The sequence below is a fragment of the Bufo bufo genome, chromosome 8 (assembly GCF_905171765.1).
Source record: "Bufo bufo chromosome 8, aBufBuf1.1, whole genome shotgun sequence".
Lineage (NCBI taxonomy): Eukaryota > Metazoa > Chordata > Amphibia > Anura > Bufonidae > Bufo > Bufo bufo.
In genome coordinates this window covers 205,190,125-205,262,213 of record NC_053396.1, presented here as the reverse complement: position 1 = coordinate 205,262,213, position 72,089 = coordinate 205,190,125, and the positions used below count along the sequence as shown (strand labels likewise).

Below are 72,089 nucleotides of genomic sequence, written 5' to 3'. Positions count from 1 at the left end.
CTTGTGCCCTCCTGCCGCTAGTCTCTATGCGACCTGAGCAGGTGTTTAAGATGTAGGGTTCTGATGGTCCCTTTATTCCAAAGGCTTCAAAGAATTTAGGTCCTGCTAGGGAGCGGTTGCTTTGGTCATCAATGATGGCATACATTTTTACTGCCTTTTCTGGTAGCCCCTCCGGGTAGACCTTAATTAGGCATATGCGGGCACAACATTTCTCACTCTGGCCCTCCCCACATACGTCCAAGCATGAGCAGGAAACAGCAGTGGCTGCGTTAGCGTAGTTCTGGGGCTCCCCGCCATGACTCGGAGCAGGACTGGTGGTGACAGCAGCCGGTGAATCCCTTGTGAGTGGAGTTGGGTGCATAGCTGAGGCATGTCTTTCACTATGACACTCCTCACACTTGATAATGGATTTACAGTCCTTAGCCATGTGCTCCAATGAAGCGCAGCACCTGAAGCATACCCCAAGCTCGGTGAGGACTTTCTTGCGCTCCTGTATGGTTTTGGATCTAAACCCTCTGCATTTGTTCAGCGAGTGTGGTTTTTTATGAATGGGACATTCACGATTGAAGGCCTTGTCTCCTGATGAGGTAGTGTACTGTCTACCAGTGGGTACTGCAGATGATGGTAGGTTAGTCTTTCTAACACTCAGGCTGCTCTTAAAGTCTCTGTGTTTATGTACAATACTTTCATACCTTGATGATGGTGTCACTGAGGCTGTAGTATTGAACTCCAGGAAGTCGAGGCTGGGGTCATTCCTCATCTGGGACTGTTCATCGATGAATCTACAGAAATGAATAAATGGGGGAAAGGTGACGTCATGCACTCTTTTGTACCTTGAGACTGATGCCGCCCACTTCTCTTGCAGGCTGTATGGTAACTTCACGACAATTGGGTTCACCCCATGGGCTGTATCCAGGTAGCACAGCCCGGACAGACGAGGGTCTCTTTTGGCAAGCTCCAGTTCCATGAGCAAATCACTTAAATCCTGAAGCTTATGGACATCCTTGAGACTGATCTTGGGGACGTTCTGCAGTCTCCTGAATAGTGCCTTCTCTATTGCTTCTGCACTGCCAAAGGTGCGTTCGAGTCTCTGCCAGGCTGCAGCGAGACCTGCTTCTGCTTGTCCCACATAGACAGTTCTAAGGCTCTTGATGCGATTTGTGGAGCCTGGGCCCAGCCATTTGATCAAGAGGTCGAGCTCCTGCTCTGCGGTTAGGTTGAGGTTGGCGATGGCGGCTTTGAAGGTTGCCTTCCAGGCTCTGTAGCTCTCCGCACGGTCATCAAATTTTGAGAGACTGGTGTTAATTAGCTCTCTGCTCACCATAAACCTGGCAAACTCAGACATATCTGATTTCTCACTGCTTGTTGCCATGACAACTTGTGATGCCCCTGGGGAGTATAGGTTGCGTGGCGTGAAAGGGTGAGATGCTTCCGGGTAGAATGATGTTGCTGCAGGGTTGAGCTGTGGTCTAGCCTCTGTAGATTCTGATGACTGCTGCTTGAGCTGTGGAGGTAGGCCAGGAAACACCTGGTAGCCATCTTGCTGTAATAACTGTCCTTGAGAGGGTGCGTCTGGGCGACTGTTATTGGATTGCTCAGGTGCTGTGGGTATCGCTGCCACTGCAGGTAGAGCTGACTTGGAGGTTTCAGTGTTGTTGGCTTGGACAGTACTGCACACTGGGGGTGGTGCAGATAACTGTTTCAGTACGTAGTCGCTGGTGCGATCAGCTGGATCGTCTATCTCCTCTGGTGGTAAGCAGACTGAATCAAGGCCTTGGCTCAATGCTTGCTCAAGTAGTCTTACTCTTGCTAATGCGATTTCCTCTTCCCTCTCTGATTCAAGGATCTTTATTCGAGCCTCTGCTTCTGCTTCTGCCCTCTTGGCTTTTGCCTCCGCTTCTGCCCTCTTGGCTTCTGCCTCCGCTTCTGCCCTCTTGGCTTCTGCCTCCGCTTCTGCCCTCTTGGCTTCTGCCTCCGCTTCTGCCCGCTTGGCTTCTGCCTCCGCTTCTGCCCGCTTGGCTTCTGCCTCCGCTTCTGCCCTCTTGGCTTCTGCCTCCGCTTCTGCCCTCTTGGCTTCTGCCTCCGCTTCTGCCCTCTTGGCTTCTGCCTCCGCTTCTGCCCTCTTGGCTTCTGCCTCCGCTTCTGCCCTCTTGGCTTCTGCTTCAGCCCTCGCAAGGACTTCTTTTTCGGTGAAGGAACGCCTCACTTTGGATTGCTCTGCATTTATGCGGGCCTCTAGTAATCTGTCGCTCAGGGTGGAGCTTCTAGAGCATGATGATCTGTAGGACCGCGAGGAATGTTTGGATGAATGCGATCTGTGTGATCTAGTTTCTTGCAAATGAGAGATACGGAGTTCCACTTTATCTTTAGCATCCAGCACCATGGCGTCTCTTTGTCTGTCTATTGATTCTGCCTTGCACAATTCTGATGGGGCTTCTTCAATATTAGAGTCTTTTAGAAAGGTTATATACCTTGTGGACAGTCTCTTGTATCTTTCATGGGCTGCGTTCAGCCGCCCGACGGCAACTTGTAAACTGGTGGTATCGCCTGAGGAGGACTTAAGTCCTGATATGAGGGAGGAAACTCGTTCCCATAGCTCTTCCAGGTTGTCACATAGCTCATCTTTCCTGGTGTGATAATTTTCTGTGATCTTTATTGTTGGTTTGAGAGAGCGCCTTGGTCGCGTGACTTGGTCTGCTGGAAGTGTGGGTTCTACCTCCAGCTCTTCATAATGATCAGTATCAGGTTGCATTTGCTTTGTTTCATCACTGGGGAACTGTACAAGCTCCTTTTCGGACATTTTGATTTAAGGTGCGCTGTCTCTTTAAGAAATTGAACTTTTGAATTGGGGGCTGAAAATTGCAGTGCGGCTCAGATGAGGCACCCCGATGAGTTTCCCAAGGTGTTTTAAGTGAATTGCGGGGTTTTGGTTTGAGGGAGGCCCCGCGTGCGTGAACAGTTCTTATATCATGCGAGCAAGGGTTAATATAGGATGTAGAAAGTGGCTTGGCGAGTAGTGGAGGACTTCCAGGCGAGAGTATATCTACTGCGGACACGCCGTGCTTCCCCTTAGGCTTATGGGACGTGCACTGTTGCTGGGCAGATTTGCTGGGAGTGGGCCTGTTGCAGGGGAGGTTCCTGAGTGTGGCCCTGGGCTCTGAGGGAACCTGTAGCCGGGCATTGGACATTCAGACGGATATTGACTGGGGTATAAGGCTTTAACCACCTCAGCCCCCAGTGCTTAAACACCCTGAAAGACCAGGCCACTTTTTACACTTCTGACCTACACTACTTTCACCATTTATTGCTCGGTCATGCAACTTACCACCCAAATGAATTTTACCTCCTTTTCTTCTCACTAATAGAGCTTTCATTTGGTGGTATTTCATTGCTGCTGACATTTTTACTTTTTTTGTTATTAATCGAAATTTAACGATTTTTTTGCAAAAAAATGACATTTTTCACTTTCAGTTGTAAAATTTTGCAAAAAAAATGACATCCATATATAAATTTTGCTCTAAATTTATTGTTCTACATGTCTTTGATAAAAAAAAAATGTTTGGGTAAAAAAAAAATGGTTTGGGTAAAAGTTATAGCGTTTACAAACTATGGTACAAAAATGTGAATTTCCGCTTTTTGAAGCAGCTCTGACTTTCTGAGCACCTGTCATGTTTCCTGAGGTTCTACAATGCCCAGACAGTACAAACACCCCACAAATGACCCCATTTCGGAAAGTACACACCCTAAGGTATTCGCTGATGGGCATAGTGAGTTCATAGAACTTTTTATTTTTTGTCACAAGTTAGCGGAAAATGATGATTTTTTATTTTTATTTTTTTTTTCTTACAAAGTCTCATATTCCACTAACTTGTGACAAAAAATAAAAACTTCCATGAACTCACTATGCCCATCACGAAATACCTTGGGGTCTCTTCTTTCCAAAATGGGGTCACTTGTGGGGTAGTTATACTGCCCTGGCATTCTAGGGGCCCAAATGTGTGGTAAGGAGTTTGAAATCAAATTCTGTAAAAACTGACCAGTGAAATCCGAAAGGTGCTCTTTGGAATGTGGGCCCCTTTGCCCACCTAGGCTGCAAAAAAGTGTCACACATCTGGTATCTCCGTATTCAGTAGAAGTTGGGGAATGTGTTTTGGGGTGTCATTTTACATATACCCATGCTGGGTGAGATAAATATCTTGGTCAAATGCCAACTTTGTATAAAAAAATGGGAAAAGTTGTCTTTTGCCAAGATATTTCTCTCACCCAGCATGGGTATATGTAAAAAGACACCCCAAAACACATTCCCCAACTTCTCCTGAATACGGAGATACCAGATGTGTGACACTTTTTTGCAGCCTAGGTGGGCAAAGGGGCCCATATTCCAAAGAGCACCTTTCGGATTTCACTCGTCATTTTTTACAGAATTTGATTTCAAACTCCTTACCACACATTTGGGCCCCTAGAATGCCAGGGCAGTATAACTACCCCACAAGTGACCCCATTTTGGAAAGAAGAGACCCCAAGGTATTCGCTGATGGGCATAGTGAGTTCATGGAAGTTTTTATTTTTTGTCACAAGTTAGTGGAATATGAGACTTTGTATGAAAAAAAAAAAAAAAAAAAAAATCATCATTTTCCACTAACTTGTGACAAAAAATAAAAAATTCTAGGAACTCGCCATGCCCCTCACGGAATACCTTGGGGTGTCTTCTTTCCAAAATGGGGTCACTTGTGGGGTAGTTATACTGCCCTGGCATTTTCCAGGGGCCCTAATGTGTGGTAAGTAGGTAAATGACCAGTGAAATCCGAAAGGTGCTCTTTGGAATATGGGCCCCTTTGCCCACCTAGGCTGCAAAAAAGTGTCACACATCTGGTATCTCCGTACTCGGGAGAAGTTGGGGAATGTGTTTTGGGGTGTCTTTTTACATATACCCATGCTGGGTGAGAGAAATATCTTGGCAAAAGACAACTTTTCCCATTTTTTTATACAAAGTTGGCATTTGACCAAGATATTTATCTCACCCAGCATGGGTATATGTAAAATGACACCCCAAAACACATTCCCCAACTTCTCCTGAGTACGGCGATACCAGATGTGTGACACTTTTTTGCAGCCTAGATGCGCAAAGGGGCCCAAATTCCTTTTTAGGAGGGCATTTTTAGACATTTGGATACCAGACTTCTTCTCACGCTTTGGGGCCCCTAGAATGCCAGGGCAGTATAAATACCCCACATGTGACCCCATTTTGGAAAGAAGACACCCCAAGGTATTCAATGAGGGGCATGGCGAGTTCATAGAAATTTTTTTTTTTTGGCACAAGTTAGCGGAAATTGATATTTTTTATTTTTTTCTCACAAAGTCTCCCGTTCCGCTAACTTGGGACAAAAATTTCAATCTTTCATGGACTCAATATGCCCCTCACTGAATACCTGGGGGTGTCTTCTTTCCGAAATGGGGTCACATGTGGGGTATTTATACTGCCCTGGCATTCTAGGGGCCCTAAAGCGTGAGAAGAAGTCTGGAATATAAATGTCTAAAAAATTTTACGCATTTGGATTCCGTGAGGGGTATGGTGAGTTCATGTGAGATTTAATTTTTTGTCACAAGTTAGTGGAATATGAGACTTTGTAAGAAAAAAAAATAATAATTCCGCTAACTTGGGCCAAAAAAATGTCTGAATGGAGCCTTACAGGGGGGTGATCAATGACAGGGGGGTTGATCAATGACAGGGGGGTGATCAATGACAGGGGGGGTGATCAATGACAGGGGGGGTGATCAATGACAGGGGGGGTGATCAATGACAGGGGGGGTGATCAATGACAGGGGGGGTGATCAATGACAGGGGGGGTGATCAATGACAGGGGTGGTGATCAATGACAGGGGGGTGATCAGGGAGTCTATATGGGGTGATAACCACAGTCATTGATCACGCCCGTGTAAGGCTTCATTCAGACGTCCGGATGCGTTTTGCGGATCCGATCCATCTATCAGTGGATCCGTAAAAATCATGCGGACGTCTGAATGGAGCTTTACAGGGGGGTGATCAATGACAGGGGGGTAATCAATGACAGGGGGGTGATCAGGGAGTCTATATGGGGTGATCACCACAGTCATTGATCATGCCCCTGTAAGGCTTCATTCAGACGTCCGGATGCGTTTTGCGGATCCGATCCATCTATCAGTGGATCCGTAAAAATCATGCGGACGTCTGAATGGAGCTTTACAGGGGGGTGATCAATGACAGGGGGGTAATCAATGACAGGGGGGTGATCAGGGAGTCTATATGGGGTGATCACCACAGTCATTGATCATGCCCCTGTAAGGCTTCATTCAGACGTCCGGATGCGTTTTGCGGATCCGATCCATCTATCAGTGGATCCGTAAAAATCATGCGGACGTCTGAATGGAGCTTTACAGGGGGGTAATCAATGAGAGGGGGGTGATCAATGACAGGGGGGTGATCAGGGAGTCTATATGGGGTGATAACCACAGTCATTGATCATGCCCCTGTAAGGCTTCATTCAGACGTCCGGATGCGTTTTGCGGATCCGATCCATCTATCAGTGGATCCGTAAAAATCATGCGGACATCTGAATGGAGCTTTACAGGGGGGTGATCAGGGAGTCTATATGGGGTGATCACCACAGTCATTGATCATGCCCCTGTAAGGCTTCATTCAGACGTCCGGATGCGTTTTGCGGATCCGATCCATCTATCAGTGGATCCGTAAAAATCATGCGGACGTCTGAATGGAGCTTTACAGGGGGGTAATCAATGACAGGGGGGTGATCAATGACAGGGGGGTGATCAGGGAGTCTATATGGGGTGATAACCACAGTCATTGATCATGCCCCTGTAAGGCTTCATTCAGACGTCCGGATGCGTTTTGCGGATCCGATCCATCTATCAGTGGATCCGTAAAAATCATGCGGACATCTGAATGGAGCTTTACAGGGGGTTGATCAATGACAGGGGGGTAATCAATGACAGGGGGGTGATCAGGGAGTCTATATGGGGTGATCAGGGGCTAATAAGGGGTTAATAAGTGACGGGGGGGGGGTGTAGTGTAGTGTAGTGTAGTGGTGCTTGGTGGGACTTTACTGAGCTACCTGTGTCCTCTGGTGGTCGATCCAAACAAATGGGACCACCAGAGGACCAGGTAGCAGGTATATTAGACGCTGTTATCAAAACAGCGTCTAATATACCTGTTAGGGGTTAAAAAAAACACATCTCCAGCCTGCCAGCGAACGATCGCCGCTGGCAGGCTGGAGATCAACTCTCTTACCTTCCGTTCCTGTGAGCGCGCGCGCCTGTGTGCGCGCGTTCACAGGAAATCTCGCGTCTCGCGAGAGGACGCGTATATGCGTCCAGGAGGAATGAATCAACCACCTCCAGGACGCGTCTGTGCGTACAGCGGTCCGGAGGTGGTTAAGGCAGTTTTTGACTGTTCTGTCCCCACATGAAGGCGATTGAAGGTGTAAATGATAATGACTTTGTGACGGTCCTACCTTCGTATCCAAGCAGTGGAGCAGACCGGACCGGCAGATGCTCAGGTTAGATGGATCCAGACGTAGACATGAGGATGCAATCAAACGTGGGTTTATTTGATCCAGAGCAGTGACATACAGTGATGGAATGCAGTAGATGCTGTCATGTGGATGTCTTTCCAGAGGCAACTGCTGATGCAACTGCTGGTCAAAAACTGATGCCTTCACAAGCCGAGGTGTGTGTCTCCAGTCACAAAGAATGCAGCACTGAAAAAGGCTACAGGAAGTGACCAGGCCCAAGGCTGCTAAAACCCCGCCCAGAGATAAAACTTTATTTAACAAGAACGAAGGCGTGCAGCATATGAATTCCGGCCAGCAGATGGCAGCAGAGAACAATAGACTTAAACAACATAGGTAAAACAAGAAATAATACAGTGCAGAAATTCAATATGAAAGGAACAGCACAATAACATAAAAGACACCTTTACTTAAATACGATGTACTACAACATATACAAATGCTTTCAATATCATGGCCATATACATACACCATGTAACTGGCCTATAGTCTAATAATATAGATAAAAGATACTTAGCTTAGAATGTAAGGTGGTCCCACTTCCTCCATCTAAGACCTCACAGGAAGCTGGTCTGCCTAGGAATGCCCCAGTGGCTAGGTGTATTGCTACTATATTAACACCTGCCTACCCCAAATGCCTTGTACCTGTGATGTAAGCACAGGAAGAGGCAGGGTCAAGACTATGGAACCACATGGCAGTGTGATGTTACTCACTCAACCATGTGTCCAATTTAAATATCAAAACAGGACTGAATTTCAGCCCTGTAACAACATATATAAACTGTATAGGCCCAATAGGTATGTATATTCCTGTAATATGCCCCCAATCGCGGGTGCCCTCCCAGCTACTGAACCCTCCTGCAGGCACATGCCAGCGCGCCTGCAGGGAGGAGATGCCGCCCGGACAACTGGACAAATGTGTCCAGTTGTGGGCATATCAAAAGACAGATGATCAAAGAGATCCTCTGCCTTTTGCTAAATAGTGATGGACGAACATCTGCCGGGACGGTTCGCGAACGCGATCACGCGAACATGATCAAATGTTCGCGAACTGCAAGTTCGCGGCGGGTCCCATTCATTTTAATGGCAGGCGAACCTGAAAAACCTTCAGCTCCTATTTTCAGCCAAGAAATAATTACTAGAAGTGCACAAATAGTCCCACAACATGGACAGTGACATACCAGATGTATCATTCGAATTTGCGATCTCCATTCATAATTTTTTTTCAATGCGAAATATCGGCAATATAATTTTCACGTACGCGCATGCGCAAATGCTCTATACAGTACCCAAATGCACTCTAAAGAAAGTATATTGGTATATAACACCCCGCTTCAATCAGTTTTTTGGGGGGGGCGACTGGTATATCACACCAGTAGAAATTATTTGTTCCAATAACGCTTGTCCCTCTATATACCTGCAGTATCGCAGCAGAACCGCACACAACTGCCGCACAATACAAATGCACTATAATATACTTTCTAACATAGAAAGTACAGGGAGTGCAGAATTATTAGGCAAGTTGTATTTTTGAGGATTAATTTTATTATTGAACAACAACCATGTTCTCAATGAACCCAAAAAAACTCATTAATATCAAAGCTGAATATTTTTGGAAGTAGTTTTTAGTTTGTTTTTAGTTTTAGCTATTTTAGGGGGATATCTGTGTGTGCAGGTGACTATTACTGTGCATAATTATTAGGCAACTTAACAAAAAACAAATATATACCCATTTCAATTATTTATTTTTACCAGTGAAACCAATATAACATCTCAACATTCACAAATATACATTTCTGACATTCAAAAACAAAACAAAAACAAATCAGTGACCAATATAGCCACCTTTCTTTGCAAGGACACTCAAAAGCCTGCCATCCATGGATTCTGTCAGTGTTTTGATCTGTTCACCATCAACATTGCGTGCAGCAGCAACCACAGCCTCCCAGACACTGTTCAGAGAGGTGTACTGTTTTCCCTCCTTGTAAATCTCACATTTGATGATGGACCACAGGTTCTCAATGGGGTTCAGATCAGGTGAACAAGGAGGCCATGTCATTAGATTTTCTTCTTTTATACCCTTTCATGCCAGCCACGCTGTGGAGTACTTGGACGCGTGTGATGGAGCATTGTCCTGCATGAAAATCATGTTTTTCTTGAAGGATGCAGACTTCTTCCTGTACCACTGCTTGAAGAAGGTGTCTTCCAGAAACTGGCAGTAGGACTGGGAGTTGAGCTTGACTCCATCCTCAACCCGAAAAGGCCCCACAAGCTCATCTTTGATGATACCAGCCCAAACCAGTACTCCACCTCCACCTTGCTGGCGTCTGAGTCGGACTGGAGCTCTCTGCCCTTTACCAATCCAGCCACGGGCCCATCCATCTGGCCCATCAAGACTCACTCTCATTTCATCAGTCCATAAAACCTTAGAAAAATCAGTCTTGAGATATTTCTTGGCCCAGTCTTGACGTTTCAGCTTGTGTGTCTTGTTCAGTGGTGGTCGTCTTTCAGCCTTTCTTCCCTTGGCCATGTCTCTGAGTATTGCACACCTTGTGCTTTTGGGCACTCCAGTGATGTTGCAGCTCTGAAATATGGCCAAACTGGTGGCAAGTGGCATCTTGGCAGCTGCACGCTTGACTTTTCTCAGTTCATGGGCAGTTATTTTGCGCCTTGGTTTTTCCACACGCTTCTTGCGACCCTGTTGACTATTTTGAATGAAACCCTTGATTGTTCGATGATCCTGTCAAGTCCTTCTTTTGACCCATTTTGCCAAAGGAAAGGAAGTTGCCTAATAATTATGCACACCTGATATAGGGTGTTGATGTCATTAGACCACACCCCTTCTCATTACAGAGATGCACATCACCTAATATGCTTAATTGGTAGTAGGCTTTCGAGCCTATACAGCTTGGAGTAAGACAACATGCATAAAGAGGATGATGTGGTCAAAATACTCATTTGCCTAATAATTCTGCACGCAGTGTATATTATAACGTTGTACAAGGAAGGCAATCCATTAGAATATACATAAAGATAAAACGTAACCTTTAATAATGTTACTATGAGGGTCCATTCACACGTCCGTAAGTGTTTTGCGGATCCGCAAAACACGGACACTGGCAATGTGCATTCAGCAATTTGCAGACCGCACATCACTGGCACTATTATAGAAAATGCCTAATCTTGTCTGCAATTGCGGACAAGAATAGGACATGTTCTATTTTTTTGCGGAAATGGAAGCACAGATGCGGAAGTGCGGATCCGCAAATGCGGATGCGAACAGCACATTCCGGCCCTATTGAAAATGAATGGGTCTGCACCCGTTCCGCAAAATTGGCAATAACAAGTGCTCGGCGGCACTAAATCAGAAACCATATGTCCTACCACAATCCGGGGGGTTCCAGTGCACATCCATGAATCCTGGAGGGAAAGCAAAAACCATCTATCCCTGGGCAAAATGATGATGTGGTATTGAAGGACAGGGTGGGCAAAGAACTGTCCCTGATATTGCCCTACAGGGGGGTGTTATTCTGGCCCTGATAGCCTAACCACAGACCACCCGCCCTGATAAGAGCGACCCCGTCCGGAACCTTACCCTATATAAAAATGGCCCTAGTAAGCCCCTAGCCCCAAGGCCCCTGACTTGCAGGTGATCACTATATAGATCTATGTGTTTTTGACTCATTATAAAAGTATATTATAAGTATATTACTCCCCTCTGCGTATCACACCTATTGATAGCACACCTATACCAGTCCTAAAAAGGACTTTTGTGGCCCTATTAGCTAGGGTTTGGTGTCCCTAACAGCCTGTCCCTGCTCCACACAGCAACCTCTCCCTACACTGGCAAAACACTGAATGTAAAATGGCGGCCAGATCAGGTTTATTTATAAGGTAGGGGGTATGTCCATGTCCATGTGCTGAAACATCTCAATTGGCTGTCCTGTACCACCTGATGGATGTGTGCAGTAAGCCGGATTGGGACAGATGCACACTGGCGCAATATTAATAGTTTTTAGTTCGTGACGCCAATTGCAGCTTACGCAGGTACTGTAGCAGGGCCCTTTAAGATGGTATGAGCACACGTACTAGGTGAGGAATGCCAGAGGGGGATATTATCTCTGTATGGTACATATTGTAGTGTCAACGGTGTCTCCTACCTGTAGTACGGCTAGACTCCTGTATCCTGGCTCACATACAATAAATTGAGTGTTGCAAATAAAAGTAATGGAGGAATGATGGAATTCCACACAGAAAATAGGGTCCAACTTGTCTTTACTTGATGTTATAAGTGGCAGCTTTAGATCCATACGATTATACAGCAATAGTCTTGGGGTCCCAGCAGGTATTGGCAATATGTGGCAGGAATAATATATATCTATTCTGCATCTGAACATACGCCTGGCAGGTATCTGTCTTCTGCTCTGTCTTGGGTTCTGCTTGTAATGGGCCTGACTAGCTATGGAGGTACTTATCTTCTCCTTGTATCTGGAATCTGTACTTACAGGACTGCTCGCAGGGAATGGGGGTTTCGTCCTGGAGATCTAGAAGTTCTGCAATTTCTGCTTTCTTTGTCCTCCAGCTGAGGTAAGGAACTCAGGCTGGGAAGGTTGCTTTTTGGGCCTCAGGTTAGGCCTGAATCCTTTGTTGGGTTCCCTGTTTCTCTGGGAGCTCCTATTCACACAGCCAATCCCCAACAGGGGGTGGCTGGAACACTCACTAGAACTTTCTGTCCTCCCTCTGAAGTAAGAGTGGGCACACTCCTCTTCAGATGGGGGAAGCTAGCCTGGAATGGTCTATTCCAGTCTAGGTAAACTAACTGGCTTGATTTTACTACAGACTATCTGCTACATACTGCTGTCACCTGCTGGTGTACATGGAAATTACAGCAAATATATAAAATACAGATAAATACATGGCAATGCGGCAGTGAGATTACACAGGATATTAACACATTCACATCTTAACATAATGAAGCTGGGTGACAGAGTTTCGTGACATACTCTGGGATGTTACATACCCGCTTACTTTAAGTGAAGCCGTCCTCGGCGCAAGATAGGCGGTAAAGGAATAAGCTCTGGTTACCCAATTAATACAACGTGCTGCATGAATTTACACATAATGACATACAAAGACAAAACACGTAACGGTTTCCTCGAGGTTCCTGCCCGCTAGCATAGGGTGTCCAACACACAGTTTCCTTATCTTGGTATAACCAGTGAACCTATAATACTGCACTAAGCAAACATTACTGACTGACTTTGTATGTTCTGGATCCTTTAAACATCAAAGAAAGTATGGGGGTGTCTTTACTCCGTAATCCCACCATTGTGTAATGCAAAGCCCGCAAATAGAAGGGTGGCGTTATCCTGTTGTCCCTTCCCTGCATCATAGCCTGAAGAAACTTGGCTTATAGCACGATCACTATGATGTCTATGAGGAAGCTAAGTTGTGGCTCTAAGGCTTGAGGTACCATACCTTAGGCAAAAAGGCTCACAAGGGGAGGTATGCGTCGTCTCCGTGTCTTCTGGCAATGTCACAGGAGGAGGGTCTTTAATCCCGTGCGCTCCTGGAATGAGACACCTCCGGATGGGAACAATCCGGAACATTTAACAAGCGGGAAGGAGCAGCCTAGGGCTTCTAACGATTCACGAAGCAGCAGGGGTACCTGTGAAATAACTAGATCTGTCAGGACTTACCATTTGGTCCTACCCTGGGTACCTATGGGTATACTGCACCGGTGACAGTCCGTATAAGGGGGAGAGAACGAGAGCTGTGAAAAGGCACACTTTAGGTAAGTTGCTACATTTTTTGTTAAGTGCAATGGTAAGTGCAATCATTTGAAACAGTGCAAAAAATTCACATTGTGGCACCTGGAGAGATAATACACACAATGGGCAGGATATCTTGAACATTACATAACATTTGTAATCTGGTTACAATGACATAAGTTATAAAGTGCAAGCTTTTATGTTGCAAACATTTGATATAAAATTAGTGCAATTTTATAAGTGCAAGGGATAGGCTCAACAATAACTTGAGTCCGTATTCCTGGAAGTGCTTAAAGTAGAATCCTCTGGAAACTGAATAAAAGTTCCTTTGCAATCCACAGGGCAAAAGAGTCAATTGTAATCCAAAGGGTTAAAATGTTAATAGCAGCAGGCTATCTGGTAACCTGAGAAAGGGGATAAAACATTCAACTTGGAGTTGAGGGGGTTAAGGTGCTGATGGGGGGAGTCCTTACTGACATGACCATCTGGATGAGGACAAACAATGGCAACCTGGAACAAAAGGGTTAAAAGCACACAAACAATGCCAACAGGTCCTCTCCCGTCAGGTATCAGTCCACGGAGTGGCTCCCAGAACAATGTCATTTGTATATTTTCTTCTGATGGGGACACCCTACAGGTAGGTGTCTATCTCCTCGTCACTGCTGGAGCTGCTGAACCTCATGAGAGGAACATCTTGCCTCTGCTGGTGGCTAAGAGTGGTGTTTACTGTAGTGCGCCAGCGACCTCTACCGGTGACTGTAGGTATAGGCTGAACTGCCAATCTGGAAAAGGTTGCTGTTGCCTGTTGCAAACCGGAATCCCTAGCCGGTGCAGGAAGGGGAAGAATTTCTGGCTTCAGTGGCTCAGGGAGTGCTGGAGCAGTTGACTGGGGCTACTTCCATGGGAGCACATAGGGGGGTATAAAACATGGTTGCACCTTAGGGTTAAAGGTTAACACCGAGTTATTAATTTGTCCTACCCTCAGGGTTGGTGGTGGTGACAGGTCAGGAATCAGAGGTGCAGGCGCTGGTTCTGCCTTTTCTTTGAAGACCAGCCGGCCATCTGGGGTCTCCTGTAGACATCTTGTTCTAGCTGCAGAGCCTGGATCTTCCTGTCAGGTCTCTGGGGTGATGGCAGGGGAGAGAGGTTTCTGGAGCAGGGTTACTCCTGCAGCAAATAGTCCTTGTATGGACCGCATGGGGGTATATTCCACCTGGTCCCCAATGTATAAATTGTGCCTCTCCTGGGGCAAATAGTGGCGCTTTACAGATCTGCGGCCCACAAATACTTCAGTTCCTGAGTGGTTATCCTGGAGAAAACCCACACCTCTTTCAACAGAGAACCATAGGACGGTTCCTGTGCGTCTGGTCAGGACGGGATCTCCGGACTGGGGGTGGTCAAGGACTTCTTTCACCCATTCCTCTACGGCCGACTTGTACTCCCAAGCCGTCTGGGCGAATGCGGTGATCTCATGCGGCACCTCGGGGTTGAGGCTGCTGAGCTGGCTGTAGCTGGGCAGTGGAGTGGAATCCCTGGCCGCCTCCACCGCACCAGTAGGTGGCTGTGGCTTGGTAGGCCTCAAGCTGATTGGCGGTGACGGGGTCTCTGGACGTGGCGGTGGAGTGGACATGGACCGGGCCTGGGCCTCAGGGAGCGGGGTAGCTCCTACCTGACGTCGCGGCCGGGTGGCCGATTCCAGTGTCCTCCGCTGGTCCTCTCCGGTTTCAGGCACCAACTGGATCACAGGCTTCTCTTCTGCTGGAGGAGTGACGTCAGCGACGTCCTCTGCGGGAGCGGGTATCACATCGACATCCATCCGGACAGGTTCTTCCACTTTTGCCGGTGCGCTATATACAGCGGAGGGATCCACAGCCTCTTAGTACTCAATTACCACGTCGGGGACGCCGCTGTCAGGAACCGGGACTTCTTCACTTTCCTCAGACATCTCCGGTAGCTCTGGTAAGTTGGATGCAGCAGGGATCTGCAGCGCAGGGGTATCCACGGCCTCCTGGCGGGCAGCAAGAGCTGAGGGTCCGCGTCTCTGTACTAGTTGAGAGATCCGGAACTCCATAGGTTGTTCTGGGTACACTTATTCCTCAGCGATGGACATGGCATTCCACCTTGGTCTTGGATAGGCCATCTTGTTCTCCTCCTTCTCCAGGCAAATAGTAAGTTCTGAGGGTGCAGCCCAAGGGGTGGAGACTTTATCACCTTGGTGCACAATAGAAAGTTCAAGGTGGGCAGGCTTAATTTTTCCCGCTCCTGAGGGGGTGTATTCGCTATCTTTGCGCCTTCCCTGAGGGGGTGTAGTCACATTTTCACGCTTCTGGGGGGCGTATTTCTCATTTTCGCACTCCTGGGAGGGCGTTTCTGACTTTCTTTGTCTTACAGCATGATTATGCAGCGCCATCTTGGAACGAATATGGCGAATCTTCACAATGCCGAATAAACACTTGACGTGCTGCAGCGCACGTGCAGCGCTTTCCTTGGCACAGCAATGCAAGTAAGCAGTTCACTTTATAAGCGATTTTGGTGCAATCTTCAGCCCTTTTTGTTATACTGTGCAGCATGCGATTTTTTAAGTCCGTTTTTGCGCACAATTAGCTGCGGTTCTGTTGCTCGGAATGGACACACGATTTCAATCCGATCCTGTTCGTGACGCCAAAATATGCAGTAAGCCGGATTGGGACAGATGCACACTGGCGCAATATTAATAGTTTTTAGTTTGTGACGCCAATTGCAGCTTGCGCAGGTACTGTAGCAGGGCCCTTTAAGATGGTATGAGCACATGTACTAGGTGAGGAATGCCAGAGGGGGATATTATCTCTGTATGGTACATATTGTAGTGTCAACGGTGTCTCCTACCTGTAGTACGGCTAGACTCCTGTATCCTGGCTCACATGCAATAAATTGAGTGTTGCAAATAGGAGTAATGGAGGAATGATGGAATTCCACACAGAAAATAGGGTCCAACTTGTCTTTACTTGATATTATAAGTGGCAGCTTTAGATCCATACGATTATACAGCAATAGTCTTGGGGTCCCAGCAGGTATTGGCAAAATGGGGCAGGAATAATATATATCTATTCTGCATCTGAACATACGCCTATAGATCTGGCAGGTATCTGTCTTCTGCTCTGTCTTGGGTTCTGCTTGTAATGAGCCTGACTAGCTATGGAGGTACTTATCTTCTCCTTGTATCTGGATTCTGTACTTACAGGACTGCTCGCAGGGAATGGTGGTTTCGTCCTGGAGATCTAGAAGTTCTGCAATTGCTGCTTTCTTTGTCCTCCAACTGAGGTAAGGAACTCAGGCTGGGAAGGTTGCTTTTTGGGCCTCAGGTTAGGCCTGAATCCTTTGTTGGGTTCCCTGTTTCTCTGGGAGCTCCTATTCACACAGCCAGCCCCAACAGGGGGTGGCTGGAACACTCACTAGAACTTTCTGTCCTCCCTCTGAAGTAAGAGTGGGCACATTCCACTCCTCCTCAGATGGGGGAAGCTAGCCTGGAATGGTCTATTCCAGTCTAGGTAAACTAACTGGCTTGATTTTACTACAGACTATCTGCTACATACTGCTGCCACCTGCTGGTGTACATGGAAATTACAGCAAATATATAAAATACAGATAAATACATGGCAATGCGGCAGTGAGATTACACAGGATATTAACACATTCACATCTTAACATAATGAAGCTGGGTGACAGAGTTTCGTGACATACTCTGGGATGTTACATGTGTCATGGGTCAAAGTTTTTCACAATGTTAAAGAATATGGCGGGCGCGAATATCTCCATATGTTTGCATGTTCAGCGAATCGCGAACACGCAAAGTTCGCCGCGAAACAACCGACGGGCGAACCGCAAGGCCATCTCTATTTCTAAACACCTCCAGCAGGGCTGGAGATGTTATGCGCAAGACGGACATTGGAACAAAGGGCTCCCCTACTCCTGTATGCCACGTACCTCCGGCGCTGTACCTCTGCCTGGAAGCGCCAGGATGCGCGGGCTGGTGTGGTGATGTCATATCACCGCTCCAGCCCACGCGTACTTACTTGCCCAGGCTGCTTGGGGGCGAGCGCCACCGGATTTAAATAGTCCGGCAGCGGAGCGCTCATGAGTGGCCAGAATGAGAAGCCAGAATCTTCCCCAGGAGGACGAGCAAGCAAGCATTAACCCCTGTAAAATGAGCACACAAGCAAGGATCTTCCCCTAGGAACAAGCATTAACCCCTGGAAAATCCTTGGATGGCTAAGTAACCCTTTCCCTACCCCTCTAGACCAACGAGCATTATTATTAACCCTATCATTCCCTAAATCCCACTGCTACCAATATTATTAACCCTTTCCCTATATACCATTGCATTACCCTATACCACCAACCCCATATCCTTTTAACCCCTGCATTACCCTATACCACCAACCCCATATTCTTTTAACCCCTGCATTTGCCCCAGATTGTATTTAACCCTTTCCACCCTGTAGGGACAGCGTGTAGTTAGGTTTGGGAGGGTGCTGCTATTACGTGTGTGTGAGTGTATATTTAGATAGATTTTGGGGTGGAATTGTAGACTGTATTGTGTTAGTGTAGGTAGATATAGCATAGTGCTGTTAGTGTATTACTGTGTGCGTCTATATGTATATATATTTATATAACCATTGATATAAATATATATAGACATAGCAGAAATAATTGACTGTAGACTTGTAATTGTTTAATAAATACTTTATTGTTCAAGCACAGTTTATAGTCTTTTGTCGCCGCCGTCATTCAGCGAACGCAGTTCAGGAAAAGGTAGAGCAACAGGGAGAATAAAGATAAAAATAGGTGGAGTCAACAATAGCATGATTTTAATATTAATAACGAATATTAACCCAAAATATTAATAATTAATATTTCCTTTTACAGGAGGAGTTTCCCCATTTTCTGGTGAACTGAGTGATTTGTCCGGCTCTCCTCTCTGCAAATACCTGTTGTGACATTGAACTATTTCTACAGGAATTCACTTGACCTCAGCCCCAGCTATATAAACAGTACTCATCCCTCAGCGAGGCTCAGATCACAGGAGAGGCGAGCAGACAGACGACGGGGCGTGTATGGGAGACAACCGCTACAAGATGTCACCTCTGATTCTCCTCAGCCAAATAGCATGTAAGTAACAGGAGATCCCAGGAGATAGATGGGGGTTTACAGGTGGAGATGGTTTTATGGCAGCAAGAAATACATTATAGCAAGGGCAGCTTCCATACAAGGAAGCATTAGATGCTCCGATGCTAGCATCAGGGGGGCTGCCTGGGTGAAAATATGGGCATGAACGGGTTCAGCTCTGAACCTGGACAACCCCTTTAAAGGGCTTCTGTCACCCCACTAAACTCATTTTTTTTTTTTTTTTGGGGTTCTTATAATCCCTATCCTGCGATATATCTCTACATTATTTTATTAATCATTTTCGTTCTGTAGATATGCCCAAAAAATGTACTTTTATAATATGCTAATTACCTGTTTACCAGCAAGTAGGGCGTCTACTTGCTGGTAGCAGCCACAAAAAACCGCCCCCTCCTCTTGTTGATTGACAGGGCCAGCTGCGATCTCTTCCTCCGGCCGGCCCTGTCAGCATTCCAAAAATCGCGCGCCTGTCTTGTTACGGTGCAGGCGCTCTGAGATAAGGAGGCTCGCCTCCTCAGCACTCCCTCAGTGCGCCTGCGCCGATGACGTCTTTTCTTTCGGTGACGTCATCGGCGCAGGTGCACTGAGGGAGTGCTGAGGAGGCGAGCCTCCTTATCTCAGACAGCCTGCGCCGAACGAACGCAGGCGCGCGATTTTTGAAATGCTGACAGGGCCGGCCGGAGGAGGAGATCGCGGCTGGCCCTGTCAATCAACAAGAGGAGGGGGGCGTTTTTCCTACTTGCTGGTAGACAGGTAATTAGCATATCATAAAAGTAAATTTTTGGGCATATCTACAGAACGAAAATGATTAATAAAATAATGTATAGCTATATCGCAGGATAGGGATTATAAGCACCCAAAAAAAAAAAAAAATGAGTTTAGTGGGGTGACAGAAGCCCTTTAAAAGTTATTCAAATTCTGCATGTATATGAAGTTATTTAGTTCATGGTGGAGCTGTATACATCCTATACAGGGAGCTCTGCACCCAAAACGGCTGATAACAGTATTTTACCATGTGACCACCATATATCGCTATATAAACGGGAACAGGGCATTTGGAGCCATGCGTCACCACACCGAGCTCTGACTCGTAGAAACCATTTCAGTATTTATTTATATTAAGTAGAAATAAATTATGGCGATATTTTCCTGTCCTAACCCACCTCCACTCACCCCTGCACTAACCCAAACCATTTTTTTGGAGAGCTCCCAACAACAGCAGAGCCACTAGCTGGGGAGGACTTGAAAGGGCATCTGTCAGCAGTTATACCTAGGACACCAGCTGACCTGTTACAGGTGCGCTTGGCAGCTGAAGGCATCTGTGTTGGTCCCATGTTCATAGGTGCCCACATTGCAGAGAAAAATTAAGCATTAATATATGCAAATGAGCCTCTAGGAGCAACGAGGGCATTGCCATTACACCTAGAGGCTCTGCTCTCTCTACAGCTGCCACACCCTCTGCACTTTGATTGACAGGATTTACCCCATCTGGTCCTGTCGATCAAAGTGCAGAGGGTGCGGCAGTTGCAGAGAGAGCAGAGCCTCTAGGTGTAATGGCAATGCCCTCGTTGCTCCTAGAGGCTCATTTGCATATATTAATGCTTAATATTTCTCTGCAATGTGGGCACCTATGAACATGGGACCAACACAGATGCCTTCAGCTGCCAAGCGCACATGTAACAGGTCAGCCAGTGTCATAGGTACAGAACTGCTGACAGATGCCCTTTAAAATTTATATAAAAAATTGAATGACTTTGACATACATTGTATTACTTATCTTGAGTTACAGCCTCCACAGCTGCATTCACAATTCTGCTTGTGGCTAAAGGAATCCATTAATAAGTTTGTTGCCAGACACCACCTTAACGACTACGATGAAGTTAGGGTACTTTCCCACTAGCATTGATCAGATCCGACAGGCAGTTCCGGCAATGGCAAACCGTATGCAAACGGAAAGCTGTTTTTTTCCGGATCCGTTAGACTGATCCGGTGGTATACCGGATCCGTATCGTCTGGAATAACGGATCCAGCATAAAAAAAAATTCAATGATCAAATGCAAAAATAGCTCCTCCTATATTCCGGCGCAGGCCCAGACCGGAAAACCTGATCTGGCAAGGCGGCAATTTCCAGAACACTTGGTACTGCAGCATACTGCAGTGTTTTGTCCGGTCAAATACCGTACAAGGGACGGAACGGAAGACATCCTGATGCATACTTAACGGTTGTCTTTCCATTCAGAATTCATTAGGAAAAAACTGTTTTTTTTTCCGGTATTGAGACCCTTTACCGGATTTCAATACCAGACAAGAATAATGCTAGTGTGAAAGTACCCTTAATTTACTGCTGTGCATTGCCTGCTGTAAAGACAATGCAAGCACAATAAAGACAAGCTGTACGTAAAAAATTAGCTAGGTGATCCCTGCTGTGAAGAGTGCAGAACTGTAAATGCAGCTCTGGATTACAATACGGGGTGTAATTTAAGGTTGAGATGTGTTAGTGTGCGTATTGAGCAAAGATGGCACCAAAATATCTGTCCATATGAACCGAGTTCTTCTGCTGCTCTTGCAATGTGTGTTCTTCATCACCGCCATGTCTCTTTGTTTTTAGTGTCCATCGCCGCCCCCGCCATTCAGTGTGATCTTAGTAAAATAGCCATTGCTGGGGGTGCATATAATCTGACCAATGGTGCTAATGTTGGCAGTAAGGTGGTGTACACCTGCCCTGAAGGACACTACCCGCACCCATTTCCCTCACAAGAGTGCCTCTTCAACGGTCAATGGTCGAATGCGAAAGAATACCAGTGTAGACGTAAGTGACCAAGCATCTGCTGACTGACGCCATTATCAGGGGTATAGCTATAGGGGGTGCACAGGTAGGAGTAGCACCTGGGCCCTGGTGCCTGAAGGCTCTTCTGCCACATCAGATAACACCAGTATTATAAATGGCACATCGTAGGCGGAATACACAAATTTTCTATTTGGGCCTAGCCCAAGAGGTTTCTGGCATTAAAGATCATAATCTGTTTTGGACTTAATCCCCGGTGGCTAGAAGTCTAGCTTTAGGTTGGACAGTCCAGTTTCCTGACACCCTGTCCTCTGTCTGTGCAGGGCTTGGATGGACACTGGGATGTCCTAATTTTCTGTGGCTCGACACTCAGACAGTGGCATTGCGCTGTCAGAGCATGCGCTGCAGGTGCAGCAAGCCCCTGTAGAGAATGGGAGTGGTAGTGGCCTTGATGTAGTGTAGCGTCAAAGTGTCTTTCCTCAGGCTGTCGCTCCCTGGGGTCCAATGTAGTGAAAGTAGTTTTTCTGAAGAATGAGGCCAGACTTGGGATGTAACAAAGTCCTCTTACTAAGTGTTTCTTGAACTTGAGAATACAAACGATATCAGCAGAGTCGTCGTACAATTCTCTTCTAGCGCCAGCGGAGGAGGTATGGCGGCAGGCTGACTTGTTGATGGTCCCACACTTCGATAATACCGACCTAGCAATCCCTTGAAGATTAGGGTGTCCTTTGCCCTTTTCCCCTCACTTTATATCTAAGTAGTGTGTGCTCTATGAGCTGCTTCCACACTCCACGCTCCACCACGGCCCCTCTCCACCTCACTTTTCTCTAGAATGACCTCGACTCCCTAGCTCAGCCACACACTTGGCAGGAAGTCTAGCCCAATTTTACCAAAGGGGGTAGGAAATAAAATGGTAAGTACTATTCCTGTTTTAGAACATTGCCAACCATACCGTCTCTGCTGGTGAACCAAGTGCATAACATGTCATTACAATTACATTGCATTAGAGACATGTAAAATAAAATAAACAAGTACAAAATAGTAATACCCCCAACTCTGGGGTATTAGACAGCTTCTCTCACACCCAGTCAGTCATCAGAGCCGGCAGACATCTCACTTTGTGACTGACTGAGGGTGAGAGAAGGCCTCCAGGTACCATGCAACTCACCTTCAGGTCTTCCAGTCTTTTTTTTTCTTCTTCATTTTATTTTTGTTTTGTTTTTTTCTTGAAGTAAGGGGCATGGGTTAGCAGATTTGGGGACATGGCTTAGTGGGATTGGGGTGTGACCTCTAATTTCTGGGCCACCCTGCCCCCGAAGGATTCATAGTAGGTTAGGGCCTATTACTGTGTCATAACTTGGGCTCACCATTATGGTATCACATAGTCGCCAACAGTTCAGAATTTGCAGTCCCCTAAAATTAGCCCTTAATTTTCGGATAGTCCCTGCAAATTCAAGCTGTCTAGGTCCAAAATTGGGTGGGGTTTACATAAGCCATGCTCATAAATGGCCATTTCCATGCTGTTTGGAATTATTCCCAGGAAAGGATCTATTTGTGCCTAATTTACCTACTATAATGTTGGTAAGTACAGCACCCAGACCTGGGGGTATCTGCAATCAGTTTTTAATGTTTGTAATGTTAATGTAATGCACCTTGTACTCATAATGTTCCAGCAGTAGGTAGGCGTAGCCAGAACTAACAATACCGGCCCAGACCTCTTTGGAGCTTAGAGTGGTCCTCACCTTGGTTCTAGAAAGCTCCATTTAGAGTAGTTGTGAGAAGGGTGGAGGTAGGGGGCAGACATGAAGTGCTCCTCTTCCTCAGACTCCAGCTACAAGGCCTGGAGCTTTCTATGTCAACAAGAGCTCCAGGAAATGAAAGAGAGGAAGTTTTGAAAGAGGATCTGGAAGGCCACAGAGTTCGAGTGAGCAAGGTGACCCATCTTGATACGTTCCAGACCGTGTTGCTGAAAAGGGATACCATGTTTAGACACCCTTTGCACCCAGATTAATGGACACTACACCACAGTTTCCAGATAGTAATTGCTAACCGAGATCCCAGACACTTCGGCCACAGAAGAAGTAATTAGAGGTCTATTGCTTGGACATATGGGAGGATTTTGCACTGTGTACAGATAACTGGTGGATATTTTACAACTCCTATTGTGCACACACTAAGGCCCTTGATTTTTTGAGGATCCACGGACATGAAAAAAATGTCGTTTTGGTGTCCGCCTGGCCGTGCGGAGCCAAACGGATCCGTCCTGAATTACAATGCAAGTCAATGGGGACGGATCCGTTTGATGTTGACACAATATGGTGCAATGGCAAACGGATCCGTCCCGCATTGACTTTCAATGTAAAGTCAGGAGTCCTTTTTATACCATCGGATCTGAGTTTTCTCCAATCCGATGGTATATTTTAACTTGAAGCGTCCCCATCACCATGGGAACGCCTCTATGTTAGAATATACTGTCGGATATGAGTTAGAGCGTGAAACTTAAATCCGACAGTATATTCTAACACAGAGGCGTTCCCATGGTGATGGGGACGCTTCAGGTTAGAATATACTAAAAGAACTGAGTACATGACTGCCCCCTGCTGCCTGGCAGGTGCTGCCAGGCAGCAGGGGGCCAACCCCCCCCCCCCCTGTTTTTAACTCATTGGTGTCCAGTGCGGCCGGCCCCCCCTCCCTCCCCTGTAGTTAACTCATTGGTGGCAAGTGGGCCCCCCCCTCCTTCCCTTGTAGTTAACTCAATGGTGGCCAGTGGGCCCCCCCTCCCTCCCCTGTAGTTAACTCATTGGTGGCCAGTGGGCCCCTCTCCCTCCCCTGTAGTTAACTCTTTGTTGTCCAGTGCGGCCGGCCCCCCCCTCCCTCCCCTGTAGTTAACTCGTTGGTGGCCAGTGGGCCCTCCCTCCCCCTCCTAATTAAAATCTCCCCCCCTATCATTGGTGGCAGCGGAGAGTACCGATCGGAGTCCCAGTTTAATCGCTGGGGCTCCGATCGGTAACCATGGCAACCAGGACGCTACTGCAGTCCCGGTTGCCATGGTTACTTAGCAATTTGTAGAAGCATTATACTTACCTCCAAGCTGCGATGTCTGTGTCCGCCCGGGAGCTCCTCCTACTGGTAAGTGACAGGTCTGTGCGGCGCATTGCTTAATGATCTGTCACTTACCAGTAGGAGGAGCTCCCGGCCGGACACAGACATCGCAGCTCGCAGGTAAGTATAATGCTTCTACAAATTGCTAAGTAACCATGGCAACCGGGACTGCAGTAGCGTCCTGGTTGCCATGGTTACCGATCAGAGCCCCAGCGATTAAACTGGGACTCCGATCGGTACTCTCCGCTGCCACCAATGATAGGGGGGGAGATTTTAATTAGGAGGGGGAGGGAGGGCCCACTGGCCACCAACGAGTTAACTACAGGGGAGGGGGGGGCTGGCCGCACTGGACAACAAAGAGTTAACTACAGGGGAGGGAGGGGGGCCCACTGGCCACCAACGAGTTAACTACAGGGGAGGGAGGGGGGCCCACTGGCCAGCAACGAGTTAACTACAGGGGAGGGAGGGGGGGTCGGCCGCACTGGACAACAAAGAGTTAACTACAGGGGAGGGAGGGGGGGCCCACTGGCCACCAACGAGTTAACTACAGGGGAGGGAGGGGGGGCCGGCCGCACTGGACAACAAAGAGTTAACTACAGGGGAGGGAGGGGGGGCCCACTGGCCACCAACGAGTTAACTACAGGGGAGGGAGGGGGGGCCCACTGGCCACCAATGAGTTAACTACAGGGGGGGGGGCTGCCCCCTGCTGCCTGGCAGCACCTGCCAGGCAGCAGGGGGCAGTCATGTATACAGTTCTTTTAGTATATTCTAACCTGAAGCGTCCCCATCACCATGGGAACGCCTCTGTGTTAGAATATACTGTCGGATCTGAGTTTTCACGAAGTGAAAACTCAGCTCTGAAAAAGCTTTTATGCAGACGGATCTTCGGATCCGTCTGTATGAAAGTAACCTACGGCCACGGATCACGGACACGGATGCCAATCTTGTGTGCATCCGTGTTCTTTCACGGACCCATTGACTTGAATGGGTCCGTGAACCGTTGTCCGTCAAAAAAATAGGACAGGTCATATTTTTTTGACGGACAGGATACACGGATCACGGTCTCGGCTGCAAAACGGTGCATTTTCCGATTTTTTCACGGACCCATTGAAAGTCAATGGGTCCGCAAAAAAAAACGGAAAACGGCACAACGGCCACGGATGCACACAATGGTCGTGTGCATGAGGCCTAAAGAGAAATTTTTCTTTGGTCTATTCTGGTTACTGACTCTCACCATCACCACACGCTGGCCATTGCACTTCCATTACGTGCCCTGCCTAGCACGCACATGAACATTAACATCAAGGGCACCCCCAAGCTACCATCAGGCATAGAGCTCATGGCTACAGGGAGTGTCAAGAGGGAACACAGGGTGTTCCTCCTTAACTGCACTGACCCCAGGGAGCGACAACCTGAGGTACTACACCATGAAAAATCTTCATTAGAACCACTACCACTCTCATCCTCTGCATCGGCGCCTCAGGGGCTCTCTGCATAGGCATGGCTTCCATATTGAGCATTTATTTGTATGTGTTCCCCCCACAGCCGTGCAATGCCCCAGACCATTCGTGTTTGAAAATGGAGAGTTCTATCCCAGGAAAGCAAAATATTTGGTCGGGGACGTCCTGAACTTTGAGTGCTGGGAAAGATTTGAAATGTCTGGACCTGAAAAGCGCACTTGTCAGGCAAACGGAAAATGGAGTGGAATTGATGCAAAATGTGATGATAAAGGTACAAATAGGAAAAATGTCTAATAATGTAATATGTAAAATCAGGCTAAATACATAATAATATTATATAACATGTACAATAAATGCTGGACCTGTTTATACTACGAGCAATGCAGACTTTAAAGGCGGTTTAAAGGATTTTAAAAAAAAAGGTGAATGGAGGGAGGTCTTGCTTGCATAATGTGGTCTCTTTCATTTCGGTGCCTAAGTTCTGGAGATAGGAGCAGAGGTGAGATCCACACCGATCTGACATTTGTGGCATATCCTAGCGATATGCCATAAATGCTGTGATGGGAAAACCCCTTCAAATGGATATGGGTTGCAATACTGGACACAGTTGTGGGAAGAAAGTAGACATATTTTTCCATTCCTGTAATAACAGTATTTCTTTGTAGGGGTTTAAAGGCTATGTACACCTTTGGGGGGCAATTTTTTCTTTATTATTGCATTCTACTTATCTTGAACTAAAAATATTTTTTTCTATTGGTCTTCATAAAAAATATGGAATCCTTTTTTTGTGTACATCGCTGAGATGATGTAGTAGCACCTGTGGATTTTCTCTCTTTTCCAGAACTGACGGGCTCCTTATCTCTACCCTCTGACATCATAAACACTCATTCTAGCTGAGTTCTTATCTTACTGATTAGAATGTGGTTTAAATAAGTGTTTATGACCTCTCAGTAATTAAGAGATAAGGTTTATGAGAGGATCGGCATAAAGTGAAAGTACTAGTCACACAGTTTGAAAAATCCATTATTAAATATTTTTAATAAAGGCCAACTGAAAATATGATTTATAGCCAACAATGAGTAAAATGCAATCATAAACCGTGGGACAACTCTCTATGGCATTTTGGCTTCTGATTATAGCAAACAGGACAAATACAGAAAGCAAAACATACCAAAACAAACCAAAAATATGTAACACAGAATAAATGCATACCTCAGATTACATACAAACAACTAGAAAGCTGATATATGTCACAACCAGACAGCTGAGAAGCTCTTACAGAAACCGTTCAGAACCTCCTCCTTCAGTTTTCTTTGTTTTGGTTTCAGTTCCTCATCTCGTTAGCCTATCTCCGCTGTCATGCAGTTGGACTGATTGCTTCCCTTTAAATTCCTCCCCATAATGCAGTAGTGTGCGGCTTATACAACTTCCTGGAGTGTGTGTTCATGCTGTTCCTAGTTCCCAGTCTTCTGCAAGATAAGTGCTGTATATGTATTTGTGATTTTCTGTCTGCTGGATCCAGGTGACCCTGACTCCCTCCGTGTCTGTGTAGGGAGCCGGTGGTCGTGTCCCCTCACTATTGTAGGGTCTTCAGGTGTTAGATAGTCGAGGTACGTGGATATTCGACCATTCACCTTTGGGGTGTTCGCATAGGCTGAGCAGTCAGGGAGAGTCTGCCAGGTCCATGCAGGGCTCTCCCTTTTGTTCCTTAGTTGTGGATCCAGTGAGTCATTGATTATATTGCATTGTCTTGTTTCCTGTACACCATCCGTGACAATATAAATACAGACTCCCGACACTTGCACAGAACAGCTCACACTCTCCTCTTCTCTGGGGCTTTGCATCTCTACTCATTGACTTGAGGACCTGCACACATATGACCATAAGACTTGTGCAGGTCCTTCTAGAGTGGCAAAATCACCACACATTTGGGATCATTATACATTGCAGCTTTATTGTGAAAGTACAATGCAGATGTCTACCCTCATTCATTCCTGATGCCAGCCCTGACGAATGACAGCAGCAAAGGATAGGCTTGTCTGCAGCTTGGAAGAACAAAACGTGATTTATTGGGTGTATTATCTGTTGTGGTCATGCTCTGTATGATGGAAATGAATTCTAATCTAACACTCTTGTTCTCTCTTTTCTTCTGTATGGATCTCTCCTGACATTTCCACACCACATTAACATGTCCTTTGCTTTCCCTACCCCCACACAGAGGGTGACTGTCCAGACCCAGGGATTCCTCTTGGGGCCACAAAAGTAGGTACTTTCTACAATATTGGAATTAAAGTGACATACAAATGTGAGAAGGGGCTGCAGATGTTCGGCTCGAAGGAGAGAGTATGTATGGAGAGCAAGCGCTGGTCCGGAGCTGAACCGTCCTGCAGATGTAAGATGCTTTACTGTATTCAGTATGTCCATGTATGGCACCATTATGTAGCACACCTAAGCATACTTAAAGGGGTTCTCCAGGAATTAAGAAAATGAAAATGCTTAAATATTACTTTATTATAAATATATTGTCAATATATTGTCATCACTTGTAGTACAAAATACTGTGGTACCTAGGTTGTCTTCACAAAGGACAGGAGTAACATCAGGTACTTGAATGAGGTCAAGAGGCTTCTCCTTTACTACATAATGGTGAGGGCACTGTTTGAAGTGTGATGCACTTCCATTTGAAGGAGTGGATCTCAGATGACGTACGCATCCTGGCCAAGCATACATCGCCCACTATTACCCAGCCTTTCATTAGTTATGATGGCTTGTTTTGTCTGGGGAGCAATCATTAGGAGAAATAAAAAGGCCGCTGTCCTATTAGTTCACACAAAACCTGTCCTAATCACACAGGATGACAAGTTACTTCACAACACTGCCTCATCCTCCTCTCTGCTCTACTTGTTATGATCCTGAATACAGCTGATAGGCTCTTCAGCTGAATCTTTGTAGGAATGGAGTTCATGAGGAGACATGAAGTACAGAGAGGACGGACAGGACATACTGTGGTAATGTGGGGCTGTGGTAATGGACACTGCATACAAGTGCTGCTGCTCATTAGTCACATCCCCACCTCCTCTCTGTACTTCATGTCTCCTCATGAACTCCATTCCTACAGAGATTCAGCTGAAGATCTTATCAGCTGTGTTCAGGATCATCATCCCTGACAAATAGGAGAGGAGGATTAGGCAGCTCTTTATCTCAGTGTTGTGAAGTATCTTGTAATCCTCTGTGATTAGGACAGGTTTTGTGTGTACTAATAGGACAATGGCCATTTTATTTCTCCTGATTACTGTTCCCCAGACAAAACGGCGGCTGCAGGGTCAGGGGGGGGGAACAGCCTGCTGGATGGATCCGTGCTAACGCTAGCGCACCATGCCCCATTAACTATAACATACATATACATACATACACTATAAAACTACAACACACTGCGGTTTTTGTCTGGCCGCCTCTCGGCTTGTTTGCCGCGATGCGGCCGGACCCCCGGCCCGCCCCAATTATAGTAAATGGGGCTGGAGCAGACTTTCGGCGGCACTGTGGGCTAGTGTTAGCACGGATCCGGCAGGCTGTTCCCCTGCTGGACCCTACTGCCGCTAGAGTGAAAGTAGACTTACTTGGGTCAGCCAATCAGTTAGCTGCAATACCAGACACAGCCAATAGATAACAGTGGCGCTCTTTCTAGGGGGGGGTAACGGACTAAGTCTGACCCAATTTTCTAATATCATACAATCCAAAAGTGCGATATCGCTGGTGATTTTTGAAGGTGACTGATGTGTCTCTGTCTTTCATAGATTGGAATACGTTTGATACCCCAGAGGAAGTGGCGGAGAATTTTGCTTTCTCCCTTTATGAAACAATTGAATCTTTGACCCTGAATACAATAGACGGTAGGAGAGCTGGATATTTGGATATTATATGTAGCTCTTTAAGAGGACCTTCAGAGAGCCCTGGAGAAGCTGATGCAGAGAATGGGAGTGGTAGTGGCCCTGATGAGATGTTGTGTCACGGTGTACTCCCTCAGGCCTTTGCTCCCTGGGGATCGGTGCAGTAGAAATGTAGTATTGAAGAAGGAGGCCAGAATTAAACGTATAACAGTCTCTTATACTAAGTGCAACGTAGACAAATATATTCACTAGCAGCAAATTTTAAGTGCAATCTTCTTGCACCAGTAAGGATGATGGAGGCAGGTTGGATGGCTGCAATTTAGTACCAGTATTGTCCCGGCCTAGTGGTATTTTGGGTGATGGGTGTCTTAGGCTCCATGGCTGTGTGACGGTGGTTTAAATAACGGCCATCACACGGACATTTTTAGAACCAAATAAAGTCTATGGGGCTATTCACATGACGTTTTTTTAACAAATACTTCACAATCAGGAGAGGAGCAACTGCCTCTGCTCGTGCAAGTGGATGAGGTGAGTGATTTTTTGTCCCTCTTTGCTCCCTCTTTTTGATCTGAAGTGTAGATTTGCCTTTTTACATTTACAATATTAATCCAGAAAATGGTTGTCTGGTTCCTCTCTGTATTTAAGAGCCGCTTTGTATATTATTACATTTTTAGATGCAATTTAGATTTTTTTAAATTTCTATATTCTGCAAATTTTTGCGCTATTGTTTAAAAGAAAACTATTGTGTGTATAGATATGAAGGGAAAATGGATCTTTCACACATTAAACCAAAATTGTCCCTCTTTGACCTTCCAACAAGTTGGGAGATATGCTCCTGGGGACTACCATGGAGGATATTATTACTGCTGGGGGCCACTATGGTGAACATTATTACTGCTGGGGGCCACTATTTGGGGCCATTATTACTGCTGGGGGCCACTATTGGAGACATTATTACTGCTGGGGGCCACTATGGGGGACATTATTACTGCTGGGGGCCACTATTGGGGACATTATTACTGCTGGGGGCCACTATTGGAGACATTATTACTGCTGGGGGCCACTATGGGGGACATTATTACTGCTGGGGGCCACTATTGGGGACATTATTACTGCTGGGGGCCACTATGGGGGAGTTTATTACTGCTGGGAGCCACTATTGGAGACATTATTACTGCTGGGGCCACTATGGGGGACATTATTACAGCTGAGGGCCACTATGGGGTAATCTATTACTGCTGGGGCCACAAGGGGGGATTTTATTATTTCTGGGGGGGCTACTATGGGGGATATTATTACTCTTGGGGGCCACTGTGGGGGACATTATTACTGCTGCGGCCACTATGGTGGACATTTTTACTGCTGGAGGCCGCTATGGGGGACATTATTACTGCTGGGGGCCACTATGGTGGACATTTTTACTGCTGGAAGCCACTGTTGGGGACATTACTGCTGGGGGCTACTATAGTTGACATTTTTACTGCTGGGGGCCAGTATGGGTGAGTTTATTACTGCTGGGGGCCACTATGGGGGACTTTATTACTGCTGGGGCCACTATGGGGTAATCTATTACTGCTGGGGCCACAATGGGGGACATTATTACAGCTGGGAGCCCCTATTGGAGACATTATTACTGCTGGGGCCACTATTGGGGACATTATTACTGCTGAGGCCACTATTGGAGACATTATTACTGCTGGGGTCCACTATTGGGGACATTATTACTGCTGGGGGCCACTATGGGGGAGTTTATTACTGCTGGGGGCCACTATGGGGGAGTTTATTACTGCTGGGAGCCACTATTGGAGACATTATTACAGCTGAGGGCCACTATGGGGTAATCTATTACTGCTGGGGCCACATTAGGGGACTTTATTACTGCTGGGGGGGCTACTATGGGGGACATTATTACTCTTGGGGGCCACTGTGGTGGCCATCATTACTGCTGGGGCCACTATGGGGGACCTTTTTACTGCTGGGGGCCTCTATGGGGGACATTATTAATGTTGGGGGGGGGGGGAATTATTAGTGCTAGGGTTACTAGGGCCACTATTGAAAAAATTGTTACAGCTGGGGGTCACTATGGTGGACTTTATTACTGCGGGAGCCACTATGGGGGAAACTATTAATGCTGGGGGACATTATGGGGGACTCAATGAAAAACACAGGGACCATGAAAAACAGACGCAAAACGGACAGCCAGAAAATGGATGCACAAATAGATGAAATATGGCCATGAAAAACTGAGAGTGTGTCCGTTTGTAATTGATTTTTTTAACCCCTAAAAGCTCATAGTGAACTACATGTTTTTAACGACTGTCTAAGCAGTCGTTAAAAACGTCCCCATTGATTTCAATGGGATCCATCTGGCTGTAAAAATGGCCAAAAATAGGACATGGCCTATTGTTTAACGTGAGCTATTCAATGCATTGTGATAGGGCACAATATGGGCATAACTACTGTGACAGGGCACGATTTGGGCATAACTACTGTGAGGGGACACGATTTGGGCTTGACCACTGTGAGGGGACACAATGTGGGCATAACCACTGTGAGGGGACACGATATGGGCATAACTACTGTGAGAGGACACGATGTGGGCATAACTACTGTGAGAGGACACAATGTGGATATAACTACTATGAGGGGACACAATGTGGGCATAACTACTATGAGGGGACACAATGTGGGCATAACCACTGTGAGGGGACACAATGTGGGCATAACCACTGTGAGGGGACACAATGTGGGCATAACCACTGTGAGGGGACACAATGTGGGCATAACCACTGTGAGGGGACACAATGTGAGCATAACCACTGTGAGGGGACACAATGTGGGCATAACCACTGTGAGGGGACACAACGTGGGCATAACCACTGTGAGGGGACACAATGTGGGCATAACCACTGTGAGGGGACACAATGTGGGCATAACCACTGTGAGGGGACACAATGTGGGCATAACCACTGTGAGGGGACACAATGTGGGCATAACCACTGTGAGGGGACACGATATGGGCATAACTACTGTGAGAGGACACGATGTGGGCATAACTACTGTGAGAGGACACGATGTGGGCATAACTACTATGAGGGGATAGGATGTGGGCATAACTACTATGAGGGGATACGATGTGGGCATAACTACTATGAGGGGATACAATGTGGGCATAACTACTGTGAGAGGACACGATGTGGGTATAACTACTGTGAGAGGACACGATGTGGGTATAACCACTGTGAGAGGACACGATGTGGGCATAACTACTATGAGGGGATACAATGTGGGTGGAGGCTGCTATTGTCCCTCTTTGTGATTTTCAAAAGTTGGGAGGTATTATTTTTGCTACACTCAAATATAGCATATACCAAACTGCATTGTTAGAAATGTGAATAAGATAATTCTCAGATGGGTCACTGCAGGTATTTTAACAAGGACCTCCTCTTCACTTGTAATGATGCCCGCCCACCAGGACATTTCCTTCTGGTCCAACTGCTCCAGACGCTGTGCCTTTAACTCTGTCACAGAGCTTGTTGGCCAAATTTTCCAACACCCAAGAACAAATTAGGCAGAAAGATAGACCTTTACCCTGGTTTCACACCTGAGCGTTTCAGAGACGCGCGTTTTACGCTCGTATTTGTCGCACGTTTTTATGCACGTTTTTTGCAATAGTAAACGCGCGTTTGTGTGATTGACAGCAGTGTCCTATGGCCGCAAACGCGCGTCAAAACGCCCCAAAGAAGCTCAAGAACTTGTTTATGCGTCAGGCGTTTTTCAGCGCGTTCGAACGCACTGTAAAACGCGAAAATGTGAACCAGTCCCATAGGGAAGCATTGGTTTCTCCTTGTTGAGCGTTTTACAGCGCGTAGGAACGCGCTGTAAAACGCTCAGGTGTGAACTTAGGGTTACATAAACTATTCACCTCCAGTCCTCATGAGTGACACAGCACTTCCATGTGTCCTCCTCACACAGGTCTCTGCTCTGACTCCATATATGGCTTAGGAGTCCCTGCTCTGTGTCCATATATGGCTTAGGAGTCCCTGCTCTGACTCCATATATGGCTTAGGAGTCCCTGCTCTGTGTCCATATATGGCTTAGGAGTCCCTGCTCTGACTCCATATATGGCTTAGGAGTCCCTGCTCTGACTCCATATATGGCTTAGGAGTCCCTGCTCTGACTCCATATATGGCTTAGGAGTCCCTGCTCTGTGTCCATATATGGAGTCAATGCTTTGATGCTGAGGTGGTGTTTTTTTTCCCAAGCATCTGGGGACACCCCTGTGTTTTTAAATTTCATTCAGTCAATGCAACCCACAACCTTTTGCATTAGACTCTAACCATTGAGCTATAGGGCTCAATTCTAGCAAACTGTGTATCTACTGTGTAACTGCATCTTATATGTATGTTTGTTGTCATATATTTTGTTCATTTACACTGTGTTTGTGTCACGGCAGGGAGTGGGGGAAACCCCCCACCGTGCGGTGTCAAAGGGTAAAGGGGATCAGCCTGGCCAAAAGGAGTAATAAGGGAGCAGGCAGGGCCGTTTCTAGGGGCGGGCGGGACGGGGGGCGCTGTCAGAAGGGGGGCGCCGGCAGAAGGGGGGCGCCGGCAGGGGCGCCCTGTGTGGTGTAAAAAAATAAAAAATAAAAATTGGTTATATATAATTGCCGGCCGGCGGCGCCCGTCATGCTGCGCCTCCTGAGCGGCTAAGCGCTTGCCGCTCCTCTAAAGAATCTCCTGCCTGCTGTCTCTGCTCTGTGCTCATGTTAATGTAACGTGGCCGAGCTCTGGTCGGTCCGCGGTACTGGAACTTCTGTTTCCTGTACCCGGCCGGACAGACAGGAAGTGCTCACTTAGTGTGCACTTCCTTTCAGTCCGGCCGGGTACAGGAAACAAATGCTCCTGTACCGCGGACCGAACAGAGCTCGGCCACGCTACACTAGAGGTGACAATAGAATGGAAATGAGTGACAGGGGGGGGGGGGGGGAATGGAAATTAGTGACGGGGGGGGGGGGGATGGAAATGAGTGACAAGGGGGGGGATGGAAATGAATGACAAGGGGGGGGATGGAAATGAGTGACAAGGGGGGGATGGAAATGAGTGACAAGGGGGGGGATGGAAATGAGTGACAAGGGGGGGGGATGGAAATGAGTGACAAGGGGGGGATGGAAATGAGTGACAAGGGGGGGGATGGAAATGAGTGACAAGGGGGGGGAATGGAAATAAATGACAAGGGGGGGGGAATGGAAATGAATGACAAGGGGGGGGATGGAAATGAGTGACAAGGGGGGGGGATGGAAATGAGTGACAAGGGGGGGGATGGAAATGAGTGACAAGGGGGGGGAATGGAAATGAATGACAAGGGGGGGGGGATTGAAATGAATGACAAGGGAGGGAAAATGTTAATGAGTGACAAGGGGGGGGGGGGGGGGGGTAGAAGAGAGTGACAAGGGAGTCCCCAGAGCCAGACTGCAGCCAGAGACCAGATCATCTTATTGTCCTGGTGGTAAGTAGACAATGCAATATGTTTATTATGTAATTGTTTAGTTATTAATACTACATTGGAAACTAATTTACCTCACATTTAGGGTCCATTCACACGTCCGTATGTGTTTTGCGGATCCACAAAACACGGACAGCGGCAATGTGCGTTCCGCATTTTGCGGACCGCACATTGCCGGCACTAAGAGAATATGCCTATTCTTGTCCGCTATTGTGGACAAGAATAGGACATGTTCTATTTTTTTCAGGATCGGAATTGCGGCCCCATAGAAATGTATGGGTCCGCAATTCCATTCCGCAAAAAGACAGCTACAAGAAGCTGGATTAACCGTAAGGGAAGCATAGCAGTTATTTTAATTTAAAAGCTGAGAAAGGGGTGGAACATATGTGATGTCTGATAAGGGGGGGGGCGGCAATTTTTATCTTGCCTAGGGCGGCAAAAATCCTCGCACCGGCCCTGCCTCCCTCTGACATCTCGCCTGACCTGTGCCCGAGTGCCGAGTCCTCTCACTCTTCAGACAGTGCGGGCGGCACTTACTGACGTCACGCGCCTGCTCCTCCCACTAGGCGGCGCAGGCGTGTGACATACAGTGAGTGAGTGAGCGCCGCACTGCCTGCCTGTTACCGCCCGCCCTGAGCCCCTGAGCAGTGCTGATGCCTGCTGTGAGGTGAGTGATGGTCTGGGGGGGCATTAATTACAATGGGGGGGGGGGGGGCATTAACTACAATGGGGGGACACTAATTACAATGGGGGGGCCACTGTGGGAGACATGAAAATGGGGGCCACTGTCACTGTGGGGGACATTAAGTTTAATAAGGATCAGTATGGACATTATTTAGAATGGAGGCTGCTGTTGGTGTCATTACTCATTATAACTGTATAATGTCTGATAGGCCTAGTCCTGAGCTGAGTTATATCACCCTGCCCATGCCCTGTATACAGGGCCGGATTAAGAGCATCATGGGCCTGGTGCTGAGGATTTTGCTGGGCCTTTTTATGGAACTGCACTCAGTGTCTTAATTACATATATATTTTATCGATACCATTAAAGTATTTTGTTCCTGCAACTACCCCTCATTTGGCGTCTATCTTGGCAACATGGAGGGGGACCACGGGAGGGGGACCCTGAGGGTGGGGGCATCCTCAGGGCACTATAGTGTCAGGAAAACCGCTTTGTTTTCCTGACACTATAGTGATCATTTAACATGACTATGAAGATTACTGTTTTCTAGCTGCTGTGGACTGTGGACAATAGCAGCTAGAAACAGTAATTTCCATAGTGCTGTTATGATTTATGGATACAGCTCTCAGCATGCTTAGCCAGCCTTCTATCTGGCTGTGCTTCTTGAGAGTCACAGTCCACAGGCTCAGAAACAGCCAGATAGAAGGCTGGCTAAGCATGCTGAGAGCTGTGTCCATAAATCATAACAGCACTATGATTGCCCTCCCTTCCAACTGGATGAGTTTATCTGATACCTGCCCTGCTCCAGAAGCTCCTGCTGTCTCGCGGGCTGGTGTGGCTGAGCGATGTGGGCCGTGTGCTGGTCGAAACTGCTGAGCAGGTTGTACACAGCGCAGCGTGCAGGAGGGATAACCGCGGGCGCACTGAGGTCATATCCGGCGGGCCGGCATTACAGGAACCGCACCAGCTGCTCTGACGTCCTGCCGCCGGATATCCTGTGACGTATATCCGGCGGCAGGACGTCAGAGCAGCTGGTGCTGTTCCTGTAATGCCGCGGCCCGCCAGATATGACCTCAGTGCGCCCGCGGTTATCCCTCCTGCATGCTGCGCTGTGTACAATAGTGATGGGAAGTTCGGATCTTTCAGATAAATCGGATCTTCGGTTCACTCGCTGAGTCACTGACTGCTGAGCTGACTCGCAAGTGAACCGAAGACTCTAGGTGCCAGTGCGCATGCGCAGATGCTATCCATCCGATTCACTTGCTGCTCTTCAGCTCTCTAATGAGTGAGTCAGGATCAGGAAGAGTGATTGATTATAGTGATAGTGAATAGTGAAGGGAAGCTGAGGCTGACGCCGGACAGGAGGACTCAGGAGCTGTCACTGTGGTGTGCATTGTTGTCTGTTGTGCATTGTTACCCACAGTGACAACAGTCTGACACTGACAGTAGTACAACGAACCAAGTGAAGTGAAATGTGAATGCACAGGGAAAACTATGTGCTGAATTGATAACAGTATTACAGTAACACAGTCACTGGCTGATAATAAAATAGTCCCCACAGTCCCCACTTAATGGAATCCATAAAGGAGATGTGAACCCACCCTTAGTTATATAGCTACTGAACGAGATGCCTTTAACATATATATCTCCTGAGAAGCCAATTTGATCCTAAAGGGTTAATTCAACCTGTAATCTAAACTCTGTGTCATCTGTCACTTCTCTTATCTCTCTGCTCCTGTCCCTTAATCTTATCACTGCTGCAACAAAATCACTGGGCCCCATAGCAGGAATCTAAATTGGGCCCCCATTCCCCTTTTATAGCCCCTCCTTTTGTTCCATGAACTATTCTTGCTGCTGCGTTTTATAATTTATGCCATCAGGGCCGGATTGGGATTGCAAAACAGCCCTGGCACACAAAAGAGGTATAATAGATGCAGTGTGTACAGGTATATAGTATATTCCCTAGTGTTCTGATATGTGAGGTACAGGGTATAATATATGCAGTGTGTACAGTATATACAGTAGTGTAATATGTGAGGTACGAGGTATAATAGATGCAGTGTGTACAGATATATAGTATATACAGCAGTGTATTGACACCTCATACCTCACATATAAGTACACTGCTGTATATACTATATATCTGTACACACTGCATCTATTATACCTCGTACCTCACATATCAGTACACTGCTGTATATACTATATATCTGTACATATTGCATCTATTATACCTTGTACCTCACATATCAGTGCACTGCGGTATATACTATATATCTGTACATATTGCATGTATAATACTGTGTAATGTGTGTGTGTGTGTGTGTGTGTGTGTGTATGTGTATGTATATATATATATATTACACACAGAGCAGTGTATTGATGTGAGACATAGAAGGTATAATACTGTAGATGCAGTGTTTACAGAAATATGTGGTCAGTTATACATTATGGTCACTGTGTGTGTGTGAGGTACATGAGGTAGTGGTCACTGTAACTGTCTGAAGTATTATACATGAGTGAGCAATGAGTAAAACAGGGCATGGGGGGAGGGGGGGGGGGTAAATGACAAGAAGTGGAGGACCTCCTCTTACCACTCTATTCCAGTCTGTATGGATCAATGCAGAGCTGCTTGTGAACTTCTAATACTTGCTGTTACGGGTTGAAGGACCTGTGATGATGTCATCACATGATGTGATGATGTCATCACAGGTCCTGGCAGATATACCTTTGAAACCTAGGAACTACACCATTTTTGGTGCAGTTCCTTTGCTAGATTCTGCCGGACCTGTGATGTTGAAGATGATGTCATCACAGGTCCTGGCAGATGCACTGTTCTAACCTGGGAACTACACTTTACACTGTGCAGTTCCCTTACAGGACCTGTGATGACATCATCAAAGGTCCTTTAGCTTTAGAAAGATAAACAGTCTACTCAGACGACTCAGAGCTGCTAGTGCTTGCCTTGCCTCTGCTCTGATTGGTTGGTGGGCGGGGAGGGGAGGGGCTGGCAGAAGCAGCTTCCACTCTAGGATCATATTACGCTCCTCCCGAGTCCCGCCCTCAGGCTCCTGCTGCCAGCGTGAGGTGAGTGTCAGTGCATTGTCTGTGTGCTGTGTGACGCTGCGCTGTGTACAACAGAGGACTTTTAGCTCCCGACGGCCTTTTGGCTGGCAGATGGGCCTATTTTGTGGTAGGGGCCTGGAGCTGCAGCTCCATCAGCCCCTACGTTAATCCGGCCCTGCCTGTATAATAATGTACCCATCCCTGATACCCCTTAGTTATATTACCCGGCTGGGGTAATATAACTAAGGGGTATCAGGGTACATTATTATACAGGGCAGGGTAATATAACTCAGGACTAGGCCTATCAGACATTATACAGTTATAATGACACCCACAGCAGCCTCCATTCTAAATAATGTCCATAGTGATCCTTATTAAAAATAATGTCCCCCCACAGGCAGGCAGTGCGGGCGGCGGCGCTCACTCACTGTACGTCACGCGCCGCGTGACGTACAGTAAGTGCGGTGAGCACCGCCGCCCGCACTGCCTGCCTGTTACCGCCCGCCCGGAGCAGTGCTGAGAAAGAAGCCTGCTGTGAGTGAGAGCCTGAGATTGTGGGTCACTGTGACCGTCCGTGCAATGTGGTTCCACATTTTTTACAATGGGGAGACACTTATTTCATCGAGCAGTTTTGAGGGGGGGGGGAGTTTTTTTGACACTCGCCCTGAGAGAAATTTTACCTAGAAACTGCACTGGGAGCAGGTCACCTCCTACTGCATCCCTAATCCTCTCCGTGACTCCTTACTGTATTCCTAGAAACCCTAAGTCGCCCTGGTAATCCCTCACTTAGGAGCAGGGGAGAGACAACCTGTTCATCCCAGTCATGGAGGAACAGGAGTCTCTATCTGAGGCCAGGCTGCAAGGAGAGGGGAACACATACAGCTATAAGGAGATGGCAGGTAAGTGAAACCAGTAACACACTTACCTGCCACAGACACACTGACTGGAACCCGTGCACAAGTGCTGGTGTCCCCACCAACAGTAAAGGACACAGCACACACCAAAAACCACACAGGAACCCAGGACACCCATAGCTGCAATAAACGTGAAACACCATAAAAACATCTAACATCTATGACCACAAGGGTGGCCCTCACTGGACAGATGGAATATGAAGACCAGGAGGATAACTCCAGCATACACCATAGCTGGAGTACCCCTCAGCTTCAGGCATCCAGCAGAGGCTAAATAGCCCAAGCAGCCACACACACACACACACACATAAACCCAGTGTTAACAAAACACTAGGAAGGGAGTTAACCCTTCCAACACCAGACAAGGGAAGGAAGCCACTTAAAGGCGAAGTGCACACACAAGCATAGAAAGCTACCCGTTGCCGCAGGCAACAACATGCGTGGCAACCATGTCACGGCAATCACCGAGAAGGCCGAGACACTGCCACTGCATGCACACACACAGCAACATGTTGCCGCGGGCAACCGCAAGTGTAGCAACAGTGTCCCAGCACACACCATAGGCCGTGACAGTTTGCCTAGCACTGTTGAAAGGGGTAATAAATACTGAGAGACTTTTGGGACTTTCTAGCTAATAATGAGAAGCTGGTAATTCCACAGCTACCATAGGGTCTAAAGATGAGCATGTTTTGGAGGGAAAAAGCCAGACTTGTGTACCACCAAAACCAGACAGACTGTCCTTTTGAATTCCTGGTGCCACCCGTACTACTATGCACAGACCGTGGGCCTCCAGCCTTTTGCCAGGGTACCAGCCATCTGAGAGAGGGACAGCTAGCTCGGGCCTTTCCTGAGCACAAAACCTTCTTCTGCCAGGGAGGAGACTGGAAAAGCCAGGCCTATGCCTCAAATGTATTGTTTTGCACCTGAATTCCTCCAATAAAGAAGCACACTGGTTTACTGCAGACCCTGACTCTCTGGACTTATTTCCCATTGGGTTTCGCCACGCCTTACCATTATTTCCGGAAAGCAACAACCCAGCATAGCGTTGGGGCTACCCCAAACCCGGCCACTGCATATATTGTCTCCAAAATTAGTTTTTTTTTTTAGATACAATACATCGTATATGTGAAAACATATTACATGGGAAAAATACTACAGAGGTTTTAGCCATAGAAAATCTTTTCCTTAGTAGCATTGAGCTCTATAGCTCAAGGGTTAGATTCTTTGACTTGAATGTAAAAGGTTGTGAGTTTGATTCCAGGAACACAGCTCCTTTTTTGTGTAGACTTGTCCTATATTTATTAAGGTAGCAACCATACCAATACCAGAAAACTGCTGTACATTTAAAATAAAATGCACCAACCATACCACCAAAACAAAATGAGATTTATCAAAACTGGTGCAAAGGAAAACTAGCTTAGTTGCCGTAGCAAACAATCAGATACCAACTTTCATTTTTCAGGGTTCCTTTGGCAAATGAAAGGATCGACATGGCCACGATGGTTACACAATGGCTACGTGGCAGCGTAACCATATAAACTGGTCATGCTTTATAAAAAATGCAGTGCAAATACAAACACACAATAAAATCACAATAATTATTTAACCAGGAGCCAGTGTCGGACTGGGGTACCTAGGGCCCACCAGTAAAATTTATTTTGGGCGCCCACCATATGGATAGATTCGAATATAATTTAACAAGTTTTTTATATGAGCATAGGCTGGTTGAGGTGCTGTATATTGAATATATGTATGTAGTGCAGTACGTCTACTGTGTTATGTGCCACTTGTGCAGGGGGTGGGAGACTAGGGGCCTACCTTGCTCAGGGGCCCACCAGGGGTTTCCCCTGTACCCCTGTGGGCCAGTCCGAGCCTGCCAGGAGCCATCTCCCCACCTAACATGACCACCAGCACTGGACTCATTAGGTGGACTTTCTGAGAGGGAATCAAGGATCGGAGGGGGCATGGTAACAGCAATAACCACAAACAGGAGCATTTTTTCTAGTGATTTGAAATTAGACCTTGTTCTATTTTGCCTGATCTAACGTAACAATTATCGGTAGGACAACCTGTTCAATACAGCTCTGCAGTTTTTGGGGTTTTTTGCATTTTAACCTTAGCCTGCAGAACCTGTGGAAAAATTCATACTCGTCTGCTCCTCTCCACCTTGGAACTCCTCCTCAAAGGTTTGCATTAAATTAGTTATTTCTTTGGGGAAGCTCCAGAAATTAAAATGAAAGCTCTTCCTACTGTCTGTGAGGTGATCTGTTTGGAGCTATTCCTACTGATACCCATGAACTATATTTACTGGTTCTGGTGGACACTGGGTCACTTATGTTCTGGTAAAGGATCAATAAATTATGAGTCTAGACATTGCAGGGGCCTCTACCACCTGTCACACTTTCCTTGGTAACTTTTATTTTATTCTATGCACAGAGTGGAATCGCAGAACAATAAGAGTGACGACAGGAGGTCTCATAAATATCTTCATTATTCTTGATGCCTCTGCAAATGTAGGAGAAGACAACTTCAACATCGCTAAGGAAGCAAGTGAAGTGTTCATAGAAAAGGTATGGAGAGCATATACAAAGTTATGGCATCTATCCTCTTAGACTACTCTTGCCACAACCTGCAGGGAAGGTGTAGGGCAAGGAGGGCGGGAGTGGTAGTGGCTCTGGTAGGGGTAGCAGTACTCACAGTTCACAGACTCCCCTAGTGATCCCTGGAGCCATGCAGTGAAGGCAGAGCTGATGTTAAGGGTCGGTGTATGTTTGGTGGAGTCAGTAACCAGGTTCGTTGGCTTGTATAAATTTTCTCTTTTTACTAAAATGCAAAATGGGAGTAGTAGTAAATCAAAGAGAAACAAGGCGCAGTCCCAAAGCATATATCACAGTGTGATCCTTTCCCAGTAGTAGCATATAGACAGCAACAATGATGGAGGTTGCAGTACTCTCTCCCTCTATCTCTCTCTAAAACCTCTCAGAACCACTCGCATGCAAAGGGTTTCCTCATTAAAGAAAATCTGTCAGCAGTTTTGTCCCTATGACACTGGCTGACCTGTTACATATGCGCTTGGCAGCTGAAGACATCTGTGTTGTCCCATGTTCATATGTGCCCGTATTGCTGAGAAAGATGATGTTTTAATATATACAAATGAGCCTCTAGGAGCAACGGGGGCGTTACCATTGCACAGCCTGTATCTGCCCATTGCACATGCATCAGGTCAGCTAGTGTCATAGGTACAAATCTGCTGACAGATGCCCTTTAAGTGCTTCTGCAATTCCCAAAATGAGGGGTGCAGAACTAAGATAAACTGTCTCAAATGCTAGTAGGGTGCCTTTGCAGTATTCCCTATCAGAGCAGCGAGGTCTTTCCTCCAGAACCGTGCTATTTGAATCTGATGCATGGCCTTGTGGGTTCTAGACCATCTGATTTCCTTCTCTCTGGAGTACTCTGGTGAGGTTGAGGCCTAGCTCAGAGGCATTGTCATGTGTCCGTATGCAGATCTTTCTTAAAGGGTTTCTATCACTTCGTATGACATATTTAGGTGTCAGACACTAGCGATCCGCTAGTGTCTGCTCTAACAAACCATCCTATTATGATAGGTTTTGGGGCAGCCGTTTTTCTAAAATAACAACTTATATCTATATGCTAATGAGCCTCTAGGTGCTATGGGGGCGTCATTAGCACCTAGAGGCTCCGTCTACCTTCATAAACTGTCGCCGCCCAGCGCGTCCCTCCAGCCCGCCCATCTCCTGCTGAATGCGATCCTCGCCGTGCGCGTCTCTGTTCTGCGCATGCGCAGTGAATGTCTGACCGCTTCCCTGCTCAGACATCTCCACTGCGCCTGCGCCGATGACATCATAGTGCTCCGAGGAACAGGCGCAGTGGAGATGTCTGAGCAGGGAAGCGGTCAGACATTCACTGCGCATGCGCAGAACAGAGACGCGCACGGCGAGGATCGCATTCAGCAGGAGATGGGCGGGCTGGAGGGACGCGCTGGGCGGCGACAGTTTATGAAGGTAGACGGAGCCTCTAGGTGCTAATGACGCCCCCATAGCACCTAGAGGCTCATTAGCATATAGATATAAGTTGTTGTTTTAGCAAAACGGCTGCCCCAAAGCCTATCATATTAGGATGGTTTGTTAGAGCAGACACTAGCGGATCGCTAGTGTCTGACACCTAAATATGTCATACGAAGTGATAGAAACCCTTTAAGGTCCTCCAGAACATTGCACAATGCAGTTCAGTTGTGTTTTTTTTCCATGTTCCGTGTAAAATGCAGTAAAATCACATCATGCATCAAGCCTTGGTGAATGAGACCATTGTACAAAGCAGTTTTGTTGTGTCTTTTGAGTCAATTCACAAGAAAAACTGGAATGAAAGCACAATTCCCAGGCTGTGAAGCCTCTGGAAGCCCTTGAACTAAGGTGGCCACCTAAACTGACCCTATTATGATCCATAATTGGGTGCAGAAGTACAGAAATAAACATTGATCAAAGGGTCCTGCTTCTACGATGGCCCAGAGGCTAGAAATGGGCTTCAGGAGAACTGGAGCACATCTTTATACATCATCCAAAAATTGCTATGCGGCGGAGTCTCTATAGTATAACCTCTGCAGTCAGGAGGACACTGCTCTGAGGAGTCCTCCAAGAGGAGTTCTTACTGTAGTTAACTTCCCACCTCCCCATTGGCCATTTAATTGAAGTAGACTCAGCCACATGAAAATGTGTTTTTTGCTCCATTACGTACTATACTGATATATCTGAGGACACTTATTACACAATGGAGCTGTTTCCTACAGCAACCTGTCAGGCATTGGCTTCATGTTCCAACTTGCTTTTGATAATTGATGGCTGAAACTGGATGTTGTGGGACACATTATTGGTCTCATTTCCTTTTGCTTTATATGAGCTGGTCTGATATATACAATATGCATATTTTCATCTCCACAGATGAGCAGCTTTGATTTTACCCCTCGCTATTCTATCATCTCGTACGCCACAGAGGCAAAACCCATCATTGAGCTCTCTGAAGAAGAGAGTATAGAGGCTTACCAGGTCGTTGAACGGATAAATGCATTTCAATATTTAGGTAATGGATTTCATGTTGTTTTCCCAATAATTGTACAAAGGATTCAAGGTCACAAAGCCAATCACAGAACATCAGCCAAGTACTAATATACTCTAAGTCCATGAAGTAAAAGGGGTTTTCCAGTTTAGAAAACCCATTTTATATACCCTACCCTGTTTAGGATCCTCATCTCTTGATTAGAGAGGAGAGCTTATACATAGAGGGTCTCTCGCTTTATAGGACCTAGCCTGTGTTACATTATACTGACATCTCATACATTGTATGGACAGAGTGTAATGCTTATTTCCTCCAGTGGTGGCACTGTAGGAGAACTGAGCACTTACTGCCAGACTTCCCCCACAGATTACATGCGGTCACTGAAGGTTTTAGCACGAGGACACTTTGTAATCTTATTTTAAATGGGCCCTTCTAAGTATGGATTGTCCAAAATGGAAAACCACTTTAATTGTCCCTCTGGGCTTTTTGACAGCTGTTTCACTGCTGAAGCCTTGAAATATTTAGATTTGCCCTAGCCTTATTATGAGAACACCTGAAGACCACCTGTATTACCTCTGCCTTTACATTTTTTATCTTACAGAGCATAGAGATACACAGGGAGCAAATACTAAGGCAGCTCTGACTAAAGTTTACGAAATGTTGTCTCTACAAAATGTTAGAGATCCTGACACTTTCCTGAAAACAAAAAATGTTATCATGCTGCTCACACATGGTAAGTATCAGGTCATAGTTGCTCCCTCAGAATACTCTTTAAAATCGTCTTTGTCCCCACAAATACCATCTCGACCTTGTTTCTTTCCTTTCCTCTTCAATTCATAGCCACTGCTCCTTCAGATTCTCAGCCAGGTTCAGACCAGACCTCTGGAATACCATTGGATCTTCCAGTGGTCCAGGAGTTGACAATATCATAGGTCCCAGATTTCTAGCAGAAAACAGTCCCACTTGGAGGTCACTTGTCACTAGGGTCTATTTATTTGGGATGATTCACAAATAACCTACTAGATGATGATGATTAACTTATTGATAATGTGTCCTGTGCATGTAATGAAATCATCTTCTCTGGGGTCTAAAGAGACCTCAGTCCAATACTTTTCTCATCTTCCTCCTTAAAGGGGTTGTTCATTTTCAGGGGGAACTTTCTGCCAGACACCCCGTCCCCCATGTGGCCAGACCTGAAAGGAGATGCTTGCCTATTTCTCCCCTACCTCTGGGTTGCAGATCGTCGCATGACTCTCACGGTCTTCCCATGTCAACATCCTGTTTGACTTGGTCATGACTGGTTGCAGTTATGACCTGTCCTCCATGTGTCATGTCACTGGGTCATGTGATGCATGGTGCCACCAGTCATTGGCTGCAGCTGCCATGTGACTTGCATCAAACAGGATGTTGACAGGAGGAGACTGGTGCGAAGCAGTGGCAGAGGGGAACCCAGTGGTGGAGAGCAGATAAGCATGCTTCCCTCAACAGGTACAGCCACATGGGGTAGTCTGGCAGTAAGCCCCCTGAAAGATGAACAAACCCTAAAGTCTGCAGCCAGTACTTTATCCTTACTCGCACAGGCAGATCTTCATGTCACTGCAAACACATTCTTTGCCATCATCTCCTCTTCACAACATTTATCTTTCATCCCCTTAGGAAAACGTAATATGGGTGGAGACCCTACTGTGGAGGTGAAGAGGATCAGAGAAATTCTGAACATTAAGGAGGACAGTGAACGGGAAGATTATCTAGGTATGGAATATATATATATATAGTATGTATATAGTATGGAATATATATATATATAGTATGTAATTATAATATTTCCTCATTTAAAGGTGTTATACCATGATTGACGTAAAAAAATCTAAATCAGGCATCACGTCGTACATGGCAATATCTTTGTAACAAAACCAGAACCAGCCCTGTACCTCATGCGGCTCTGGAGATCTCTCCATTCATTGCTCCGATTGTTCTGCCAGATTATCTTCAGCCTGGCAGGTAAAAGGGGGGTGTCCTTTCTGCTGCAGCTCTATCCCTGTAACTGCCACAGCTTCTAACAGAACATATGGCTGGTGACAGTTGAAGATTTAAAATGACTTCGCGCGACCACCTCAGTGAGACGGACAAAAATGGAAAGCAAAAGAACAAACAGCAGATGGCGCTCTACAGATACAATTTGTTGAATAGCTCACTTGTTATACTACATTTTGTATTACACGCAATTATAAAATTATTCAGATCCAGGTGCTCATTTGAAAGTGTAGAGTATACTTCTTCACACAACTATGAGGTGGGTCATGAAAAAAAGACCTTGGTCTCCCTTCATCCACAGGAAAATGCTTATGAGGCCCCATTCATCCATACTATCTTGCAGTGAAACTGTCTCTGTTGCCCAAATTAACCAGCTTTCATTTTACTACAGCAGTTTGATAAATGAGTGAGGCCCATGGTATCCTTCCCTGCCAGTTGAGCGGTTCCCTTTGGCAATGCCAGTAGTGTTGTGTTTGAGAGGGTCTACAACTTGTCGTATTCCATTCCAACAAAGAATTGTGTCAGTGGAGACCGATGTCCGCACAGGCTCATTCACAGAGACACAGGATTGTTTTCTTGGTCAATTTCCGGACCTTCTCGTTCTAGCAAAAAGCAGTACATGTGGTTTGGTGCAGAAGTGGCGTAATGCAGGATCTATTGCTGAGCCTGATACCAAAAACAATAGACGGAGGGTTTTGAACGCCCGTCGTTGTGGCAGACATCCAGGAGAGGATTGTGAGAAACCAGAGGAAATTGCAGCAAGGATTATTCCCACAGACAAATTTCAACGAAACAACATGTCAGCCTGTACTGGAATCGCTTCGCCTGAAGCCATCCCGAGTGTCGGTCGGGCAAGAGTTAGAGGAGGGGGATAAACAAAATCGTGCGGTGCATTGCCATCGGCTGATGAATATGATGGTAGATGGATAGTGGTGGGCGAATCGGTTTGCGTTGCTACAGACGAACCTGATTCATTCATCACATTATCTTTACCGTGGCCGAGGCGCTGTTAAAATGTATTGTTTCCAATGGGCACCGGTCTTGCGAGACCATTTTAATCTCCCGCATTCAACGTTATTGTGAGTAGTCGCGAAAGGCGCAAATATACTCAATAATTCATTCTATTCAATAATGAATCTGGGATTGTGGTGCACACCACAACTTATTACAAATCCATCTTATTCTGGCCTAGCAGCACTATAAAGACAGTCCCTCGGTCACAGTAAAGATAGTTAGTTCGTAGTGGGATGAACCCGTGCGCTTATCATTATAGACAAACATTTGGACCCATTGCAATACATATCTGATGAAACGCGGTTCAATCTAACTAGATGTGGTCATTCACAGAACAATAGGTCACGCAGAAAATTTGCACGATCCGCACCAACAGCCACCTCATGATCCAAAAATCTGCATTTGGTGCATAGCTGTGGGTATGCGGATTGTGGGTCTCATATTCTTTGATGAAAATGGGCCCATGGCTTTCTATGAGCAACTCTGTGCAATGTTATCCAATCTCAGCTATAATTTCCACAATGTCCTTAGTGGGATGTGATGCTCTTCTTACAGACTGTTTTCAATATATGTTCAGGCACTGTAAGACTTAAATCTCCTGAACAAGTTTCCTGTAGACCCTTGAAAGTCCTTTCACACAGCTTATCTCCACAGAGCTTCTACTCGCACCTCTGTTGACACTGGTATGCCTTTTTTTCCCCAAATATCTTTTACTATTTTCCCTACAATTGAGTAGTATAAGTGCTTGTGGAGTTATTGTGTTCTCTTATGTCTTGTCAATAAAGCAGTAATCGTTAATTTCTAACGATAATTTGTTTTCCCTTAGTCCCAACAGCAGCACAGATGGGGTTAACTGCCCCCCGTGGACTGGTAGGACCGGCTGAATTTTTAATGAGCCCAAAGAATAACCAATAGAAGAACTCCAGCTCCCTTAAAGGGAGGGGTTCGCCCCCCAGCCCAGCGTGTTTATACCAAGAAAAGGTACTTAGGGCGGGAAAATTTGTGTGCTGCTGTTGGGACTAAGGGAAAACAAATTATTATTAGAAATTAACGATTCTCTTACGTCCCACCAGCAGCACAGATGGGGAGATAGCAAGAAGAATCCCCTAGGGAGGGTCCTCATGCCCGGCAGAAGTAAGAACTGTCTGCCCAAAAGCCGAAAACTCTGCTACCTTAGCATCTATTCTATAATGGGAGATGAAGGTTTATTCAGAGCTCCAGGGAGCCGCCTTACAGATCAACCCTAGGGGGAGAAGACTTCTCTCCGCGACAGAGGTAGCTACGGCCCTAGTAGAATGGGCCCTCACAAACTCCGGAGGATCTAAGGATTGGGAGGTGAAAACTTCCCTAATGGCTTCCTTGATCCAGCGACTAATAGTAGTTTTAGACGCCTTGCGGCCTTTAGACTTACCGGCAAACAGGATGAAGAGGTTCTCATCTATCCTGAATTCTCTGGATCTATCCACATAGATCTGGAGGCATCTCGATATGTCCAGTGGATGTCGGACTGGAACATCAGAGGAGGAGGCGGAGAATAATACAGGTAGAGAAATTACCTGATTGATATTTTGAAAAGTTGGAACCTTAGGTCTAAAATAAGGTAGAAATAGCTCTGAAATTCTTTTGGCTGAGGTAATAGCCAGAAGAAAGACCACCTTGAGTGTTAGAAATTTAAAACTTGCCTCCTCCAAAGGTTCAAAGGGGGGAGATGCTAACCCCTTGAGAACTACTGATAAGTCCCATTGGGGATCGGGTTTCAGTATCGTAGGCTTCAATCTTTCTGCTCCCTTAAGGAAGTGTTTGATGAGCGGGTCCCGAGAATATGGCCTGTTGAGACAGGCCGAGATGGCAAAAACTTGGACCTTCAGGGTAGAAGGGGAGAGACCTCTTTCCAACCCATCCTGGAGGAATTGTAAGATTGCAGAGAGGGGCGGATCTGCAGACGCCACCTGGTTGGAACTACACCGTGAGGTGAAGATCCTCATGATCCGGGAGTAGGCCTTTTTGGTAGACTCTGCTCTAGAATGCGACAAAGTTCTCAGGACCGACTCAGAGAGCCCATCCACTCTGGGAAGGGACTGATCAACCTCCAGGCTGTCAGGTTGAATCTGTGCAGATCTGGGCAGAGATGCGTGTCCCACGACACCAGGGTCTGCTCCGGGGGGAGTTTCCAATATTGTCCCCGACTCATCTGAATGAGCTGGGTAAACCAGGATCTCCTGGGCCAAAATGGTATGATGGCTATTACCGAGGCCTGATCCTGACGGATTTTCATCAATACCCTCAGAATCATGGAAAAGGGAGGGAAGATGTAAGCCAGCCTGAACCTCCACGGTATTGTCAGAGCATCTATTGCCAGGGGGTTGTCCTCCCTGTATAGGGAACAGAACCTCTGTACCTTGGCATTGAACCTGGTTGCCATAAGATCCACTTCTGGCATACCCCATTTGAGGACTAGCTGCTTGAAGATCTCCGGGTGCAGTGACCACTCCATGGTCAGTAAGCCGCGACTTAGGCGATCTGCAATGAAGTTGAGGGAGCCTCGAATATGAGTGGCAGATAGATGGGATAGGTTCAGCTCTGCCCACCGTAGAATTACCCCAATATGTAAAGCACGGCAGTCATGTTGTCTGACTGGACTTTCACAGCTTTGCCCCGAATCTGAGGGGCGACGTGAAGGAGGGCTAGCCAGATCCCATCCCTCCTGAAAAACAACCCCCCGGCTGGCAGGAAGAAGTTTGCTTTAAGCAGAAAGAAAAAACGACATCAGCCGAAAGACCGAAAGTGACGCCGCAGCAGGCAGCGCGTAACTTCCAGTCATGGCGGCGCCCATGCCACGCCGAAGTCTGAGCGAGCCGAGGCATCCAGGAGGGGAAAACTCAGTAAGTAGAGAACACATCGCCCCTAAAAATCGCTAAGTTCAGCAGCTGAATGGGGGAATGAAAGAATAAGCGCAGGTTAGAAAGAGCGCTAGATGTAATGGACAAAAAAAGGAGACCAATCTGGAACATTGGAATAATGGTCTCCAAACTCCCAGAGAGGGAGAGCTTCGCCAGTCCACCTGTCCAAAGGACAGAAAAAAAACACGCTGGGCTGGGGGGCCAACCCCTTAAGGGAGCTGGAGTTCTTCTATTGGTTATTATTTGGGCTCATTAAAAATTCCGCCGGTCCTACCAGTCCACGGGGGGCAGTTAACCCCAACTGTGCTGCTGGTGGGACGTAAGGGAAGTTTTTACCTATTCTGCTAGATTTTTCACTTATAACTGATTAGAACATTCATTACACGGCAATATATGTTATGTTCACAAAATTTGTGTTCCTCAACATTTTACATGATCCCACATTTAATCTTTTTTCCACCTTATACAGATATCTACGTCTTTGGCCTCGGTCATGACATAAACCATGATGAAATCAATGATATTGCATCCAAGAAAGATCTTGAGAAACATGTCTTTCATATGGAAACTGTATATTCTATGAAGAAAGCCTTTGAAAAAATGCTAGGTAAACTTACATTTCTTTCTTCCCTGCTGTTCTGATGTGGTCTACACGGGAGGCATAGGGCAGAGAGGATGGGAGTGGTAGTATTGATGAGGAAGGAGGTGGTAGTACTCATGGTGGTCAACTTTGTCTGGCACTCCCAAAGGCCACGCACAGTTGTGGGCAGGGACATGCCCTTTCGTTCCCTCATGGCACACTCTGGGTTTAGAGGCTCTCCTGCCTGGTGGCGGTTGGGCGTGCCCCTGGTGTTGATGAATTGTATGTTACAAGGCAGGAAACGTTATCCAAGATGGCGATGACATGCTTCCAATGATGAGGGCATTTTTTCTTTTTGTAACAAGTAAACAGTTCTTTACTGAGGATAGTGGCAAGTAGGCACAGTCCTTGTCAAAGAATGCAGTAACCAATTTATCCTGATGCTGCAAATACGGGGTGAACAGTGCAGTCACTCTCTGAGTCACTTTTCCAATAAACCCATGCTTTCTCACTAATCCAGCCAAGGGGTGAAATTCTCTCTTTCTATCAATATGTACTAATACAAGCTGTGGCATGTAGTCTGTCTCTAGGGTAGGCCTGGGCACCGAAAGCCTGTAGCCGAAATGCTGTGAAGCCAAAAAGCCTTAAACGTGCATTATCTTCCCAGTCTTGTATCCAGCAAACTCCCTTGAAAAGGCTGCTGAACTATTCAGAATACATACACTATTCTTCCTTAAAGGCTGGTGTTTGGCACTGTCCCCTCTGTCTTTTGAGCTGACTGCTCCTGATACTCAATGCTGCTGCTTCTCTCCCCAACTAACCAGCCCCAGCTAGCAAATGTCACTGTGGACTGTTTGTTGACGCCATATGCAGCTCTCAGGGTGGAAACCAACAAAAATCTCTGAATTTAACTGCACAATTTAACCCCGTTATGAGTAAACCACTGGTTCACTGCAGGTGCATTCTGCCTGCTTGTGTCAAGATGCATGAAGACCTTTGTTCTGGAATAGATGTGTTGTCTGTACCTCTGTATGCTGATGTGGGAATGGTAACAGGTAAGTAGTGAGGGCTATCCTGAGGGTGCCCTGTCAATTTTTCAGTGGGATGCACAGCAACCTCTCCTATATATGCCTGTGGGTTTATATAGAAATTAGGTGGGGTCTGGGTCTCATAGGTAAAGATGGTGGCTGTTTTGTTATAAAGTATGTTTCTTCTTACATTTTAGATAGTGTAGAAATTCCTCAAATGTGTGGATTGGCCAACAATCCATCTATTAATGAAAAAGCGGAAGTTCAGTTTCCCTGGATTGCTAAAATTACCATCATGGTAAGTGACCTCTGCTACCTCTTAAGAATTAGTAAGGGAACCATTTTGCACTTCAAAACTTAAAGGGTTTCTACCAGGGTCGTACATAGAAATCTAATTGGGGTAAAAAGAGGTCTATTTTTACAGTTATTTGGGTTTCCATAAGTTATTCCATTAGGCCTTGATTCTCTAATTGGGGCGAAAAAGCAGTCTAATACTACTGCTATAGGGGTGTCCACCAGGGGCGTAGCTAGAAATGCATGGGCCCCATAGCAAAAAAAAATTATGCCCCCCCCCCCCCAGCCCCTACATATCTATCGGGCCTCCCACCACCTCTTCCAGAGCTCCCACCCAAACACCCATCCTAGATCTCCCACCGCCATGAGCAGTTTCACACTTGCAAGTAGTTTCACACTTGCGGCAGGACGGATCCGACAGGCTGAACAGCCTACCGGATCCGTCCTGCCGCAAGTGTAAAAGTACCCTTAGTCTGTCATATAAGGGCATTGGCATATACTTCTGCTGTGGGCCCCAGCAGAAGTATATGCCAATCGTCCACCAGCAAGGCAGCTGGCACTGGGATCTCCATGTTATTGGTCAGTTAATACATCAGGGACCCCCTGGCATAGCTAAATGCAAACTGGGTGATCCATAGGCAGGACTGAGTGGCTGCCCTCATCCACCAGCCCGTCCCTAATGCCAGTCAATACCCCCTTAGGAAATCTCTCAGATGTGAGAGCAGCAGCGATCGATCAGCCAGGATTAATGTGCACAGTGGGAGGCCTCCCTTAGGCAAGTGACAAACTGCCCCCCTCATTATTAGGCAAGTGACAAACTCAGCTCTGCTACATCTACAATGAGCAACTACAACAAATGTAATGCCAAACTGCAGTTCCTCTATGTGATGCCTTGGATAGCTTCCACTGGACCCATGGAACTGCAGTTTGGCATTACATTTGTTGTAGTTGCTCATTGTAGATGTAGCAGATCTGGGTTTGTCACTTGCCTAAGATTGAGGAGGGGGGGGGGGGGTTTGTCACTTGCCTAAGGCCAGGCCAGGGTAAGGGGGGCCTCCCACCCAGATTGTGCACATTAATCCTGGCTAATCGATCGCTTCTGGCCTGCTGCTGTGCTGCCTGCAGTCACATCTGATGAGAGTAGTAGTACTGACTGATATTTGTTTCCTAAAGGAGGGGGACGGGACAGGTATTGACTGGTCTGGTCTGGGGCTGCTGGGCTTAAGTTATCACTATCTATCTCACCGCCACCGCACCGGCGCTCCCACCAGGCGGGTTAGGGCCCCCGGACTCACTCAGGGAGGGAGTAGGGACAGTCACAGACGCTTAGACTGGTCTGGACCGGACCACCAGGACCCCGGTCCGGTCGGATGGTCCGTCCAGCCACTCTCACCTCAGCAGACAGGAGTCAGGCAGCGGCGCAGTCGCACTCGTCGCAGGCTCAGGATAGGAGGAGGGGAGCTCTCAGCCAGGAGAGGAGACGGAGTCAGTCAGATCAGACAGTGAGTCACTCGCACAGTCACTGGCAGCCAGCACCGCTGCACACAGCTTCCTCTTTCGTCTTCTGACCTCAACTGAAGCCGCTCCTCCTCACTCCTCCCCACTCCTCCCCACTCCTCCCTTAGCCTGCCCTGCACAGTTCAAGTAACGCACGGCCTCGCCTCTGATTTCACTCATTTATCAGCTGCGGGCCGCGTTCTCCTAGCTTGAGGGGGCCCCGTGGGCCCCCCTGACTTAGGGGCCCGGTCGCAATTGCGACCGCTGCGACCACTATAGCTACGCCACTGGTGTCCACGTTGTTTTGTAGATAAGTAATTCCATTAGGCCTTGATTCTCTAATTGGGTTGAAAAAGCAGTCTAATACTACTGCTATTTTACAGTTACTGTATAGTATGTCTGACGGACAGGTGCCAGGGCCTTTCAAGGGAGCAGTCAGTGGAAATAATTCTGGTGCTGGCAGAAGTAGCAGCAGTAGAAGGGGGAGCAGGTGGTAGCAGCAGTCACAGCGACAAGCCAGAGCTGCCAATGTCATCCAGCGGTCATGTTTTGACCAGCAACCCAGCTGTCCTTGAATGGTTGACTCGGTGTTCAACATCATCATCAACTGACATCAGACATCCACACCCACATGGCCCAGTAAAAAGCTCTGTGCCCCCACCTGTCATCAATAGTTGTGTGGGAGCAGGTGTTGTGAGCGGTCAGGGACGTGACTATGAGACTGGTGAGGGTAACATCAGTGATATGCAGACAGTAGTGGATGATGATGTAGCCGATCACATGTGGGATCCGGGGGAAGAGGGGGCTTCGTCATCATCATCATCATCAGGGGGTGAGCGTGGCAGCTTGCCTATGAGACAGCGGGAGGGTCACCAGCATGCGGCCTAGCCAGCAGGGTGTAAGTGTGGCCGTAGGCTAGCAGGGTGAAAGCAGTGTAAGGTCTGGAGCCAAACGTGCCCGAGTTGACCTTCTGCTACTCAGGAGCCTACCCGTCCGGAAACAACTAGTGGGGCATGGCTTCATAGAGGCAGCATCAGGCAGTCAGCATGGAGTAGTGGAGGTAAAATTCCCTACTCGCTGGTGTTGAAATTTTTCATCAAGTCAATGCAACGGGCGCCTCCCCCTAGGTCCCTCTATATAACGCATTCCAGGTGTAGGAAATGCTGAGTGGTGTAATAGTGAGGCCCAAATGTCTCTTTATGTGTGTCACATTACTCCTACCTGGATACAGCTGGACCCCCAGGCTTTCGCTCCGATGCAATAAATAAAGGGAATAATTGAGGGATTAAGGAAGAACTTGAGTCCAGACCTTGAGATGAAGTTCAATGGCAGCTTTACTTCGCATAAACGTTCTCCAAAACGGTTTACTGGCTTTGTCTGGGTTCCAGCAGGCTTTAGCATGAAACTGGCAGGCAAGCTCCACTCTGCTATATCTGTTTCTCTCTGACTATGTGCAATAGAGCCGGATTGGGGGCTTGCACTCTGACGCCAATAATATGCAATGGCTGGGTCAGGTGTAAATGATAGTCTATAGTTTTGTTTGTGACGCCAATTGCAGCGTGCACAGGGTGCTGTTGCAGTGCCCTTTAAGGTGTTGTAACTCACGTACCAGGTTAGGAATGCCAGAGTGGTGTAATGTCTCTGTGTGGTAATGGCAATAGTGTCAACGGTGTCTCCTACCTTGGTACGGCTGGACTCCTGGATCCTGGCTCACTTGCAATAAAATGAGTGTGTTGCTAGTAGGAGTAATTGAGGGATTTGCAGCAATAATTGAGATCCAGACTTGGAATAAAGTTCAAACTTGTCTTTACTAGATGCAGCTTTCATCCAAGTGAGATACAGCATTAGTCTTTGGTCCCAGCAGGTATTGGCAATGTGTGGCAGGAATATACTTTATATTCTGCCCTATCATGTGCCTGGAGCTTTTGCAGGAAAGGGACGTCTGCTTAGTAGCTCTGTAAAGTGGCAGGAATTTATCTTCTGCTCTATCTATCATCTGCTGTCTTGGGAACTGACTTGCTGAGGAGGAATTTGGCTTCTCCTGGGGTCTCTGGACGATACTCACAGTTATTGTCTCAGGGTATGCTTCTTCCTGGAATACTGGAGGTGGCTGCTTGCTTTCTTCCAGCTGAGGCTGCAAGGCTCAGGCTGGGGATGATGATCAATTGTCTCAGCCGAGACAAGATCCTGGCTTTGGATCCCTATAGCTGGGAGCTCCTACATGCACAGCCTTCCCCTAGCCAGGGTGGCTGGCACACTAACCTAACTTCCTTCCACACCCATGAGGCGGGATCTGGGTCAGCCCACTTCTGCTCATAGAGGGGGAGCTGAACTGGAATGAACTATTCCAGTTCAGATACACTAAACTGGCTTAAGTCCTTGCTGAACACATTGCTGCCACCTGCTGGTGAACATGAAAATTACAGCAATTTATACTTTACAAGGATACAATGCACATTTGTGAGGATGTGATATAAAATTACATTAGATGACAATATAAATACACTTAACAGGTTGTAGCGGGGTAAAAGTTTCGTAACACAATTCTGGTGTGTTACATATGCTGTACTGACAGGCTGGCTGTATAACTCAGCTTCTTCTGTATGCTGCACTTCACTTTGTAGTCTGACTCTAGGATATGCCAGGGAACTTTCCTCCTGGCTCCTGAGGCTTTAAGCTTTGGCCTCCAAGGCCAGCAGAGATTATGGGGCTCTGGCTGGCGTGGGCATGTCCAGCAGAGACATACCCCTGCACACCCTTCCCCCTAGCTGGGGGTAAGCTAGACTGACTCTAACTGGTTCCCACCCTTCCTGCAGGAAGTAGGTCTGGCCCACTACCCTACAGAGGGGGGTTAGAAGGGAATGGTAAGTTCCACTCTCTCTAACTATAGATCTGCCATATTTGCTGCCACCTGCTGGTGAACCAGGCACATTACATGAACAGTTACATAACATTAGAAATGCATAGTGTGGAGGACCTGGAATAAATGCATAAGATGACATGAGGTTAGACCAATAAAGACAGTAGCAAGGTGCAGAAGTGGTAACACCACTCTGGGGTGTTACATCAACAGAGAACATCAGCGTAGTCGTATGTAGATTCCGAGGGCAGAATGTGAAGAATGTCCAGGGCACCACGGCCACACGTCAACACATGGAGCATCACCAAAAAGTGGCCTGGGAAAACCGTGGCACTAATATTGAGGTACAGCCTGAGGCATCTCCTAGTGGCTCGAAACCCCTTTTCCAGCAGTAAAGGCTCCACCACCTCAGCAGAAAGAAGCTGTATTTCCTTCCCATAGTCTACTGGTCCTGATGCTCCTGCTCCTCGTCCTCCTACTCCTCGTCATGCATTTCCCAGTAATCAATCAACTAGGTGATTGCAAAAAAAAACAGTATGCGTGCACTCATCCAATGGCGCAGAAGCTGAACGTGCTTCTGGCCAAGATGCTGGTACTGCAGTCCCTCCCTTTTTATGTGGTTAACTCTTCACCTTTCAGAGAATCGGTGGCTTGTGCTGAGCCGAGGTGGAGAGTCCCAAGCCATCTTCTCCAAAAATGCTGTACCAGGCCTGCACATGTATGTTGAGTAGAAGGTGGGCCAGTCATTGAGTCTCATGGTGTCTGGTACAGTTCACGGCAGGGCTGACGTGTGGAGCTGTAACTATGGTCATGGACAATATAAGTCCTTTACGGCCCACTGGGTAAATGTGGTTCCTGGCCAGGCACACCAGCAACTTGGGCAAGTGACAGCAATGCTGCTTCCACGTTCTCAAGCTGTGAATCCTGCGCCAATGTTGTACTCTGCCTCCTCATCCTCAACCTTGTTCTCAGCCTCCACTGTAGCCACAATTCAGAGTGGTCCTCCAGTATACCACCTATGTAGAGCACGGAGGTGTCACACTGTTTTTCACCTGGCCTACCTGGGGAAACAGAGTCACACTGGGGAGGAACTGCTCAGTGTCATTAACCAAGAAATTGAATCTTGGCTGTCTCATCACCAATTGAAGATCAAAACCATAGTCACCGATTATGGGAAGAACATTGTGCCGGTGCTATGTCAAGTAGGGCTGATCCATGCACCCTGCATGGCACATGTTTTTAATATGGTTGGAAATCGTTTCCTGAAGTCTTCTACCCACCTGCAAGATGTCTTGAAAATGGCCAGGAAACTGTGCATGCACTTCAGCCACTTTTAACCTGCAAAACATGCCCTCTTGAGCTGCAAAAGTACAATGGTGTTCCCCAACATTTCCTGATATGCAACGTTTCCACACATTGTAACTCCACCCTCCGCATGTTGGACCGACTATATGAGCAGAGGAAGGCTGTGAACGATTTCTTGATGATGCAGATGGACAGGAGTACTCCCCTGTGTAATTTCAACATTAGCCAGTGGCAGCTCATGCGTGATATCTGCCGTTTGCTTAGGCCCTTTGAGGAGGCCACTTTATTTGTCAGTTGCCAGGACTACGGGATGAATTATGTCATTCCACTCCTTCATGCGCTGGAACAGATGCTAATAAATCTGGCTGGCCAGGGGACAGGAGACGTGGCTCCTACATCTCATGGTCACCTGAGCCCTGTGGAGTCTGAACTTGAGGAGGAGGAGGAGGACATTCGCACAAGCAATGTATACAGAAATAGGTGGTTTATCAGCACAAGTAAAAGGAGAAGAGCTGGAGTGTGGCATCAGAGCAGGTGTTTAGTGCGGCGGGTGGCATAGTTATCCCAAAGAGAACTCGCCTTTCAACACAAAATGTTGAGAGACTAAACTTTGCAAAGATAAATCAGGCATGAATCCACACGCCAGTGCCTGATAAATCAGACTAGATAATTCTGGCAGCCTCACCATAAACATTGTGAAAAATGGCCCATTACTCCTGGCCATCATTATTCTGATGTTGCCAGCTGCCTGATGCTACACACCTGTTGCCTCTGCTGCCATCTTCTCCTACTGCCACCATCTTGTGCTGGTACTGCCACTGCTGTTGCCACTTCCCCACTCTGTGACCTGGCCACTATGATGACTCCTCATGCTGTTGCCACCCTCACCACTCTGTGAATGGGCCACTATGATGACTCCTCATGCTGTTGAACTTGCTATATCTTTTTGCGGAACGGACGGATGGCGAACCCATTCAAGTGGTCGATTTGCGGTCCACAGCACGGGCACGGAGGGGCAGTGGTCGTGTGAACGAGCGCTAAGTGAGAAGCCTCATGTGCTTGCTTCTCAGATTACTAGGCCTCAGTCCCAGAGAATCACCAACTCTGAGAAAGCTACAGAGGAAAATCTCTTCTTCACAGTACTCCAGATAAAGGAATGAGAAAGAACCAAGAAGGTCCAGAACCTGCATGGCCAGGCATTAGAGTAAAAGAAAGATAGAAGGGAAGGATACTATAATCTGCATCCTTACTTACATCCATACAACATCTCCAGCTATTGCACCTACATCTCCTGCCTTGCAACCACACTAAACCCACAACATCAATGATACCCTAGCTACCATCGAGCAGGAGTAGATTTTGTTCCCCTGTCCTACAGCCTGAAATTGCTGATAATAGGACAGAGTAGAGTGTATTTAACTGTCCTACAGTCATCATGTCCTCCACCTGACTTGGCTGATAACAGGGAACAATAGATTTTTATTCCTCTGTCCTCTTTGTACAATTAGCAATTTATACGATAAGAAAATGTAAATTACAATATACTGTGCAAATTTAACCTAGACAACGGTTTGTAGAGACAGTCAGTGAGAGAAAATGTAGTAATGTAGTTCATATTAAAGGGCTACCACTGTGAAGACCACCCCATCGCTTTGAAGATATTATCATCACTAACTGTCCCCAGTTGAGATCACAATCTAAGTTCCCTATCAGGATGTCTTTGGAGTGTGCGAGGAAACTGAAGAATCTGGAGGAAACCCACGCAAACACAAGGAGAACATACAAACTCCATGCAGATGTTGTCCTTGGTCAGATTTGGACCTAGGACCCCAGCACTGCAAGGCACCACTGCTAACAACTGAGCCGGTCCTGTCCCATTAATTATCATATATTCAGAAGAATTGCTATAAATCACACTTTTTGATATTTTTTTCCTTTATTATTATATTTTTATTATAGCGTCTTGGTTCTCAAGAAACATGTAAAGGCTCTATCATAAGCAGACATTTTATATTGACTGCGGCTCAATGCTTCCATTTAGATGAAGGATTCCATACTATCAGCGTTGAAGTAGGAGGTAAGTGCTCCCATCGATTTCATTCAAGTTCCAGCTATTGTCCACCTACAACCTCCAATATGTTCTCTAGCAGGGATGTAAGTAGAGGACTGCGTATGTTACCCTATTTTCTTCCATTTATTGTAGGTAGGGAATACAAAGCAAAGAACCTCCACCGTCATAATAAGTACAACCCAGCTGGCAAACAGGACAAGAAAGTGGAGATATCCTTTGATTATGATTTGGCTCTCATTGAACTACAAACTGGGATAGAATTTTCCACAAAAATCAGGTAAAATAAGTGATTTCTTTTTGCACTTTATGTTCAATTGAACAATAACATTTCAAGCGATGTTGTCACAATCATCAAATTATTGGGCACCACAACTAGCAATAGGGCACAGGGACTGATGTTAATATGGAGGCCTTGGGATTGTATCTTCTATGGAGAGTGGCACTGTTAGGGGAGCACTGTGGGTGGATGAGAAGGTGACCATGAGGCACTATGGCAAGCTTTGTCACGAATCGCTATAAATCAGGTATACCTGGGCCACTCAGGATACGGCCACACGAGTGGCTGCGGTCGGGTTGTGGCCATGCTGAAGAACCGCACAGCTAATAAACCCGCAGTTGCCTTTCATTTATTAATGAAGACTGCACTGTATAGTCGGTCTTTATTGTTAATGACCGTGCGGCGCCTTTAATGCAACTTTAAACAGGGGCTGTTGCTGGTATGGGGTTTGGCTGGTTAGGTGGGGGCAGAATATGATCCAGACATGTGTGTGTGTATATATATACAATGCCTTGCAAAAGTATTCACCCCCATAGACTTTTTTTGTGTTTTGTTACATTACAGCCTTAAGTTCAATGTTTTGTTAATCTGAATTTTATGTGATGGATCAGAACACAATAGTCTAAGTTGGTGAAGTGAAATGAGAAAAATATATAAATAAAACTATTGTTTAGAAATAGAAAACCAAAAATTGGCATGTGCGTATGTATTCACCCCCTTTGTTAGGAAGCCCATAAAAAGCTCTGGTGCAACCAATTACCTTCAGAAGTCACATAATTAGTGAAATGATGTCCACCTTTGTTCAATCTAAGAGCAACATGATCTGTCATTACATATACGCACCTTTTTTTAAAGGCCCCAGAGGCTGCAACACCTAAGCAAGAGGCATCACTAACCAAACACTGCCATGAAGACAAAGGAACTCTCCAAACAAGTAAGGGACAATGTTGTTGAGAAGTACAAGTCAGGGTTAGGTCATAAAAAAAATATCCAAATCTTGGATTTGATGGGCTCCTGGGGATCATCAATCATAATCAAATGGAAAGAACATGGCACAACAGCAAACCTGCCAAGAGACGGCCGCCCACCAAAACTCACGGACCGGGCAACGAGGGAATAAATCAGAGAGGCAGCACAGAGACCTAAGGTAATCCTGGAGGAGCTGCAGAGTTCCACAGCAGAGACTGGAGTATCTGTACATAGGACGACAATAAGCCGTACGCTCCATAGAGTTGGGCTTTATGGCAGAGTGGCCAGAAGAAAGCCATTACTTTCAGCTAAAAACAAAAAGGCACGTTGTGAGTTTGCTAAAAGGCCTGTGGGAGACTCCCAAAATGTATGGAGGAAGGTGCTTTGATCTGATGAGACTAAAATTGAACTTTTCGGCCATCAAAGAAAACGTTATGTCTGGCGCAAACCCAACACATCACATCACCCAAAGAACACCATCCCCACAGTGAAACATGGTGGTGGCAGCATCCTGCTGGGGGGATGGGACTGGGAAACTGGTCAGAGGGAAAGATGGATGTGCACGATTTGAGGCTAGGACGGAGGTTCACCTTCCAGCAGGACAATGACCCCAAACACACTGCTACAGCAACACTTGAGTGGTTTAAGGGGAAACATGTAAATGTGTTGGAATGGCCGGGTCACAGCCCAGATCTCAATCCAATAGAAAATCTGTGGTCAGACTTAAAGATTGCTGTTCACAAGCGCAAACCATCCAACTTGAAGGAGCAGTTTTGCAAGGAGGAATGGGCAAAATTCCCAGTGGTAAGATGTGGCAAGCTCATAGAGACTTATCCAAAGTGTTTTGGAGCAAAAGGTTGCTCTACAAAGTATTGACTTTAGGGGGGTGAATAGTTATGCACATTGACTTTTTCTGTTATTTTGTCCTATTTGTTGTTTGCTTCGCAATAAAAAATAAAAAAAATCTTCAAAGTTGTGGGCATGTTCTGTAAATTAAATGATGCAAATCCTCAAACAATCCATGTTAATTCCAGGTTGTAAGACACCAAAATACGAAAAAAGTCAAGGGGGGTGAATACTTTTGCAAGGCACTGTATATATACAGTACAGACCAAAAGTTTGGACACACCTTCTCATTCAAAGAGTTTTCTTTATTTTCATGACTATGAAGGCATCAAAACTATGAATTAACACATGTGGAATTATATACATAACAAACAAGTGTGAAACAACTGAAAATATGTCATATTCTAGGTTCTTCAAAGTAGCCACCTTTTGCTTTGATTACTGCTTTGCACACTCTTGGCATTCTCTTGATGAGCTTCAAGTGGTAGTCCCCTGAAATGGTCTTCCAACAGTCTTGAAGGAGTTCCCAGAGATGCTTAGCACTTGTTGGCCCTTTTGCCTTCACTCTGCGGTCCAGCTCACCCCAAACCATCTCGATTGGGTTCAGGTCCGGTGACTGTGGAGGCCAGGTCATCTGGCGCAGCACCCCATCACTCCCCTTCATGGTCAAATAGCCCTTACTTTCAAAGTTTTCCCAATTTTTCGGCTGACTGACTGACCTTCATTTCTTAAAGTAATGATGGCCACTCGTTTTTCTTTACTTAGCTGCTTTTTTCTTGCCATAATACAAATTCTAACAGTCTATTCAGTAAGTAAGGGCTATTTGACCATGAAGGAGAGTGATAGGGTGCTTCGCCAGATGACCTGGCCTCCACAGTCACCGGACCTGAACCCAATCGAGATGCTTTCGGGTGAGCTGGACCGCAGAGTGAAGGCAAAAGGGCCAACAAGTGCTAAGCATCTCTGGGAACTCCTTCAAGACTGTTGGAAGACCATTTCAGGGGACTACCTCTTGAAGCTCATCAAGAGAATGCCAAGAGTGTGCAAAGCAGTAATCAAAGCAAAAGGTGGCTACTTTGAAGAACCTAGAATATGACATATTTTCAGTTGTTTCACACTTGTTTGTTATGTATATAATTCCACATGTGTTAATTCATAGTTTTGATGCCTTCAGTGTGAATCTACAATTTTCATAGTCATGAAAATAAAGAAAACTCTTTGAATGAGGTGTGTCCAAACTTTTGGTCTGCACTGTCAGTACCAGAAACCTCCACTAGAGGTCAGTGGAGCACCGCAAGCACTGCAAGTTTGGCCTACAAAAGGCAGGAGCACCCTCATATGTCCTTCAGCAGCAGCAGCAGCAACGAGGGGGACTTCAGATACCTCCTCTAAGGAGCTTCCCTTCTGAAGATAAAGAAAGAGGAATCATAGACTAACCAGAGCCACAACATGGACTGGACTTGATGGGTGAAGACGTGTTGGCCTATTTTCAATTTTATTGCCCCCTGTTTGTTTCTCACCCAGATGGACATGCTTTGTTAGGACTCCGCCCATCTTCAGTAACTTCATGTCCCAAGTTGCGCCTAACAGTGCCAATTCCTTTCCCCCCCTTCTCAGGTTGAGGGGGAGCCCTCTTTTGCTAAAAGGGTTCTCATTACAATTGCTGCTACTTTATATCATACTCCATGTGGATTACAAATAATGACTTTATTACCTCATGTGGATTACAAATGACTTTTGCACTATTTGTTCCAGTTTGGTGCACTTGATCCACCAGCACTTAAAGAAAAAGTTGTTCATTAACTTTTTATTCCCATAAGGTATGCACCTCACACAATTTGATTTTAGGGTGCTTTTAAAAATATCCCATTTTGTGGCTGTATTTTTATCTTTGAGGACTTTGTCCCAGTTAGTTATGCCTATGGCCTCTCTTAGTTGGCAAAATTTAGCTATTTTGAAGTTTGGTATTTTTGTTCCTCCCTGAAGAAACACTCTATTTAATGGCAATTGGAAGGTTATTACTTTATGGTCACTATTCCAAGGTGTCCCCCAATCTGGACATCTGTCAGGTCTATTGGTTAATGGGTGAGCACTCAGGCACTTGGACTTGATAAAATTTAATTAAATCAATTTATTAATACATGTACTAGTCATAAAATCTATTAAGATAAATGTAAAACATAACATAAAATGGAATCACCAATGGGAATCAATATGCTGAATTTCCACACTTCAAATAAAGTCTTTACAATGTCCAAACAGTGTGGACTGACAAGGCAGGTGGCTGGACGCAAATCCACTACCAGAGTGTCAATTCCAGAGTGTCAATTCTCAGGTATGGTTATCAGTCCTTATCCCATATATGGAACACATCAGGCACAGATAAATATCCAAAGTATGCTTAGGATGATAGTGCTTATCTCCTCCACAGAGTTTTCGGTGCAGTATGATTTTGACGTTTTTCGCAAGCTTAATAGCTATAGGTATTAATCATAACCTCCGGTGAGAGTCAATACTTTGAGGAGGAATAGTTCTTACCTTCCTTCCTATCCACACGAGTAGCAGGCGGTGCAGGTTAGTGCCGGCGTCACGCTTCAAACTGTTCGCGCTGGCTGTCCCGAACTATCGCGGGACTTGGTTAGTCCGTGCGTGGTGATCCTCCGGCTGGAACAAGGAAACTGCCTGAGGCCTGAGGAAGGGAAGGCTAATTCCCGAAACGCGTCTGGTCCGGACACCTGTGAGCAGTACCTCCGTGATCATTAGCGTGGCCACGCTACTTGCAACTGCAGTCGCAGTAAACTCTACAGGAACGAACAAACACAGACCAAAAAGGCAGTTTCCTTGTTCTAGCCGGAGGATCACCACGCACGGACTAACCAAGTCCCGCGATAGTTCGGGACAGCCAGCGCGAGCAGTTTGAAGCGTGACGCCGGCACTAACCTGCACCGCCTGCTACTCGTGTGGATAGGAAGGAAGGTAAGAACTATTCCTCCTCAAAGTATTGACTCTCACCGGAGGTTATGATTAATACCTATAGCTATTAAGCTTGCGAAAAACATCAAAATCATACTGCACCGAAAACTCTGTGGAGGAGATAAGCACTATCATCCTAACCATACTTTGGATATTTATCTGTGCCTGATGTGTTCCATATATGGGATAAGGACTGATAACCATACCTGAGAATTGACACTCTGGAATTGACACTCTGGTAGTGGATTTTCGTCCAGCCACCTGCCTTGTCAGTCCACACTGTTTGGACATTGTAAAGACTTTATTTGAAGTGTGGAAATTCAGCATATTGATTCCCATTGGTGATTACATTTTATGTTATGTTTTACATTTATCTTAATAGATTTTATGACTAGTACATGTATTAATAAATTGATTTAATTAAATTTTATCAAGTCCAAGTGCCTGAGTGCTCACCCACTACTTTCTTATCTATTAGCTACTTGACCAGAGGGTGGGTGTCCCTCTAATTTGGGTTAGCAGCACCTGATTCCATAATCCTCTTGAAGTGAGCCACCATATTGTACTAATATTCTATTGGTTAATACTAAGTCCAATATGGCCGTCCCTTTAGTCGGGTCCTGAACCAGTTGGGAGAGGTAATTGCCTTTGGTTATTGCCAAGAACCTGTTTCCTTTATGAGATGTACAGGTTTCAGTTTCCCAGTCTACATCTGGGTAGTTGAAGTGCAGCGTACTCAAGTTAGGTTTAGAAATGTTCCTGGGTGTTGTAGTGCAATAGACACTAACCTGAGACGGCTGACTCTCTGCAAGGGCAGGTGATGATAAGTAATGTTCGTGACGCCAGTGCCAATTAAACGGTGGCACGCCGTTTGCTGATAGCAGGAATAACTGAGGAACCACGTGATGTTAAAACAGAATTCAAACTTTAGTAGTCATCATACAGGGACATAGATGGAAGCGCAGTTCCTTTGCAGACAGCTGGTTTCAGTACATTTGATGCAGGCAATATATATAGCAAGGTGACATTCAGAGTGTTAGACACAGGATTTGTAGTACAGGCAGCTTGCACTCTATTCCTGACTGATCCTGGAACATAGAAACTCTTCTCCAAGGCCCAATGCCCTAGCTCTGGCTTATATCCTTGGTTTTATAATGATCAAGTACCTCCTCTGTCGTCTTTAGTACCTCTTGCTTTTCTGGACTTGCCTCTGTCTCTCCCAGCACTGACTCTAGAAACTTCTGAACTTTCTCAGTGTCCTCAGGCTGATTAGCTGTGGTGTTCCTGCTTCTGCATATATATATTCGGGAGGGGAACCTTTTCCTTGGATCTGGAACCCGGTTACAGGGACTGCATTACCCTCTCCTGGTCCACAGGCTTCAGGCCTGGACTTGACTCAGACATAGTCTGATCTCTAACACAGACTAAATCCTCCTTTTCTCTCCCTGACTGGGCCTTTTATATCCTAGGGCTCCCTAGCTCCCTCTAGTGACTCAGAGCTGGAATGACACCCCTAGCAGGCCTGTACATGCACATTTTACAGTAACAGGGAAGTACATAGCATTACATTACATTTTATAAAGATGACTTATACCAACTTTTCCTTAAATAAGGGGAAACGACAGCACACAAGTGACCCTTCTGTAGTGACGGGCATTACAGTCCCCGTACACTACAGAAGTCCCCCATAATAACGACCTCATTATGATTTGCCGCCTCGTCTATCTCGTTTAGTAGTAGATTTTCTGTGGACTCTGGTATATTAGGTGGTTTATAATAAACTCCTATTAGTAATTTATTATTGTTTTTAGGCACACTAACATATGGAGTACGTATTTAATGTCTAAAATCAAACAACAATTACACTTGTGAATGTATAAATTATGGTAAAAGTGCAGGAATAAAAGCTAGCAGCATATATGAACCAAGGTTAGTATCCACTGAGGTAATAAAATGTCTATATGACAGTAATAGCAGGTCTTCCAGTTTCAAAAAAAATACACTTAATCACGTAATCTAAAGTCACACACTTAATACAAACACACACTGGAAATCAAACACGCGAACGCTCACAAACTCACGTTGTTTGTCTGCTTGTATAAGTGCAGGTCTCAAACCAGACCGCTTTTTTTTTCAAAAAAGCTGCTGTTGAACTTTATCTGAAGGTCTGGACTCAAGTTATTTCTTCAAATCCCTTAATTATTCCCCCTATTTATTGCTTCGGAGCCAAAGCCTGGAGCCAGCAGTATCCAGGTAGGAGCACCTTGACACACACAAAGAGACATTTTAGGCCGCACTATACCACTCAGCATTCCTACTAAACCTGGGTCACGATATAGAAGGCCCTGGGGGAAGGCCGCCCATTGCATAACTCCTAGAAAACCCAATTTCCAACAACATTTACATGGCTCCAGGAGAGATGGAAGCCCACTACTGCCATGCTGGATAAAGTCTGTAGTGAACGGGCCTCAGACAGTGTCATACGTATAGATACTAGATAAATCTTATAGATTCAAACTTGAATATAATTATTAGAAAGCAAATATAACTCTGCTTGCTTTTCCTGCAGACCCATATGCCTTCCATGTACATCGGGGACATCCTGGGCTTTAAGGAAAATAAAGAAATCTGTAACGTGCAGTGATCACGGTGAGTGTCAGAAGGAAGAATTTAACAAGGTAGATTTGTGTGCTTCCAGCTATAGACATGACTTCACCTTCAGGTCTAATATTCTGTTCTAATTCATTTTAAACTATATTTATAGGGATCGATGCTAATTTTCATGACACAAAGCCAAAATCTCTGCATTCTCTGCCCTGGTGTAAAATAATCCAGATCTGGCTATCTATAGCTTCCACTTGGAGAACCTGATTGAAGACAGATTTATCATTGAGTTCAATGGGAGTTGCATTGATCTGTTTTCTGTTAGCTCCCCCTAGTGGTGGGTGACAGCAGACAAAATCTCTAGGTCTACAGTCTAAAGTGTCATTGAGTAGAATGGAAGCGTAGTAATCTGATATTAAAAAAAATGAAAAAAAACTAAGTCTTTGTACCCATAACATTTTATATTTTCTAGAAAAGGAAATCCTCTCTTCAGAATTGGTGAAGGCCATGTTTTTTGCGGAGGAAAGTAGAAATACGTTGGAGAGGAAGGATGTGTTGATAAAGCGAGGGAATAAGGTAATGAGTATGTTTTGTGTTGAATACGGCCACAAATCCCATCCTATTGATTTCTATGCCGCTGATTTGAATTCCTGCATTGCAGAAGTGTTAGCTCTTGGCTCGCATTTTGCACTGATCAGTCAGTGTGTCAGAAACGGATCAAAATACATATGAAAAATTGAAAATGAGGGTCCTATTTACAGATGAGCGAATCGACTTTGGATAAAACATCCGAAGTAGATTTGCATAAAACTTTGTTCTAATACTGTACGGAGAAGGAGTTCCGTACAGTATTAGAATGTATTGGCTCCGATGAGCCAAAGTTACTGCTTTGCGAAGTCTCGCAAGACTTCCCGTAATAACTTCATGAATTAATTTGTACTGTAAAAAACTCATTTCCCGAACTCATTTTCGGTTCCAAGGTAGCACTTGGAATCGAACCCAAGTTCGGGAAATGTTTTTTTACAGTACAAATTAATTTTTTATTTATTCTCGCAAGACTTTGCGAAGCAGTAACTTCGGCTCATCGGAGCCAATACATTCTAATACTGTAAGCTCCTGCTCCGTACAGTATTAGAACGAAGTTTTATGCAAACCGACTTTGGATGTTTCATCCAAAGTCGATTCGCTCATCCCTAGTCATATTTTTCAGACTGTATAAATTGTCTGTGAACATATCCTTCAGTAGATTCCTTATGAGTATTAGGGCTCATTCACACGAACGTATGAATGAATCCGCATCCGTTCTGCAATTCAGCATTCAGAGGTGATGTGAAAGTGTTTCAGTAAAGCTGTACATGTGTGCTGAGGTCTTAAACCCTGAATTATGGCCATCCAAGAGCGGACTTAAAGGGATTATCCACCATTTCTTTCTAATATAATCAGTTCTAAATAAAAAAGGTTCTGTTTTTTTAATATATCTTTACAGTGGACGAGTTTTGTTTTAGTGACGCAGAGCTTTTATTTCCGCTGGACAGGCGTAGATTGAAAGTATAGCATGCTGTCTGCCTGCAGCCACCACTAGAGGGAGCCAGAATGGGCTATACACTGAACTCAATGACGCTTTATGCAGTCAGTTCTTAGACTCCCTCTAGTGGCAGCTGCTAGCGCATTTTTGCTTAGTGTACCTAAATCTTGAAATAAACTTTTTAAAAACAATTGTTCTTGCAATATGAATAATTTTCTTATATAATTTTATTAGTATTTTTTACTTTTCTTTGAGAAATATATGGGGGGACATTTATTAAAACTGGTATTTTAGACGCCGATCTTAATAAGCCCCTCCGCTGGCGGTTGATCCGCTAGGCCACCGACAAATAAAATTATTATCAAATGTGGAGATTTTGCATTGTACAATCAAGAGTTTTCATTTGCAATGGCAACTTCTCTTCTCCTCCACAGAGACAAGCCTGTCTAGATGATACCAAAAAAATTGATAAATTCAAGGATATTCCAGACATTAGAGACGCTGTGACTGACAATTTCTTATGTACGGGGGGAATGGAACCTCAGGTGGATCCACAAACCTGCAATGGTAAACATTCATATTCTTTTGTCTTAGAACTTACTTTGGTTGTGTTCATGACCACAACCCACCAGTAATTTAGTATTATGGTTACCAACTGCATCCCGCATCACCTCCCTACGGCATTAAAGGAAAGGGGTGAGGAATACCAAGAGGGCAGCTTGAGGAAGAGGTAGACTCCCTAACTCCAGAGCTTCTGGATGTCAATTAAGAATTGAGAGATACCCGGTCATCATTTTTTGAAGGGCCTAATGCAACCCAAAGACAGCTGTTAAATGCATCTGAGCCTCCTTTTCTTCTTGTTCCAGGTGATGGCGGAGGTCCTCTTATTGTGCAATACAAGCAACGCTACATTCAGGTAAGGCATTCCCTGCATGCATAGAGGCAACCCCTACGGTCTATGGAGGGGAAGCCACCAGCACAGGTTGGATGTGTAGTACCACAGACCTGGGAGTAGAGTAAATTGTTTTGTTATGTATGATGTATTTTATTGTTTTACTTCTGGCTGTAGCTACCAGCAAGAAATGGTTGGCAAAGGGTGACAAGGAATAGGGCTAACCACTCTGATCCTCTCATTTTGGTAAAGTGGGCATCAGGGGTCAAGTCCTGGGAAAAAAAGTGTGGGAACTCTTCTAAGATCCACTGCCACCCCGACCACCCCCCCCCCCTCTGATATATATATTTCGCAGAAAATTCTGTGCAACATAAAACGTAAACAAAAACTGGAATTTGCGCTATATGTCTGTTCAGACATAATTCGTATCTTTCATATTATAAGCTCCCCTTATATATAATTTACTTACAGTTCTGAAGACTCAGGGGTGCTGGCAGGCTTGGCCTCAGGGGTGCTGGCAGGCTTGGCCTCGGGGGTGCTGACAGGCTTGGCCTCAGAGGTGCTGACAGGCTTGGCCTCAGAGGTGCTGACAGGCTTGGCCTCAGGGGTGCTGACAGGCTTGGCCTCAGGGGTGCTGGCTCGCTTGGCCGGGCAGAAGGAGTGTGGGAGACTGTGATGCCTTATTTCTCCAAGCTGCTCTGGAAAAAGAATATTTTTCATTACACCTCAGGTCAGACCACCAATCAGACCCCCAATGTTAATCAGACCTCAGCTAACAGCCCCAATAAGATCCCCAATGTTAATAAGACCCCAATAAGACCTCAGATCACACCTCAGCTCAGACCCCAATATGAATGACCCCCAATCAGACCGCAGATAAGAGCCCCATGCCTCATAGCAGCCCCGTAGCCTCATAGCAGCCCCCAGTAGCCTCATAGCAGCCCCCAGTAGCCTCTCCATCATCCCCCAGTGCCTCTCCATCAGCCCCCAGTACCTTTCCATCAGCCCCCAGTGCCTCTCCATCAGCCCCCAGTGCCTCTCCATCAGCCCCCAGTGCCTCTCCATCAGCCCCCAGTGCCTCTCCATCAGCCCCCCGTGCCTCTCCATCAGCCCCCCGTGCCTCTCCATCAGCCCCCCGTGCCTCTCCATCAGCCCCTGTGCCTCTCCATCAGCCCCCAGTGCCTCTCCATTAGCCCCCAGTGCCTCTCCATCAGCCCCCAGTGCATCTCCATTAGCCCCCATTGGCCCCCATTGCCTCTCACCGGACCCAGTGCCTCTCCATCAGCCCCCAGTGCCTCTCCATCAGCCCCCAGTGCCTCTCCATCAGCCCCCAGTAGCCTCTCCATCAGCCCCCAGTGCCTCTCCATTAGCCCCCAGTGCCTCTCCATTAGCCCCCAGTGCCTCTCCATTAGCCCCCAGTGCCTCTCCATTAGCCCCCAGTGCCTCTCTA

General features: G+C 46.3%; 1 protein-coding gene across 1 annotated transcript; it reads left to right on the top strand.

Moving 5' to 3' along the window:
* The first annotated feature begins 18,378 nt into the window (after positions 1–18,378).
* LOC120978195 (complement factor B-like) lies at positions 18,379–70,617 on the top strand. Its single transcript, XM_040406417.1, has 17 exons — positions 18,379–18,484; positions 21,108–21,308; positions 25,932–26,117; positions 28,065–28,238; positions 29,641–29,736; positions 42,337–42,470; positions 44,856–44,994; positions 45,572–45,703; positions 46,627–46,722; positions 51,388–51,525; positions 52,724–52,824; positions 60,442–60,559; positions 60,686–60,830; positions 68,188–68,267; positions 68,695–68,798; positions 70,182–70,378; positions 70,614–70,617. Exons 1-17 carry the CDS (start codon positions 18,430–18,432, stop codon positions 70,615–70,617), a joined length of 2,100 nt encoding a protein of 699 aa, XP_040262351.1. The 5' UTR covers positions 18,379–18,429.
* Positions 70,618–72,089: the final 1,472 nt, after the last annotated feature.

Coding starts and splice junctions, on each gene's coding strand:
- LOC120978195 (XM_040406417.1), top strand. CDS start 18,430: ATGGGAGACAACCGCTACAAGATGTCACCTCTGATTCTCCTCAGCCAA. Junction 45,704..46,626: donor TATCATGCTGCTCACACATG/GTAAGTATCAGG, acceptor TCATCCCCTTAG/GAAAACGTAATATGGGTGGA. Junction 68,799..70,181: donor TGATAAAGCGAGGGAATAAG/GTAATGAGTATG, acceptor TCTCCTCCACAG/AGACAAGCCTGTCTAGATGA.